The sequence below is a fragment of the Triticum aestivum genome, chromosome 3D, assembly GCF_018294505.1.
Source record: "Triticum aestivum cultivar Chinese Spring chromosome 3D, IWGSC CS RefSeq v2.1, whole genome shotgun sequence".
NCBI lineage: Eukaryota > Viridiplantae > Streptophyta > Magnoliopsida > Poales > Poaceae > Triticum > Triticum aestivum.
The window spans coordinates 577,411,043-577,482,888 of NC_057802.1; the positions used below are offsets into that span (position 1 = coordinate 577,411,043).

General features: G+C 44.9%; 3 protein-coding genes across 5 annotated transcripts; 2 read left to right on the forward strand and 1 right to left on the reverse strand.

The window, feature by feature from the left end:
• Window positions 1–31,811: 31,811 nt before the first annotated feature.
• Window positions 31,812–33,893, forward strand: LOC123075581 (zinc finger protein ZAT4-like). The gene has a single exon (XM_044498151.1). It carries the CDS (start codon window positions 32,288–32,290, stop codon window positions 33,638–33,640), a length of 1,353 nt encoding a protein of 450 aa, XP_044354086.1. The 5' UTR covers window positions 31,812–32,287; the 3' UTR covers window positions 33,641–33,893.
• Window positions 33,894–41,540: 7,647 nt separating this feature from the next.
• LOC123076561 (zinc finger protein ZAT9-like) lies at window positions 41,541–43,254 on the forward strand. The gene has a single exon (XM_044498738.1). The coding sequence runs from the start codon at window positions 41,873–41,875 to the stop codon at window positions 43,217–43,219; it is 1,347 nt and encodes a 448-aa protein (XP_044354673.1). The 5' UTR covers window positions 41,541–41,872; the 3' UTR covers window positions 43,220–43,254.
• Window positions 43,255–44,388: 1,134 nt separating this feature from the next.
• Window positions 44,389–48,890, reverse strand: LOC123080619 (probable glycerol-3-phosphate dehydrogenase [NAD(+)] 1, cytosolic). 3 transcript variants are annotated; one of them, XM_044503552.1, is made up of 6 exons: window positions 48,617–48,890; window positions 47,678–48,491; window positions 46,437–46,658; window positions 45,647–45,894; window positions 45,255–45,394; window positions 44,389–44,787 (listed from the first exon to the last, which is right to left on the reverse strand). In XM_044503552.1, the coding sequence occupies exons 2-6, from the start codon at window positions 48,312–48,314 to the stop codon at window positions 44,664–44,666; spliced, it is 1,371 nt and encodes a 456-aa protein (XP_044359487.1). In that variant the 5' UTR covers window positions 48,315–48,491; window positions 48,617–48,890; the 3' UTR covers window positions 44,389–44,663. The 3 variants fall into 3 exon arrangements, with proteins under 3 accessions (XP_044359487.1, XP_044359485.1, XP_044359486.1); XM_044503550.1 differs by having other exon boundaries at window positions 48,621–48,873; XM_044503551.1 differs by lacking the exon at window positions 48,617–48,890 and having other exon boundaries at window positions 47,678–48,579.
• Between the last annotated feature and the right edge of the window lie 22,956 nt (window positions 48,891–71,846).

Consider the following 71,846-nt stretch of genomic DNA (forward strand, 5'->3'; position numbering starts at 1 on the left):
CACAGCGGCTACCTCGATACCGGCGACCCCCGACTCGACACCGACCACGGCGTTGTTCGCACGGCTACCTCGACTACGGCTACACCACCTACGCTCTCGGCTACCTCGACAAACGGCACAAAGGGCTACCGCCTTGCTTGACCAACCTCGTTGGTTTCCACTCCAGCCACGACTTCCGCGATGGGTCGACTGTTACGACTGTGGGGGGTGTCCGTCGGCTTGCCTTCGGATTCTTCTCCAGTCTCACCGTCTGCGTTGCTACCATTGTGTCTGCGGGGGGATGTCGAGTATATTGATTATTAGAAAAGATGAGATAGACTAAGATTCGGTCATGCCTTCTCTTGTACGGCAAGTTGATCATTGTACTCCTATATATATTCCCACATGCTCAAGCAATACAACAACTATTCTACCAAATCTCTCTCTCCCTTCTAACAGTTTTGAATTTGTTTTTTTTTGGAAATTGAACTATGATGAACCGTGTCAGAGAGCATAATCTGACGCCCTGGGACACTGGTAGAAAAAAGCCCTTTAGTCCCGGTTCGCAACAGCCTTTAGTCCCGGCTGTGCAACCGGGACTAAATATGCGCGACTAAAGACCCCCCCCCCTTTAGTCGCGCCTCTTACGGACCGCGACTAAAGGCTTTAGTCCCGGTTCTTGTGGCTGACTGGGACTAAAGGCCCGTCCACGTGGGCGCCCGTGGTCCGTCGGGGCGGAGGACCTTTAGTCCCGGTTCTCGTGGCCAACCGGGACTAAAGGCCTCCTCCGCAGGTTTAGGGTTTTAGCCCCCCTAAACCTGGTTTCTTTTTAGTTTGGAGTGTTTTATTTCTTTTTATATTTTATTTTGTGTTTTATTTTAATTTTGATAAAGTTTCAGTACACATATTCTACGCTACTATATACATGCATATGAAATTTCAAACAAGAAGAATTCAAGAGGAATATATAATATATATTCAATCTCGGGTGACCATATACAACTTCGAACAAGTTTCCATACACAATTAGGATGGATGACCATATACAACTTCGAACAAGTTTCAATCTCGGGTATGCATATAAATTTCTTCGTCCTCGGTATAGTGTTCTCCTTTAGGATTGATGACTTCCCTCATGAAAAATCCTGCTAATTCCTCTTGAATTGGTCGGAAGCGAGCTTCTGGACTAAGCCTCCTCCGCAAGTTATCCGTCGCGTTCCGCACGCTATCCGATGCCTTCCGCTCAGAGGTGTGTCTCCGGATGTTCTCACAAACATAGTATCCACATAGATTGGTCCCCGGTGGCTGCTTATCCACATTAACTAACCTTCTGAAATCTAGCTCATGTTTGAATTCACCGACAATTTCTTCTGAGAACCGTCTCCAAACCCTACAGGGCAAAGAAAATTAAATGAACAAGGGAGTTATTAGTTACTTGATATTAGGAAATGAACGAAAGAGACCGATCGATATAGAGCTCAAATGATTGAAAATAATTACTTTTGCAGCATTTTTCTCATGTCGGCCCAACGCTTTGGATCCGAATCCATAGAGTCCATGATTAGAACTCTGGAGGTGTGAAGTTCAATATTTAGCAGAATCCAGTGGAACCTGCGGACACGTTACATGCACAGTCATGCATAACTCATCGATTAGACATACCATGCATGGAGTAAACAAAAGAGAATGGGCACAAGAGAGAAACACTCACCCAAAATGGTAAGGAAATAGAATATGACTTTTGAGTTGATGCTTTCTAAGAAACTTGTACAAGTCTTTCTCCACGTCTTCGGGGTGATGTTGTAACACATGTCCATTAACGATATGTGGGTCAATGAACCCAACATCATGGATGTTTCTTATTTTGCATTCCCAAATCTTCAATCTGCATAATAGCGTACGCAACAATATAGTTAGGACAGTATATATATATAGTGCAGGCAATGAAGAACGAGATGAGGTAGAAATAAATCACTTACAGAACGTAGCAACTCAGCATAGATTTGTCGAGGTCGCGCAGATTGAACAGCTGGAACAATTCACTCATATGAACTTCTACAGAGTACCGTTTGGTGTGATGCTCATCTGTAACATCCGCATAAACATATTCTTTGTCGGCCCATGTTATGAATTGCTTGTACCAACGTAGCAGATTTCGCATTTGTGGTGGTAGACTCTTTTCCCGCGCAGGCTCGACGAGAGGCCCATTCCGCACATATTGTAATGCTATCTCACATACTGGCGCATCCTCAAGGCCTAAGAAGGCACGAAGAGTCAAACCCATCTCGGACGCTTGTTTCATGGCACCCGCTACAGTCAATCCAAGTGCTGCCGCAGCTGCTATGATCTCGGGGTCCTCTTCCGGACCGGCTTTCACTATGAGCGGGGGGATCGATTGTTTCTTCTGCATCCCGAGCTGGTCAACTTGTTTCCCGCTTTTTTTACTTTCTTCTTTCTCCTCCTTCAATATTTTTGCTTGCCTACGAAGTTCATGTCCATAGTCGTCAGGCATATTCAGCTCGGCTTGGGACGGTGTCGTCAAAAAATCCTTAGCCCACTTCTTTTGCTTCTCAGTGAATACTTGCTTGGGCTCAGGCTCTTTTTTCGCCTTCATATCCGCCTTCCATTTCTCATAATCAGCAGACGCGGCCAATTTGGTTTCAGCTTCACTAAGTTCCCCAGGCCTTGGGAGGAGAGGCTTCAGTGATGGCTCCGGTACCCTTGTGGTCTTAGGTACATAAGGGTCCGGGTTAATAGTCCAGGAGCGGGTTTCCTTGCTGTCCGCCTGCTTCTGCTTCTTCGCCGGAGGTGGATTGGGGGGCGTCGTACCCGCCGGAGGAGGATTGGGGGCGTCGTACCCGGGGGATGGGGCGTCGTACCCGCCGGAGGTTGTGGATCGGGGGACGGCGTCGAATGGCGTGAAGGAGGTGTAGGTGAACCACCACGACCACCACCACCGCCACCACCGCCACCACCACCACCACCACCATCGGAGGGGGGTGGACTTGCTAGCCTTGGCGCCTCGCCTGGAAACACTATGTACTTCTTTTTCCATAGAATGAACTGGCGCTTGACATCTCCAAGTCTTCTCTCCCCTTCGGGTGTAGGTTTGTCAATCTCCAGGTCCTCAAACCCTTGGACTATGTCTTCCACCGTGACACGAGCATAGCCATATGCAATGGGGTTGTTGTGGTGGAGTGCTCCAGGTGTACAGGGTAAAGCACTGCCGCTAGCTACCTTCGTGGAAACGTTCCCCACGGGATAATGCAGATCACATTCTTTCATCTCCTTTACATCATCCACGGGGTAGTGAGGCTCCGGTGCACGAATCTCGATCATCGGTGCACTAGCACCAGGCGGGGCATCCGTGGAAGCCACGCTGCTTCTCCGCTGCTGGCTTCCGCGATCCGCTTCATGATCTTCATGCGGCCCTGCAGCCGATTTTTCTTTCACTAGTTCATGCACGGTCTGCTTCAACTCATGGAGTTCCGATGCAAACTTCGTCATAAGATCTGCATCCCGGTCCGTCTTTCTCTTACGGCTTCTGTAACAGTACGGGTCATTGTCCTGGGAAAACCCTACTTTCCACGGAACTTTGCCTTTGCCTCGTACACGTCCTCCGTGTTCATCATTCCCGAGGGCTGTTGTCAGTGCGTCTTTCTCTCTGTTGAACTTGATCAAGCCCTCTTGAGCTTGGGTCATTGCGTCAATAAGGGCTTGGGTGGGAGCAAACTGTCTCTGCCGGTGAACACACACCCCTGTCTCCGGGTCTAGCGATCCCCCATGCCCGTACCACCAGCTTTTGGCCCTTGGGTCCCATCCCTCTGTACCTAGAGGGATTCCTCGCACCCTCAGGTCCTCCTCCATCTTCTGCCACCTAGGCTCCGAAAGGCGGTATCCTCCTGGCCCCATAATATGATGGAACTTTTTCTTACTCGCATTATCCTTATTTTTTTTGATATTTCCTTGAAATGCTCCGATTGCTTTTGCCTCACAAATTCTGGCCAATCATCTTTCAGTTTCTCATGTTGTCCATTGAAATCCGGAGTCTTGCCCTTGTTGACATAGTCACGGGTTAAATTTTTCTTGAAGTTCCGGAATGCTTCGCCCATCTTCTGAAGAGCGAACTCTTTAACTAGCCTCCTCCTCTGACGTCCACCCGGAACCTCGTTACCGAATTCATCGACTTTGTTGTATTCCGGAGGTAGAATGAAATGTTCCATAAGCTTTCTCCAGCAATCCTTTTTCGTTCTCTTGTCGACAAAACTGAAACCAAGACGTGCCTTCTTTGGCTCCTTCCATTCCTGGACGGTGATCGGGACGTTGTCTCTAACAACGACTCCGCATTGGTTGATAAACTTTGAGGTGTGCTGTAGGGGCTTGCCGGTTTCACTGACAAACTCAATGGCATATGTTTCTCCTGTTTTCATCGCCTTGGATTTGCCACGCTTTGTCGTACTCGATCCGGAGGGCTAAAAAAAGAAAGAGAGTCGCGCGCGTTAATACATATGTATTCACATTTCAGTAAGTTTGTATCACGAGAGGCTCAATGTATATATATACCTCGCCGGAGGTGGTTGCTACTTGCAATTCGAGATCGTCGGTTGTTGACGGTTGACCTCCGTCGACAATGTCCGTTCCTTCACCTTCTTGATCATCGACAATCTCTGTTCCACCGTCAAGGTTCAGAAAAGAAGAGACTACATCCTCTTGTTGCTCATATTCTGAGCCCGGCACATAACGAATCTCGTTGTTGATGATGCCCATTAAATAGCGTTCAGCCTCCGGATCCCTAAGCGGCTCGGCTCTATCGTCCGCCATATATATGTCACTCCTGCATGTAGTAAAAAATTCTTTAAGTATAAAGGAATTAAAAAATAAGATTAAGGGGACATAGAGGAGGAGGAATTAAAAAAATAAGATTCTTTAAGTAAAAATTCTTTTTTTCTTCTTCTTCCTTTCTTCTTCCTCTTTCTTCTTTCTTTCTTCTTCTTCCTTTTTCTTTTTTCTTTCTTTCTTCTTCTTCCTTTCTTCTTCCTTTCTTCTTCTTTTCTTCTTCTTCCTTTTTCTTTCTTCTTTCTTCTGGTTTTCATTTGGTTTTCATTTTTTTCTTCTTCCTTTTTCTTTCTTCTTTTTTTCTTCTTCCTTTTTCTTTCTTCTTTCTTTCTTCTTTCTTTTTTTCTTCTTCCTTTTTCTTCTTTCTTTTTTTCTTCTTCCTATTTCTTCTTTCTTTTTTTCTTCTTCCTTTTTTCTTCTTCCTTTTTCTTCTTTCTTTTTTCTTCTTCCTTTTTTTTCTTCTTTCTTTTTTTCTTCTTCCTTTGTTTTTTATTCTTCCTTTGTTTTTCTTCCTTTCTTCCTTTTTTTCTTCTTCCTTTGTTTTTCTTCTTCCTTTTTTTCTTCCTCCTTTGTTTTTCTTCTTTCTTTTTTTCTTCTTCCTTTTTTCTTCTTTCTTTTTTTCTTCTTCCTTTGTTTTTCTTCTTTTTTTTCTTCCTTTTTTCCTTTTTCCTTTTTTCTTCTGTTTTTTCTTCTGTTTGTTTTTCTTGTGTTTTCTTTTTTCTTTCTTTTTCCTTTTTCTTTTTTCTTGTGTTTTCCTTTTTTTGTTTTTTTTCTTCTGTTTGTTTTTTTGTTTTCTTTTGTTTTTTTCTTCTTCCTTTGTTTTCTTCTATTTTTTTGTTTTCTTTTGTTTTTTTCTTCTGTTTGTTTTTCTTGTGTTTTCCTTTTTTTTTCTTTCTTTTTTTCTTCTTCCTTTGTTTTTCTTCTGTTGTTTTTTTCTTCTGTTTGTTTTTCTTTTGTTTTCTTCTTCCTTCTTTCTTCTTCTTCCTTTTTCCTTTTTCTTTCTTCTTCTTCTTCCTTTTTCCTTTTTCTTTCTTCTTCTTCTTCCTTTTTCTTCTTCCTTCTTCTTCTTCTGCCGGCGCGCGGAGGACGGCAGGCAGGGCCAGCGGGCGGCGGGCGGCAGGGCGTCGGGCGGCGGGCGGCAGGGCGTCGGGCGGCGGGCGGCGGGCAAGGGCAGGGCACGGGCGGCGGCGGTGCTCACTGGGGACGGGGGCGGCGGCGCGCAGGGCTTCGGCGTCGGCGTCGGCGTCGGGGCAGGGCTTCAGCGTCGGCGTCGGCGTCGGGGCAGGGCTTCGGCGTCGATCGGCGTCGGGGCAGGGCTTCGGCGTCGAGAGAGAGGAGAATGGGAAGTGGCGAAACTGCTAAGTGCAGTATTTATAGACGCACCTTTAGTCCCGGTTGGGGAGGCGGACCGCGACTAAAGGTACCCTTTAGTCGCGGGTGGCCACACCAACCGCGACTAAAGGGTACCTTTAGTCGCGGTCCGCCTCCCCAACCGGGACTAAAGGGTTTTGGCGCCGCTTTCGTTCCCGCGCAGAAAGACCCTTTAGTCGCGGTTGGGGAGGCGGACCGCGACTAAAGGGTACCCTTTAGTCGCGGTCCGCCTCCCCAACCGGGACTAAAGGCGTTGTGCTGGAACTGGTGCGGTGCGGTGGGATGTTTAGTCCCACCTCGCTAGCCGAGAGGCTTCGACAGTGGTTTATAAGCGCGGCTGCGCTCACCACTTCGAGCTCCTCTCAAATGCAGGCTTACGGGCCTATTCTGTCACTATGTGCTTGTGGGCCTACTGGGCCTTCTGCGGGCCTGAATCCTGGCCCATTGATGGGTTTCTAGTCGTATTCAGGCCGTGCTGGCCCAGTAGGAGGCATATTTTTTATTTTGTTTGTACTTATATATTTTATTAAAGTTTATATTATTTTGTTTCTAATTCATTTTAAAATCTTAAAAATACAATTATATATCAAAAAAATCAGAAAATAAAACTAATTCATTTTAAATTCTTGTTTTTCTTCTGTTTTTTTCTTCTGTTTGTTTCTTCCTTTTTCTTGTTTTTCTTCTTGTTTTTCTTCCTTTTTTCCTTTTTCCTTTTTTCTTCTGTTTTTTCTTCTGTTTTTTTCTTCTGTTTTTTCTTATGTTTTTCTTCAGTTTGTTTTTTTCTTCTGTTTTTCCTTTTTTCTTCTGTTTTTTTCTTCCTTTTTCCTTCTTTCTTCTTCTTCCTTTTTCCTTTTAAAATCAGAAAAATAAAACTAATTCATTTTAAAATCTTAAAAATACAATTATATATCAAAAAAATCAGAAAAATAAAACTAATTCATTTTAAAATCCCTTGAAGGTGTGACAAAAGGTTTGATACATCATTCAGTTCATCGACCAAATACAAAGTTTGGTACAATAAATTATTACACATCAATTCTTCCCTTGTGTCCCTGCTTGCTTACGATTGTGCCGTATCCATGGAGCATCCTCATCATTTAACTTAATGCTTGGGTCAGTGTTCACTTTGAAGGGCGGAATTTCACCAAACATATTATAATCTTCTGACATGTCTGTCTTGTCCTCCACTCCCACGATGTTTCTTTTCCCTGAAAGAACAATGTGGCGCTTTGGATCATCGCATGATGTACTGATCGTTTTCTTATCTTTCCGTTTCCTCGGTTTGCTACTCATGTCCTTCAAATAAAAAACCTGAGCGACATCTTTGGCAAGGACGAATGGTTCGTCAAGGTAACCAAGATTGTTGAAATCCACCATTGTCATTCCGTATTGCTCGTCCACCTTTACCCCACCTCCTGTTAGCTTGAACCATTTGCACCGGAACAAAGGGACCTTAAAGGAGGGTCCATAGTCAAGTTCCCATATCTCCTCTATGTAACCATAATATGTGACCTTTTGCCCATTCTCGGTTGCTGCATCAAAGCGGACACCACTGTTTTGGTTGGTGCTCTTTTTATCTTGGGCGATGGTGTAAAATGTATTCCCATTTATCTCGTACCCTTGGAAAGTCGTTATAGTCGAAGATGGTTTCTTGGCCAACATGTACAGCTGATCTCCAACATCATTGTCATTCATTAAATGTTTTCGCAACCAACTGCCGAAAGTCTCCATGTGGGCCTTTCTAATCCAGGATTCAGGCTTCCCCGGGTTGTCCGAGCGTAAAATATTCTTGTGTTGCTCGAAGTACGGAGCCACCAAGCTGGAATTTTGCAGAACTGTGTGGTGTGCTTCAGTCATAGAATGACCGTCCATACATATCGTGGATTCCCTTCCGATCTTGCCTTTTCCACTTAGTCTCCCCTCGTGCCGCGATTGAGGAATACCAATCGGCTTAAGGTCAGGAACATAGTCAATACAGAACTCAATTACCTCCTCATTTCCATAGCCCTTGACGATGCTTCCTTCTGGCCTAGCACGGTTACGAACATATTTCTTTAATACTCCCATGAACCTCTCAAAGGGGAACATATTGTGTAGAAATACAGGACCGAGAATGGAAATCTCTTCGACTAGGTGGACCAGGAGGTGCGTCATAATATCGAAGAAGGATGGTGGGAACACCAACTCGAAACTGACAAGGCATTGGACCACATCGTTCTGTAACCGTGGTAGATCTTCTGGATTGATTACCTTCTGAGAGATTGCATTGAGGAATGCACATAGCTTCACAATGGCTACTCGAACATTTTCCGGTAGGAGCCCCCTCAAAGCAATCGGAAGCAATTGCGTCATAATCACGTGGCAGTCGTGAGACTTCAGGTTTTGGAACTTTTTCTCCGCCATGTTTATTATTCCCTTTATATTCGACGAGAAGCCAGACGGGACCTTCATACTGCTCAGGCATTCAAAAAAAATGACCTTCTCTTCTTTGGTAAGAGCGTAGCTGGCACGACCTTGAAACCATTCCGGATGCCGGTCATCTGGGTCTTTCAAAAGTTGCTGGTCCTGCCGTGCTTCCTTTGTATCATTTGTCTTCCCATACACGCCCAAGAAGCTTAGCAGGTTCACGCAAATATTCTTCGTAACATGCATCACGTCGATTGCAGAGCGGACATCTAGGACTTTCCAATATTCTAGCTCCCAAAATATAGATTTCTTCTTCCACATGGGTGCGTGCCCGTCAACTCCCCGCGGAACTGATTGTCCGCCAGGACCCTTTCCAAAGATGACTTTCAAATCCTTGACCATATCAAATATCTCAGCACCAGTACGTTCCGCAGGCTTCGGCCGGTGATCTGCCTTGCCGTTGAAATGCTTGCCTTTCTTTCTTACGTTATGATTTCGGGGAAGAAATCGACGATGACCCAGGTACACGTTCTTCTTACAATTAACCAAACGTACACTTTCAGTCTCATGTAAGCAGTGCGTGCATGCATTGTATCCCTTATTTGTCTGTCCCGAAAGGTTACTGAGAGCAGGCCAATCGTTGATGGTTACAAAAAGCAACGCTCGTAGGTCAAATTCCTCTCCTTTGTGCTCATCCCAGACACGTACACCAGGTCTGGCCCACAACTGTAAAAGTTCTTCAACTAATGGCCTTAGGTACACATCGATGTCGTTGCCGGGTTGCTTAGGGCCTTGGATGAGAATTGGCATCATAATGAACTTCCGCTTCATGCACAACCAAGGAGGAAGGTTGTAGATGCATAGAGTCACGGGCCAGGTGCTATGGCTGGAGCTCTGCTCGCCAAAAGGATTAATGCCATCAGTATTTAGACCAAATCTTATGTTCCTTGCGTCAGCTGCAAAATCTTTGAACACTCTGTCGATCTTTCTCCATTGCGTTCCATCAGCGGTGTGTCTCAACTCCCCGTCGGACTTACGGTCCTCTTTGTGCCATCGCAACGACTTGGCATGCTTTTTGTTCATGAACAGACGTTTCAACCGTGGTATTATAGGAGCATACCACATCACCTTGGCGGGAACCCTCTTCCTGGGTTTCTCGCCCTCAACATCGTCACCAGGGTCATCGCCTCTGATCTTATAACGCAATGCAGTGCATACAGGGCATTCATTCAAATTCTCGTATTCACCGCGGTAGAGGATGCAGTCGTTAATGCATGCATGTATCTTCAGAACCTCTAAACCTAGAGGGCAGACAACCTTCTTTGCTTCGTACGTACTGGCGGGCAACTCGTTATTCTTCGGAAACATATTCTTCAACATTTTCAGCAAATTTTCAAATGATGAGTCACCTACACCTTCCTGTGCCTTCCATTTTAGCAAATCCAGTGTGCAGCCCAGCTTTTTCAGACTATTATCGCATCCTGGATACAACGACTTTTTGTGATCCTCTAACATGCGATCCAAATTCTCCCTCTCCTTGTCAGTTTCGCAGCGTCTCCGTGCATCAGCAATGGTCCGACCAAGATCATCAGCGGGCTCATCATGTGCCTCTTCTTCACCTTCACCTAACCCTTCCCCACCTTCAGCATCATCCTCCATGAAAGTATCACCGAAATGATCATGATAGTTGTCATCGATATCATCCCCTTCTTCATCTTCTTCCATTCTAACCCCTCTTTCTCCATGCTTGGTCCAACAATTATAGCTTGGCATGAAACCGTGCCGAAGCAGGTGCATGTGAACGTCTCTTGAGGAGGAGTAACCCTTCTGATTCTTACAGACAGCACATGGACAGATAATAAAACCTTGCTGCTTGTTCGCATTTGCCACTACGAGGAAATCTTTCAAACCCGTAGTGAACTCGCCGGAGAGTCGGGGACCGTACATCCATTGCCGATTCATCTGCATTATTATTATATAAAGTATATAATTAACCATCATGCATTTGTTAAACTAACTAGCTAGAAATAATACAAATTAAACAATGAACTACACACATGCATATTTTATCAATGACACATGAAAGGTTCAAGTTGCTAACCGCGATCGCGGAGGAAAAATAAATGAGAAAGCTCAAGTGTGGCTCGGACACTTCATATCATGTTTGTTTCAGGCTCTCGGGCATTTCATCAAACACCTTGTGTGCATAGGAGGAACCAAAAGCAAACCCACCACCCCCTTCTGAAAATTGTGAAGTGAGCTGAGTGAAGTGAAGTGAGCTGAGTCCTATATATAGGGATGGGCCTTTAGTCCCGGTTGGCCTGGCCAACCGCAACTAAAGGCCTTCGGGGACCTTTAGTCGCGGTTGGCCAGGCCAACCGGGACTAAAGCCCCTCCCGTCCGCCAGCTGGATGGGCCTTTAGTCCCGGTTGGCCTGGCCAACCGCGACTAAAGGCCTTCGGGGACCTTTAGTCCCGGTTGGCCAGGCCAACCGGGACTAAAGCCCCTCCCGTCCGCCAGCTGTCGACCGAGCGCGCTGGGCCCAGATAGTTGGTCGCGGGTCTCCTCCCGAACCGCGACTAAAGACCCCTTTGGTCGCGGTTCGATTGTTTTGGGGACTAATGGGGGCGTATGGAAGCCTCTTTTTCTACCAGTGGGAACTGATCGGCTTTATTCATTCAACCTCATGTGGCGATTATATACGACTTAGAACTTGTATATAAAGGACTAAACTGTGGTCAAAACTTCATCTGTTTTGAGTTGGTGGTCAAAACTTGGTTCTAAGAGAGCTTAGACATGAGTCTGGACATCGATCACCACGTTGCTACTGTTTTTCCAGAATCGGCTCTTGTACAGTACAGACACGACCTACCTCTAAATGAGAGTTGATCAGAAGTGGGCCCCAAGCAGACACAAATTGTGAGAGGAAGTCGATGGTGAAGAAAATATAACGTTCTGATATGCATGTGTGTACAAGAGTCGATGGTGAAGAAATATAATTGTGAGAGGAAGCAGACACAAATTGAGCTTCCTTAAACCTGGTCTGACTATTTTCTTAAAAACGACTAACATCACTCATGCTCTAACAAGTAATGACTAGCTGTTAGAAAACTAGGAACATGCGAACCAACCGGTGGTTTGATGGTTAGAAAGACAGTGGTATCTAGTCTATCAGGGTTCAAGTCCTGGGGCTCGCATTTTCTTGAATTTATTTCAGGAATTCCGGTGACACGCGTTCGGTGTGAGGAGACATTACTATCGACTACGAGGCGCATGAGGTGACTTCATAATTCTCAAGATGATATGCCGTCTTAGTCTTTCGGAAGTGCTCAAAGGGGTAGTGTGTGTGTGTGCTTATAGGTATGAGTGTGCGCGTGTATATATATGAACACTTGCGTCTGTACTGTGTTCCAAAAAAAAAAACTTGGAACCACATTTCACTACAAACTGACAAACTGTTGGCTGTGGTGTGGCTATATTATGAACTTCAAAGTTTGCTTCTGGAAACAATTATGATTAAACTTCACTTGTAGAAATAGTGGGCAATAGCTTTAGCGAGAACCGTCATCTATTAAGGTAGTCTAAGGCGGCAACAATATTTGCAATTCAGAGATACACTGACACCGCGCCTCCACTCTCTCACAATTCTTCTTCCACCGGGCCTACCCATAGTGTTTCCTCCTCTGCCATTGGACGAAGGTTGCCGAGCGCTTATGACATGGATCCGTGGAATAGCTCCAGTTGAAGCCGAAAATGGATACCTCCCCGAAAAAAAAATTCATGGCTTTGTGGAAAACGTGCCCTGACGGTGGATAAGGTTGGGATCACATGATATGGCAATACATTCCTTTGGTATGTTACAAATCCACATTTGGTTTACAAATCCACAAGAATATAGTTTGCCATATGAGTTTGAAGGTCTGTTGCAAACTATATTCTTCATGTTATCTCTTTTGTGAATTATTATTCTCCATGTTATTGGAAACATTGATTTAAATGTTGCAGCATATGTTGCCAAGAGCAAATCAACCTGTGGTTGGATGTTTAGGAGGACTGTGGTATCCCCATCCCACTAGAGTTTAAATCCTATACTTAACGTCGGTGCTCACATTTTCTTGGATTTATTGCAGGCCTTCGAGGGATGTGCGCTTAGTGGAAGGAGACATTCATGTCGACTACGAATGCGTCTGTGGTGACTTCGTCAATATGGAATGATGTGTAGGCTCAGTCTCTCAAAGATGCTCATAGGGTAGGGTGTATGTGCATTCATAGAAGTAAGTGTATGAGCGTCTGCGTCTGTACTGTGTTAAAAAAAGCATATGTTCCCAAGCATGATTGTTCTCGGGGACTTTGTTACATTTTTTTCTCATGCTACATCGATTTTTTTTTTGAACATATGCTACATCGATTTGTTTTTTTTTTTGAGAAACGATTTGTTTTTTTTTAACATCAGTACAGACACAAGCGCTCATATACACGCGCATACACTCACCCCTATGAACGCACACACGCACACCCTAACCCTATGAGCGCCTCCGACAGACTGAGCCGGCATATCATCTTGAAATTTACGAAGTCACCGTAGGCGCCTCATCGTCGACGGGAACGTCTCCTCCCACTGAATGCGCATCGCCGAAAATCCTGAAATAAATCCAAGAATAAATGCGAGCACCAGGATTTGAACCCTTGTGGGCTGGGGATACCACAGTCCCATCCAACCATAGGTTGGTTCGCTGCTACATCGATTTGTTAGGAATGCATCGATATTTATTGTATGTCCTTGGACATGCCATGAAAAAAAAAATTGATAGCAATGCTCAAGTGACATCCAACGGTGGATGCGGCGGCTTATCTGGGGCTGCGCGCCTCCGAAAACTAAAAGCTCAGTTCTCCTAAAAGGATACTACTCCTCTCTATCTCTACTCTCTCCACCGGTTTAATTTACTTTCCTTTGTCTCCACTTAAATATCTTGTTGGCGAAGAAATATCAACCAGATCCGGTGAAGATTTGTTTCCATGTATGACTACGATTCATCTCCCTCTCTCTGTGCCACGCTGTGAAATTAACAGAAAGTGATCCCGTACGGTAGTCTCTCTCTTGCCAAATTAACAGCAGGAGAATCCCTTTCTCCGTAGGCGTAACAAATTCGATCGCTCCCTTTCCTTCCTTCACCCGCCATCCATCGTCTCCGACGCGGACTCCCCCCTTCCTGCCGCGATCGTCCAGCACTCGCAGCCGCGCGCGCCACGGAACCCCCGCTCGCTTAAACCCTACCGACTCCTACTCGATCTCTAGTTCTCTACCCCGTCTCGGCGTTGCCGCCGCAGAACGATCCATGTAAGGCAGCCCACTCCACCGCTGTCCCCCTCCACCCACAAGCAAAGCGCGGCGTAGCCAAAGCCAAAGCTCCCCACAACACAAGCCAAGCCCGAACTCTCGAGCGTAGCGTAGCGTAGCGACTCCAAACCCTAGCTAGCTTCTCTTTTGGCTGCCTCCCTTTCTCTCCATCTCACATCACTGCTGATCGGCCGATCTGGTTTCTTGGTTTCTTTCCATGGCCGGCTCCGGTGATCGCCAGCAGTCGCGGCGCCGGCGCCGCAGCGGGGGCGAGCTCGAGGAGGGCGAGGTCGTCTCCGGGTACTACACGGGCTCCGACACCGACACCGACGACGAGGCCGCGCGCTACTACCTAAAGCCAGTGCACCGCCACGACGACCGCCAGAGGATGATGGTCACGGTCGCGCTGCCAGGCCCCGGCCCTGTCCTCGACGACGTGGTCGTTGGCAGTGGCAGTGCCGGGCAAAGATCAAGATCGACTACCCGGGCGTCGTCGCCCACTTCCTCGCTCGGCTCCGACGGGACCATCGATGGCAGCGATGCTGCTGCCGTCACCGCAATATTCCCGGCCTGTCCCGTCTGCCACAGGCAGTTCCGCAGCTCCAAGGCCGTGCATGGGCACATGAGGGTCCACGCGCTGGCGCAGCCCAAGGAGGTGGAGAAGGTGTCTGCTACGGTTAGCGCCGTGCACGAGGTGGCCGGCTACGTGTCCCTGTCCACGTCCACTGCCTTCGAGGAGCTGGTGAGCAGCGAGCAGGCCGTCCCCAGCAGCGACAGAAGCAGCAACAGCGCCAGCGTCCAGAAGCCAACTCAGAGTACTACTGATCAGTCCATGGCCATCGTGGTGGCAGGGGCAGCACCGCCCACCGCCGTATCGGAGCAAGTCGACATCGCCCCGGCGCCTCCTTCACCGCAGCAAGACCCCGTCCGACCGCGAGTCGCACCAGCACCAGAGCCAGCCGCCGTCTACCTCCACCCGCCCGCCCCCGCGCAGCAGCATGCCTTCGTCCCCCCACCACCGGCCGCGGCACCGCTGAATGCCTTCCACGGGCCGCTGCACATCATCGCGCACCGGGACACGGCCGCCCCGCGTGGGTTCTCGTGCAAGGAGTGCAACCGGTGGTTCCCGACGCACCAGGGGCTGGGCGGCCACGCCGCCGGCCACAAGAACCGTCGCATCGCGGCGGAGGCCGCTGCAGCCATAGCCGCGGGGCTCGACCCGATTGGCCACGCCGCGGGCGGTCCCAGGCCAGAGAGGCTCCACACCTGCAAGGTCTGCGGCGAAGTTTACACCAGCGGCGTCCGGCTAGGGGGGCACATGAGGAAGCACTACACAGGCAAGCCCATCGTGCCGAGGAAGCGGGCGCGCCTCCTCCTTCCCCCGGACGTCCTCGGGCTCGCGATCCCCGGGCCAGCGCCACAGGCGCCACCGGCCGAGGTGGCGGCTGCGCCGCTGCAGGCGCCGGCGGTGCCGGCAGGCTGCGTGAGGCTCTTCGGCGTCACCATCGTGCCGGAGGCGAAGAAAGAGGAGGGGGAGCCCTGCGTCGACGACAAGCAGTGATCGATGATACGACAAGCATGCAGTTTGATATCGAGCAGTATGAAAGTATTTTGATGTCAGTATATATTAGTCGTACGTATGAAAATGTTACGAGATCGGTACCATTAGAAGATTTATTAAATCAGAAACATCCAAGGAGATGTCCAAAGTTGTGTGATAATTTTGATCGATACGTGGTTGTTGAACTTGGATAATTGTGTCTTGATTGTACTCTTTGTTCATCAAGTTTTATAACGTCCGCTAGCTGTTACAAGGATGATACACTGCACACCACAAACACGCACATTAACCTTGATCAGCTTTTTTGGAACGAAAAAAGACGCAAAGCGCGATGGCAGAAATTTTCTCGGAAACGATCGTAAGAAGTACAGAACTCACGCTTGATTCTTAAAAAAGAAGTACATAACTCACGTGCAAACTGGAAGTGCATGCATGCATGCACAAAGCCAAATAAATCAAGGGTCTGTTTAGGACACATCTAGATATGACATAATTATGTTATATCTAACCTGATGTCACATAATTATGTTATGTTAGGGTCGCGCGGCACCCCTATGCTGCGCCATTGTTTTCTCGTTCACTCCATCTCATTTGCGCATGTGCTCACGAGATCACTCCTGTAACTATCACTCTATTTCCTCCTATCAATGCAATGATACGCAAGCCTTTTGCGTATTCCCGAAAAAAAACATCTAACCTGATGTCCACTAAGTTTGTGGTCTGTTTTTTTTGTCTCTGCTTTTTTTTTGTTCCTTGTTGCTACGTTATTTGTGGGAGATTAAATGTGACACTAGTGCAGAACCGGGCTATAGCACCGGTTCGTAAGGCCCTTTAGTGCCGGTTCTGTAACCGGCACTAAAGGGTGGGGACTAAAGGTCCCCCTTTAGTACCGATTCTGCACGAACCGCCGCTAAAGGGCCACCATGTGGCACGAGCCAAGGCCGGGGGCGGGGAGACCTTTAGTACCGGTTTGTAACACCAACCGGTACTAAAGGTTGGGGGGTTTGGTTTTATTTTTTATTTTTCCTTTAATTTTGTGTTTTCCATTTAATTTAGAGATTGTTTTGACATTATAATGAGTTGTTAAATCACTAGGTGAAAGTACCGCGGATTAGTTTGAAGTGCATATGGATCGTCCTAAGTGATCAAGTAATATGGATATGGCATATTACTTGATCATCACTTAGCTAGCTAGGATCCATCCAGTTGAAACTAATCCGCGGTTTCTTTCATAAATGATATAATAACTTATCATCATATTAATATAAAAACTCTTGCATATCATCACCAACAACATTAGCTAGCTAATAATCATCATAGTCGTCATTACCACTATTTAATCATCATAGTCATTACCGCTATCTAATCACCACCAACACCAGCTTAAAAAAGAAACATTCACTTGTACCAGAAGCAAAGATATCATCGAGTTCAACATGGTCATGAGATTATAAGTGTTCATAAGACCGGCCACAAAAGCAAATCACTTTGAGATTAAGTTCAGGATGAAGAACACGGACATGAGAGGACATACTAAGAGCATGAACTAGCTAATCACTCCTGCTGCTCTCTCTCAGGTAAAATAGCATAGAACATATGTAGAAATCCTGATTCATCATATTGGAGCATGCAGATGAACCTGTCTCCTAATCGTGGGCTGCGCTTCATCTGATTCTTGCTGCTCCCTAGTACTTCTCTGCGATCCTTCATAATTTTGCTCCAGTCTTTCACTATTAAGCATTCCTCGGTTTTAGAAATCCTGAATGCACTCATGTGCGCTGTAGGATGTCTTGGCCGTAAGCTAACCGTTGACATGCGACCTTTAGTCTCGATCCACTAAGGCACAACTATCATCGGGAGTCCTTGTTGAAGAACATCGTATAGTAACATACTTTAGCAATGAAGTTTAGCTTAAAAAATAATGTATGCAAAAGATGCACTGAGGACAAATAGTAAAAATCTTACCATCTTGCCTAAATAGATGTGACCGTAGTTCAATACGAACACTATTGGTCGCATGTTTTGAGTACTAAGATTTTCAAATTCAGGAAAATAATTTCTCTTGACAGCATCAAGATCCTCAAGCCATGAAATATAATGACCTATCTCCTCGCAGTTTAGTTCAGCCCCGGGATAGTGTACGGTCCTGTCTACCAAGCGCCGGAAATGTTTGCTTGAATGGAAATAAGCTGTCAATAGAAATTAGTTGTCAACTATTTTTGAATAAACAATATCAAAGACATAAATATGGTTGAGAAACTCACATAATGGTAGAACTGGAGGCGTCAGCACATTCACCCAAATGTCTCTATTACCTTCAATATCATCTTCCGGACGAATATCAAAGGTGATAACCATATCGGGCTCAAATGCATAAGCCTTGCATAATGCTTGCCAAGTTTTGCATTCAAAATGGGTGTAGGTGTCTGCATTGTATAATTTGACGTCGAAGGTATAACCATGCTCGGTCTTCAAGTAAACTCTCTTTACGTCCATAGTTTTGTTAGGACTGAAACCTATCTTATCCAAGACAAAAATTCTTGCATGGCAAGGGATACGCTAGTAGAATAGTGAAAATTTAAAATTACAAGTTGAAGCAAATGAAGCATAAGTCATTCTTAATTACGAAAAAAGACTTGTCGTTGTGACTTACTGTATCCACTTCGAAGGTCTCATCCAGCTTGATGCTGAAGCGCCTATCATCAACTAGGAAATTTCTGTCGCACAGGCCGCGCTCGTCTTCGCAGTATTAGCACATAACGAAATCGTTTTCATCGTCAGACGACATTTCCTATGTTCATAGTTGAAACATTAATTGATAAACACTTACTAGTTCTATTAATTCAACTAGCTAGTTCTATTAATTCAACTAGTTCCATTAATTCAACTAAGGACTTACTAAAAATACACTAGTTCTATTAATTTTCTTGCTAAAAATAAAGTAGCTAGCTAGTTCTATATATAGTAAAAATTTAATTAGATGATCAAATCTCATATACCTAAATTAAATATATGTAATTCATCTAACATTTGGCATTAATACATCTAATTCATCTATAACTAAAAGTATAAAAAACTAACTCATCTACCATTAATATCTAGCTAATTCATCTAACTCATCTAACATTTGACATTAATAGCTAACATATATTTCTATCTAATTCATCTAACATTTGACATTAATATCTAACATATATTTCTATCTAATTCATCTAACATTTGACATTAATATCTAACATTTATGTATATATATATATATATATATATATATATAATCATCTAACAATTGACATTAATCTAACATTTATATAAACTAAAAGTATAAAAACTAAAAAACAGAAAACAGAAAAAATCATTAAAAAAATCTGACTCTGTTTGTGTGTGTGTGTGTGAGAGGCCGCCGGCGCGTGGGGGCCAGGGCGGTCGGCCGTCTTACAGCGGGGCGACTGCCGGCGATGCGAGGCGACGGGGGGCGGTGTAATGCCCCAAGACCGACGCTTCAGAAGACTTCCATATTTCGTGATCGCCGTGTGTTTCTTTTTGCTTGCTCTATTTATTTTGCATTGCATCATGTCATCTGCATCATGATAACAACATAAAATGTTTATATTTGTTGTTTCCATTAAATTGCTAAACATGCATATGGGGATTTTCCGGAATTGTTGTTTGTTATTTCCGGCCTCATTTAACTTGCTTAAATAGTTAGTTTACTTATGCTTCACCCCTTGCCATGTTTAATAACATTAAATATTGTTGGGTACATAAACAAGAGCGAACTAAATAACTTGAATGTGGTGTTTCGTCAATATGCAACTTGTTACATATTGAGCTCCACTTAATTTGTAGTATTGTTTGTTGCATTTTGCCATGCCATGCCTCATTAAATCGGACATGCATCATACTTGTTTGTGCATCATGCCATGTGTATGTGGTGGTTGTTTACTATGTTGTTTGCTTCTTTCCGGTTTGCTTCTCTCGTTAGCTTCGGTTCCGTTCCGGAGTTGTGAGGATTCGTTCGACTTCGTCCGTTTGTCTTCTTCATGGATTCGTTCTTCTCCCTTGCGGGATCTCAGGCAAGCTAATCATACCCTCGAAATCACTTCTATCTTTGCTTGCTAGTTGTTCGCTCTATTGCTTTGCCGCGCTACCTACCACTTGTTATATCATGCCTCCCTAATTGCCATGTCAGCCTCTAACCTTTTCACCCTTCCTAGCAAACCGTTGTTTGGCTATGTTACCGCTTTTGCTCAGCCCCTCTTATAGCGTTGATAGTTGCAGGTGAAGTTGAAGATTGTTCCTTGTTGGAACATGGATATGTTGGGATATCACAATATCTCTTATCTTAATTAATGCATCTATATACTTGGTCACGGGTGGAAGGCTCGGCCTTATGCCTGGTGTTTTGTTCCACTCTTGCCGCCCTAGTTTCCGTCATACCGGTGTTATGTTCCTTGATTTTGCGTTCCTTACGTGGTTGGGTGATTTATGGGACCCCCTTGACAGTTCGCTTTGAATAAAACTCCTCCAGCAAAGCCCAACCTTGGTTTTACCATTTGCTACCACCTATCCCCTTTTCCCTTGGGTTCTGCAGACTCAAGGGTCATCTTTATTTTAACGCCCCCCGGGCCAGTGCTCCTTCGAGTGTTGGTCCGAACTGAGCTGCCTGCGGGGCCACCTTGGGGAAACTTGAGGGCTGGTTTTACTTGTAGCTAGTCTCATCCGGTGTTGCCCTGAGAACGAGATATGTGCAGCTCCTATCGGGATTTGTCGGCACATCGGGCGGCTTTGCTGGTCTTGTTTTACCATTGTCGAAATGTCTTGTAAACCGGGATTCCGAGACTGATCGGGTCTTCCCGGGAGAAGGAATATCCTTCGTTGACCGTGAGAGCTTAGAATGGGCTAAGTTGGGACACCCCTGCAGGGTATAAACTTTTGAGAGCCGTGCCCGCGGTTATGTGGCAGATGGGAATTTGTTAATGTCCGGTTGTAGAGAACTTGACACTCGACTTAACTAAAATACATCAACCGCGTGTGTAGCCGTGATGGTTTCTTTTCGGCGAGTCCGGGAAGAGAACACGGTTTTTGGGTTATGTTTGACGTAAGTAGGAGTTCAGGATCACTTCTTGATCATTACTAGTTGACGACTGTTTCGTTGCTTCTCTTCTCGCTCTTATTTGCGTATGTTAGCCACCATATATGCTTAGTGCTTGCTGCAGCTCCACCTCACTACCCTTTTCTTCCTATAAGCTTAAATAGTCTTGATCTCGCGGGTGTGAGATTGCTGAGTCCTCGTGACTCACCAGATTCTTCCAAAACAGTTGCAGGTGCCGACGATACCAGTGCAGGTGATGCAACCGAACTCAAGTGGGAGTTCGACAAGGACCTTGGTCGTTACTATGTTTCGTTTTCTGATGATCAGTAGTGGAGCCCAGTTGGGACGATCAGGGATCTAGCATTTGGGGTTGTCTTATTTTTATTTTGGTTCCGTAGTCGGACCTATGTGTGTACTCTGATTGATGTATGATTTATTTATGTATTGTGTGAAGTGGCGATTGTAAGCCAACTCTTTATCCCATTCTTGTTCATTACATGGGATTGTGTGAAGATGACCCTTCTTGCGACTAAACCACAATGCGGTTATGCCTCTAAGTCGTGCCTCGATACGTGGGAGATATAGCCGCATCGTGGGCGTTACAAGTTGGTAATCAGAGCTATCCCCGACTTAGGAGCCCCCTGCTTGATCGAATCGCTGACGTTGTTGAGTCTAGAAAAAAAATGTTTTGAGTCTTAGGATTATATATATCGGAGAGTAGGATTCTTTTTACTCCTTAGTCCCTTCGTCGCTCTGGTGAGGCCTCCTGACATAGAAGTTTTGACTCTTCTCTCCTCAAATTTCACTAAAAAAAATTTAGGATCACGCGGGTATCTTAGAATCGTTCCGATGGTTTTGTGACGAGAACATTGTTCTTGGTGCCTCCTGACATTTAGGGGTTGTGGCAGTGTCCCGGGGAGTTGAGCTCCAAGGTGTTGTCGTCACAATTTTATTGTTGCAGTTCTGGAATACCTGAGTTTCGCCGACATCGAAAATCTCTTTTATGCAGTTGTTGGTGAGATCACCTCGACGCCACCCAGTACTGGGGCGGGAGTTCGGGAGTATTTCCATAACTCGTATAACGGATGCTTTTCGAAGGTTGAGGTAAATGATTTCCGAAGGTTTCTTGGTTATGTGTTGAAGGATGGATACAGCTGGATCTAGGTATTGTTAGTTTGGGTGAGATATATTGTGTTCCCTGTATCCCCAACACCTGATTGCATAACCAGAAAGTTTCGGGAGTTTATAAGTGGGAATTCAAGTAGCTCCTAGGATATCTTTTCGACAGATGCATGATATGAGATTGGGGTTCGACGTCTAGTGGTCCGCCTTTCCACGGTTGGTTTTACAGTGGTCTCGTAGTGTCTTAAAGAGTCCTTGGCTATGCCGACTCGGGGACGCTTCGTATGTCATGTGCACTGCCTTGTACATGATGGTGCTGTACGATCGAGCCCGTGTGGGCCCCACCACGAAAACTTCGAACGAAATCTCTATCATATGTTTGTTCCGGCTTATTTTGCAAGCCAAATCCTTTGTTTTTTGTTTTGTTTTGTGGTATTCGAGTTGCTTCAATGACAAGTGTTGATTCCATACCTTATTCTAAGCGGTGTTCTCATATTCCTATGTGGATACTAATCCTTCGTGATCATCGAGTTTGCCATCTTAATTCTATTTCGAACCGGTGCGTTTCTCTTCGAGATGATCCCATCATTCTACCCATTCGGAAGATCAATAATAAGTTTTCTCAACGTTGTTTGTTTCATCTGCCCCAAGTTGCCTTTGTTTTCCCGCCCTCCCACCCTCTTTCTTCAAGGACTCAGATTTCTTAATCATGTATCCATCTTATGGAGATGAAGTTTCTTCATTCTTTTCAATCAATGTTCTTATCCGGTGATTCTCAGGAAGATGCTCAGGAAGCTTCAAGTTTATCATTCTTCATTCTCGTATTCTTTTCCGGTGGATTCAATTGAAGCTTTCAGTGTTGATTATAGCCCTTTCCTCCTTTCAAATGCTTTCTCATGCCGGTATATCTCTTAATCATTCCCCGCTTGCTATTCAATTGTTCCGGAGTGCTGAAGATATCTCTGAAGATTCGTGTATCCACTCCGCATCAATTCTAACTATTTCGAGGTTGTTACCTCATTCAAGCTATTTAATTCAACTGGCGCAATCTTTCTTTTAATCATTCAACGGTGTTTCTTTTGAGTGGGCCCTAACCCACAGGTCTTTTCCAAGGATTTTACCTGACTCTTCTAATTTTCCCGGAGCTATTCCCAAATTCATTTCAAAGTTTGACGTAAGAATGAATTTTCATCAGTCAAATGTCTTTCTCCAAGATCTTTCAAATTCTTTCATCGTTGGTTCAACCTTCTATTCTTCATTCCGGAGTGCCAACAACTCATGGTGGTGTTTCTCATCGTCATTCTCAACATTTGAAGACCGAAGAAGAGTTTCTCTCAAATCTTGCTCCATTCTCTTCAAGATTCATAGTTCTAGCTTATGCCATCCTCTCATAATTGTTTTCGATTGTGAGAATTCTTTTCATACCCATCTGAAGCTTTTCAGGAGTATTTTTCAGTTTGATTCTTCGGAGCCCATCATCTCAGAATTATTCATTCCAGCTTTCACCTCTCGTTCTCCAAATCATACCGGTGCATCATTCAAGTATTATCTAATCAGCTCGGGATCTCTGCGTTCACTTGTATCTAAATTCTCTCAAGTATCTTCGTTCATTTTCTAATTCTTTCGGGTGTTTCTTTATCTTTTCTTCATTCATTTCCAATTCTTACGGTGGTTCGTTCAAGAGTTCTCTTCCTTCGTTATCATATAGATTCATTCGTTCTTTCCAATCCTACCGGTGGTTCGATGAAGACCTTCCCAAGTTTGCGCAATATCTATCTTAATCCTTTTTACGAGAAATAAGTGGCATGCCAAATCCGTTGCTTGTCATCAATTTAAATTGGTGAAAGATATGCATAACATAATTCTTATTCTTGTTTCATTGAGTAAATTCAATTCCTTATTCCGGAGGTTCATAAAAAATTCTTGTTTTCATTTGTTCATCTTTCTTTCCGGAGTTCCAAGTTTTCTCGGTTATCTCATTTCAAAGCTCCACCCAAATCATTGCAAGGCTTCACCTTGTGTTGTCAACTTCTCTTTCTTTTTATCATCCTTTTATTACCGGAGTTCTTCATGGAGGCTCTACATGGTGCTTCGTCAAGGATTCCTTTCATTCTTCAATTGTTCTTCAAGATTTCTCTCAGAGTCAAGATCCGTCAAGCTATACTCAAAGATAAACATGGTGCTCAACACATGTTTGTTTTGAGGAGTTCAAGCATTCTTCAACTCGCATTCCAAAGTGCAATTCTTCCTACCTTATCTTTTGAGGTGGTGTTATGTCCTTCTTGACAATTTCCATCCATGTTCCATGTTTCACATGTTGTCAAGAATGAGATATTTTAAATCCACCAATCTCTTCGTTGGAGTTATCTTGTGTCATGTTTCACCTAAAGTCTTCCCTAAGGAATGTTGCTAATCGTGGTGTCTATCAATGATCAATTTTCTCCTTCTCATCTTGGTGGAAGAAGTTTTTCATCTCTTTGGTGTTCTCAATCAAATTAATTGATACCGCTAGTGGCTGGTTATAACCTCAAATGTTGGATGTTTTCCATAAGACCACAATAAGCGTCTTTTCGTTGTTGATTTCCCAACAACTCCGTTATAACCTTCTTGGAAGGATGCTTTCCAAGCTCATTTGTGGCAGAAGTTGTCATTTTCTTCTCCATTCTTTATTCCAAGGATCTATCTTCTATTATTTATTTCTTCCAGAGGCATTGTGATGTTGCTCTCTTCACTGATCTTCTCGGTTTGTGAGGACCGTGCTCTTTTCGTGCTTATCCATTTCCAACCGGAGTGTCCTGCCCTCTTTTCAACTTCTTCCCATTCTGTCAAGTTTTGCTTCCCTTCTCAATCGGAGTGATGTCTGAAATCTTTCTTACCCCTTGTGCCATTCTTTCATTAGTTCCGGAGGCAGTGTGTTGCTGATTTCATCAAGTGTCATCCCATCTTCTCAAGTTCATGTTAATTCCTTCCATTTTCTATCGGAGTGCGATCCAAATTATGTCATTCTTGTTCCTTGTTTCTCTTTTCTACCGGTGTGCTTTCATATTAATTTTGATCCGTTAAGCTCTGGTTTCATGTCCTTCAACCTACAAGGTTCTCGCAATGTCCCTTGTTCCTCTTGCTGAACGGAGTGTTTTAAATTATGTTCACCTCCGTTGTGTCATTTCTTCAAGCTTTGCGACCTCTCAAGGTTCTTTGATTTCACTCGCTTGTCAAAGAAGCAACTTTGTTTTACCTCTTCCTCTTCCGCTTTTCTCTCTGGTGCCATCCTAGATCTCGGGACGAGATCCTCTTGTAGTGGTGGAGTGTTGTAACGCCCCAAGACCGACGCTTCAGAAGACTTCCATATTTCGTGATCGCCGTGTGTTTCTTTTTGCTTGCTCTATTTATTTTGCATTGAATCATGTCATCTGCATCATGATAACAACATTTAAAATGTTAATATTTGTTGTTTCCATTAAATTGCTAAATATGCATATGGGGATTTTCCGGAATTGTTGTTTGTTATTTCCGGCCTCATTTAACTTGCTTAAATAGTTAGTTTACTTATGCTTCACCCCTTGCCATGTTTAATAACATTAAATATTGTTGGGTACATAAACAAGAGCGAACTAAATAACTTGAATGTGGTGTTTCGTCAATATGCAACTTGTTACATATTGAGCTCCACTTAATTTGTAGTATTGTTTGTTGCATTTTGCCATGCCATGCCTCATTAAATCGGACATGCATCATACTTGTTTGTGCATCATGCCATGTGTATGTGGTGGTTGTTTACTATGTTGTTTGCTTCTTTCCGGTTTGCTTCTCTCGTTAGCTTCGGTTCCGTTCCGGAGTTGTGAGGATTCGTTCGACTTCGTCCGTTTGTCTTCTTCATGAATTCGTTCTTCTCCCTTGCGGGATCTCAGGCAAGATGATCATACCCTCGAAATCACTTCTATCTTTGCTTGCTAGTTGTTCGCTCTATTGCTTTGCCGCGCTACCTACCACTTGTTATATCATGCCTCCCTAATTGCCATGTCAGCCTCTAACCTTTTCACCCTTCCTAGCAAACCGTTGTTTGGCTATGTTACCGCTTTTGCTCAGCCCCTCTTATAGCGTTGATAGTTGCAAGTGAAGTTGAAGGTTGTTCCTTGTTGGAACATGGATATGTTGGGATATCACAATATCTCTTATCTTAATTAATGCATCTATATACTTGGTCAAGGGTGGAAGGCTCGGCCTTATGCCTGGTGTTTTGTTCCACTCTTGCCGCCCTAGTTTCCGTCATACCGGTGTTATGTTCCTTGATTTTGCGTTCCTTACGTGGTTGGGTGATTTATGGGACCCCCTTGACAGTTCGCTTTGAATAAAACTCCTCCAGCAAGACCCAACCTTGGTTTTACCATTTGCTACCACCTATCCCCTTTTCCCTTGGGTTCTGCAGACTCAAGGGTCATCTTTATTTTAACGCCCCCCGGGCCAGTGCTCCTTCGAGTGTTGGTCCGAACTGAGCTGCCTGCGGGGCCACCTTGGGGAAACTTGAGGGCTGGTTTTACTTGTAGCTAGTCTCATCCGGTGTTGCCCTGAGAACGAGATATGTGCAGCTCCTATCGGGATTTGTCGGCACATCGGGCGGCTTTGCTGGTCTTGTTTTACCATTGTCGAAATGTCTTGTAAACCGGGATTCCGAGACTGATCGGGTCTTCCCGGGAGAAGGAATATCCTTTGTTGACCGTGAGAACTTATAATGGGCTAAGTTGGGACACCCCTGCAGGGTATAAACTTTCGAGAGCCGTGCCCGCGGTTATGTGGCAGATGGGAATTTGTTAATGTCCGGTTGTAGAGAACTTAACACTCGACTTAACTAAAATACATCAACCGCGTGTGTAGCCGTGATGGTTTCTTTTCGGCGGAGTCCGGGAAGAGAACACGGTTTTTGGGTTATGTTTGACGTAAGTAGGAGTTCAGGATCACTTCTTGATCATTACTAGTTGATGACCGTTTCGTTGCTTCTCTTCTCGCTCTTATTTGCGTATGTTAGCCACCATATATGCTTAGTGCTTGCTGCAGCTCCACCTCACTACCCTTTTCTTCCTATAAGCTTAAATAGTCTTGATCTCGCGGGTGTGAGATTGCTGAGTCCTCGTGACTCACCAGATTCTTCCAAAACAGTTGCAGGTGCCGACGATACCAGTGCAGGTGATGCAACCGAACTCAAGTGGGAGTTCGACGAGGACCTTGGTCGTTACTATGTTTCGTTTTCTGATGATCAGTAGTGGAGCCCAGTTGGGACGATCAGGGATCTAGCATTTGGGGTTGTCTTATTTTTATTTTGGTTCCGTAGTCGGACCTATGTGTGTACTCTGATTGATGTATGATTTATTTATGTATTGTGTGAAGTGGCGATTGTAAGCCAACTCTTTATGCCATTCTTGTTCATTACATGGGATTGTGTGAAGATGACCCTTCTTGCGACTAAACCACAATGCGGTTATGCCTCTAAGTCGTGCCTCGACACGTGGGAGATATAGCCGCATCGTGGGCGTTACAGGCGGCGACGGGCTGGGGCGGCGACGGGGGCGCGCGCGACGGGTCGGCGACGACAGGGACGGGCTGGGCGGCGACGACGGCGATGGGCTGGGGCGGCGACGACGTATATGGGCTGGGGCGGCGACGGGGCACGCGCGACGGGGCGGCGACGGGGATGGGCGCGATGAAGCAAATGAACAGAAACTAACTAAAATTTTCGTAAGTGCTGTATATATAGGAGAGGCCTTTAGTACCGATTGGAGCCACCAACCGGTACTAAAGGTCAAATATGGCCAGCCCTAGCGGCGGGAAGCGCATGCCTTTAGTACCGGGTAGTGGCTGCAACCGGTACTAACGACCCCCCTAGTACCGGTTGGAGCCACGAACCGGTACTAAAGGGGGTGCGCTCCCATCCCGCGGTGCATAAAGTTTAGTCCCACCTCACCGGGCCAAGGGCAGCCGCACTGGTTTATAAACCCAGCCGCGGCTGCACTGTACACGAAGTGCATCCAGTTTTTGCCGTAACCCTTTCTAGTTTTTTGCACCTGCTATGTGGGTGAAATGATGATACCATGCCAAGTTTCAACCTTTTCAGAGTTCATTTGTAGTGCTTTTCAGTTTCAGGGTCATTTAGCTCAAAACGAATCAGTAAATGCATGAAAATACCAAATGAAAGCACAAAGGGTTGAAAGTTGACGACGTGGCTTTGAATGGTGCATAATGAACGCATAGAAAGTCTGGATATGTAATAAGTTTTAAAAAATGAAGTGCCTTTGTAACTGATGAATTTTCGTCCGAAATCCTGATACTTTGAAAGAGAGTGTCCAGTTTGTACACGAAGTGCATCCAGTTTTTGCCGTAACCCTCTCTATTTTTTGCACCTGCCATGTGGGTGAAATGATGATACCATGCCAAGTTTCAACCTTTTCAGAGTTCATTTGTAGTGCTTTGCAATTTCAGGGTCATTTAGCTCAGAACAAATCAGTAAATGCATGAAAAATACCAAATGAAGGCACAAGGGTTGAAAGTTGACGACGTGGCTTTGAATGGTGCATAATGAACACATAAAAAGTCTGGAATTGTAATAAGTTTAAAAAAATGAAGTGCCTTTGTAACAGACGAGTTTTCATCCGAAACCCTGATACTTCGAAAGAGAGTGTCCAGTTTGTACACGAGTGCATCCAGTTTTTGTCGTAACCCTCTCTAGTTTTTTGCACATGCTATGTGGGTAAAATGATGATACCATGCCAAGTTTCAATCTTTTCAGAGTTCATTTGTAGTGCTTTTCAATTTCAGGGTCATTTATCTCAAAACAAATCAGTAAATGCATGAAAAATAGCAAATGATGTCAGAAAGGGTTGAAAGTTGATGACATGGCTTTGAATGGTGCACACTGAACGCAAATGAAGTGCCGGTGTAACAGATGAGTTTTCATCCGTGTAAACATGTAAAAATATACATCAAAATACATTGATCATCAATGATCTTTTTGTGTAGAATCTGAATTGTCAATAGGAATCTTCCCGGTTTAAGAACCGGCGAAGATTCCTATTGCGGCCATAGATTCTACACATAGAGTTCGGTGAAGATCAAGTGGTTGTGATAGTTTGAGAAGTAACATATTTAAGGTGGTAAAAACCCTGTTAGTGGAGCGAGGTGGGACTAAAATACCGTTGCACGGCGAATCAACTAAGAAACTTTAGTACCGGTTGGTGGCATGAACCGGTACTAAAGGGGTTGGTGGGGCCTCAGCCCGCCAACAGCCTACCACAGCCTCTAGTACCGGTTCGTGGCACGAACCAGTACTAAAGGTTCACCACGAACCGGTACTAATGAGTGCCGCCCGCCTAGCCGTTTGAACCGGCACTAATGGTCACATTAGTGCCGGTTCAGCTACAAACTGGGACTAATGTGCTTCACATTAGGCACTTTTTCTACTAGTGTGACATCCTTAGAAAACATCTAGATATGAATTAGACAAACTGATAAATCAACACCAAAAAGGTGTCTAGTTCTTTTGTACTCCCTCAGTTCCATATTATAAGTCATTTTAGAGAATCCAGTACAAAATTTCGCAGTTCAAACATTTTCTACACTTTCCAAAAGTACCCCCGGTCGGAGAGGGCTCTCTCTTGCACATTTCCTTTGTTTCCCCTCTCTCTTGCCTCGCCTTCCACCTCCTCTCCCCTTGCCTGCAGCGCCAGCTTCTCCGCGCCGTCGGTTTCCTCTTCCTCCTTGCTGCCCTCGCCCTCTCCATCCTCGCCCGCCTCCATCACCACCCCCATGGCACTCAGCACCAGGCAGAGACGGAGGAGCCCCTACTCGCGAAGCCGGCACCAGGCTGATCCCGCAAGAGGAGATTCTGCCACAGGGTCTTGCTCGGGCATACTTGGCCCTCGCCGTCGCGTCGCTCGAGGTGCTTGCGCTGGCGTTCTTGGTCCTCCCTAGTTTTAAGTTTACTAATTTTATGGTCCATTGCTATTAAGTTTTGGCTGCGGAAACTTAGCAAAAACTTTAAAAAATGTGAACACATATTGAAAATTGGTCTTATTCAAAGTCCTTGTCACAAGGAACACAAATATGCAAACAAAACTTAACTAGGACTTTCATTTCAAAAGATAATTAGTGCTCCTCGTCCGCAGCAAAGCCACCTCCTTCAGGTGCCCCCTCCTCCCTATCCCTCCCCTCTTGCACATCTGATTTGTGTTCGATTCTGAAATCCATGCACTGGTGTATGTAATCTGGGCAGGAGCAAACGCATCGACCACTTCTGCCTCGAATAGTTGGAGCACAAGGTCGAGGAGCATCCTCAACGCACCAATGTCCGGGCCATCCTCCGCAGCCACGGCATCAACCTCCACAACGACGGAGACCATATGCGCGTCTAACTCTGCCTCCGCCCATGCCATCTCTGTGCTGCTGTGATTTGCAATATCTTGTTAGCAGTACATTGCATCCCTAGTTAGTAGTAGTACAGTGCAGAAATATCGAGTACGACATGATGTTCAGTGCTGCCGCACTGTGCTAGTTCTCATACCACAGCTAGAACACAAATATATTGAAATTTAAGGGTGAAATGAAAACATATGGGACATGGGACGGGGGGAGCATGCTATTATTTGACACCATGCATGCATGGGCCCACCCAAAAGTAGTCCATGGCGTCATGCATGTAAAGAAGATAAGCATACATGCATTGGAATCTTGAACCAAACGGAGGGCTGAGATCAATCTTTTAAATCTAGGCCGATATGATTGATATATAGGCTGATATATTAGTTTTGGGGCTCTATCGACATAAACATAACATATCATTTTGTAAATATCATTTTCACACATATCTTCTGTCATGGACCGAAATATCGACCGTATGGCCGATATCTGACCCGATATGCCCGCAAATATAGACCAGTATGTCGATGAACACAATTATTTGTCGTAAAGCGGTGAAAAATGGATTATATATTTACAACTCCGTAGAACACATATATAACGTATTATCCTTAATCTTAGAGAGAGGATTTTGTGAATCTATCTTAAACGCTTATCCTCTCACAACTCCCCTCCCATCATCCTACCTGCCTTGCCACTGTTTTTCATCCGCCCTTGGTCTGCCCTTGGTCGAAGTTTGTCGAGCTTATGTCATGGATCAATGGAGTAGCTGGAGTTGGACCGAAAAGGGACCCCCCCCCCCCCTCCATGTTGGTTGGCTTTGGGGAAATGTTACCCGCGGGTGGATAGGCCCGGTTGGGATCCCGCTATTTAATTTGTCTTTCATTCCTTCAATATGTCACAAACCCACATTTGCTTCAGTGCATACACACACACGTGACATGCCCCGACTGAGTCCAAAGGTCTGCTGCAAATATTGCGCTCATGCTGCAAAATATTCTTCACATTATTTTTTCCGCGAATTATATTGCATGTTATTGGAAATATTGATTTACATGTTGCGGCAGATTTTTACCAAGTGGTCAGCATGGTAAGCTACCAACAAAAAAATTAGCATATGTTGCCATGCATGATTCTTCTCGGGCCTTTATTAGGAGATTGGTTAGTACATCTATTTACAGGAAGTAAATAATGCTACAGTATTAATTTGTTTGGACTGCTTCGATGTTTTTGGTATGTGCTTTATCATGCCAGGGAAAAAAAGAATACTACTACTATCTAGACTCCTCTCTCGTTCTCAAAAAAAAAGACTCCTCTCTCCGTCTCTACTCTCTTCACCGGTTTAATTAACTTTCCTTTCCTTCCACTAGTATACTATCTTGTTGGCGAAGAAATATCGATCAGATCCGGCCAAGATTCGTTTCCATATACAACTGCTATCTCTTCTCCCGCTCAAAGAAAAAAAAAAGAACTGCGAACTCCTCTCTCTCTCTCCCTCCCTCTCTCTCTGCCACGCTGTCAAATTAACAGAAAGTAACCCGCAAAAAAAGATTAACAGAAGGTGATCACGTCAAACAGCACGGTACGGTAGTCTCTCTCTCTCTCTCTCTTAAATTAACAGCAGGTGATCCCGTTTAAACCGCGCGGTACTCTCTTTCTCTCTCTCTCTCTTTCTCTCTCTGCCGTACTGTCAAACCGTTTAAACCGCGCGGAAGTCTCCCTCTATCTCTCTCTCTCTCTGCCACGCTGCGCTGTCAAATCAGCAGCAGGCGAATCCCCTTTAAACCGCGTAACAAACTGGATCATCGATCCGCCCTTCCTTCACCCGCCATCCATCGTCTCCGAGGCATACTCCCGACCCCCTTCCCGCCGCGATCCCCCGCTCGCAGCCGCGCGCGCCACGGAACCCGGCGTAAACCCTACCGACTCCAACTCTATCTCTACTTCTCCACCCCGTCTCGCCGCCCAACGGAGCTACCCCTCACCCAAGCCCTCGCTCTCCATATAAGGCACCCCACTTTCCCTCTATCTCCCTCCACCCACAAGCAAAGCGCACGCGGCCCCCACAACACAAGCCAAGCGAAGCCCTAAAATCTCGAGCGTAGCGATTCCAAACCCTAGCGTCTCGCTCTCTCTCACCTCGCTCCTAGTCGATCGATCTACGATCTGGTTTCCTTCCATGGCGGATTCCGCTGATGGTCGCCCGGCCCAGTCACCGCGCCGGCGCCGGGAGGTCGAGGAGGGCGAGGTCGCCTCCGGCTACTACACCGGCTCCGACACCGACACCGACGACGAGGACGCGCGCTACTTCCTCCACTCACTGCCCCTCCACGACCACCGCCAGCACCAGAAGGTCACGGTCGCCCGGCCCGGCCCCGGCCCTGTCGTGGAGGACGTGGTCAGCGCCGGGACAAGAAAATCAAGATCAAGATCGACTACCCGCCGGTCGTCGCCGTCCTCCTCGCTCGGCTCCGACGGGACCATCAGCGACGACGGCCACGCCGGCGGCGACATTGCTGCCGTCACCGCGTTATTCCCGGCCTGCCCCGTCTGCCACAGGCACTTCCACAGCTCCAAGGCCGTCCATGGGCACATGAGGGTCCACGCGCAGGCCCAGCCCAAGGAGGAGGCGAAGGCGTCTGCTACGGTCAGCGCCGTGGACGAGGTGGCCGACTCCGTGTCCGTGTCCACGGCCTATGTCGTCGAGGAGCCCAAGACCCCGGACGACCCGATGACCCTGGAGGTGGCGACCAGCGATCAGGTCGTCGCCGGCAGCGGCAGCAGCAGGAGGTCCAGCAGCGTGGAGCCCAGTCAGAGTGCTGCTTTTCTTTCCATGGCCATCGTGGTGGCAGAGGCAGCAGCACCCGCCGCTGCACCCAATCAAGTGGACATCGCCCCAACGCCTCCTGCACATCGGCAAGACCCCGTCCCACCGCTGGTCGCACCAGCACCAGAGCCAGCCGCCGTCTACCTCCACCCGCCCACCGCCGCACAGCAGCATGCTGCCGCCGTCCCACCGCTGGCCTTCCACTCGCCGCTGCACCAGGACCCGGCCGCCCCGCGTGGATTCTCGTGCAAGGAGTGCAACCGGTGGTTCGAGACGCACCAGGGGCTGGGCGGACACGTCGCCGGCCACAAGAACCGGAGGATCGCGGCTGCCGCTGCCGCAGCAATAGCAGCGGGGGTGGACCCCATAGCAGCGGGCGGGCCTAGGCCGGAGAAGCTCCACACCTGCAAGGTTTGCGGCGAAGTCTACAGCAGCGGCGTCAGGCTAGGGGGGCACATGAGGAAGCACTACACGGGCAAGCCCATCGTGCCGAGGAAGCGGGCGCGCCTCCTCTTACCCCCGGACGTCATCGGGCTCGCGATCCCCGGGCCGGCGCCTGCCATGGAAGCACCCGTTGTGGCGCCGGCGGTGCTGCAGCAGCTGCAGGCGCCGGTGGTGCCGCCGGGCTGCCTGAGGCTCTTCGGCGTGACCATCATGCAGGAGGTGAAGAAAGAGGAGGAACCCACCGTCGACGAGAAGCAGTGATCGATGATACAGCAAGCATGCAGATTGATATCGAGTATATGAGAGTATTCTGATGTGCTATGATCTTGATATTAACACTACTTATTAGGCATCATACGTATGTAAATGTTATGAGATTGTTACCATTAGTAGATTAATTAGGTCAGAAACATCTCAGGAGAAGTCTTAAGTTGTGCAATATATAGTTCGATCCATACGTGCCCTGAATTTGGATAAATGTGTTTTGATTGTACGCTTTTTTCATCAACTTCTAAAGATTTGAAGGACAACACACTGCACATCACACTCGTCTTGATCAGCTTTTTTTTGGGAACGAAAAGGGCGCAAAGCGCGGTGGGAACGAAAAGGGCGCAAAGATCCTAACGGAAGCTCTGCAAAAGGTGGAAGTGCATGCATGCACAAACGGCAACGCCAATGCTAAATCAACACCTGGAAAAGTAGCAGTTTTTTCATTGAAGAAAATTAAAATAAACTTCACTCAATTAGATTAATCTGATGATATAATTTATGTCAAATGTGTCTAGGCTGAGCAGCTATAAATAAACTCTTGCAGAAGTCTGCACTCATGTGATGTACACACACACTATACCATTGCAGCACAAAAACAGAGTGACGAGCGTGTGCGCCCCTTCACACGTGCACCAGCATGCATGTTACTCCAAGAGAAGTTTTAGCTACACAATGACACAACCGTAGCACTTGTGCAACATCGGTCTTGTCTTGGATGAATTTCTTATTGCAGCCATGAATTGTCAGAGATTTTGCAATTTTTTCTCATTATATACAAGTTTAGAATCTCACTACCATTTCATGTCATTTTTCACCGCAAAAAAAATTGTATCTCCTTTCATCAAAAAACAAATAATTTAGCAGCGAAGATTAAAAGCACAAAAAAATCTGCATCTTGTTTAAAACTCTTGTTTATTGCCCAAGAAGCAACCGTTTATTGACTCGATCAGTACTTTTTTTAGATGATCAGTACTCTCTTGTATAACATGACAGTAGTCGAACGACCCCATGTTCTATTATGCTCTACCTTATACGTAACCTTACGCCATGGGAACTGATCAGCTTGATTCACTCAACCTCATACGGAGATTATAGTTGTGAAAGAGTTTTTTTTTCCGGAGAAACTTTCACTTTATTCATTATCATGGCTATATAGAGAACACCAGAAGTAACAAAAATTATAACCACAAGAGGGTTTGGGCCCCGGAGCCCATATCTAATGGTGGTTGTGGCGGTCATTGGGTGCGGGGGGTGGCAGGTGTTGGGCAGGGGATGATGGTCATGGTGTGAACGTTATTGACTCGGGCGAGAGGAGGTGGCACTATGTTGGGCTAGGTATTTGATTCCGTTCGTGGCCGGGGTAAACAAAGGCTATGCCTGAGGGCATTAACTTCTTTCTTGAAGGCGCCATCGAGACGGCATGCTCTCTTCTTCGTCTGAGATGGCAACTCCGAGGAAACCTCCGACCCTCTAGGGGGTCAGAGATGATGATGATGACAGTGCAGAGCTCCTCTTGGGGCATCATCTTTTGTGTGCTACCGGTTGGAGGGAACAGTGGTAGGAGGTGGCCGGTGTTGTTGGTGTTGGGCAGATGCGATCCAAGTTTTCAATCTCATGTTGGCAAGTCTGGCGTTTGCGTCTGAAGCCGGGTACGCGAGTGTGATTCTTCTCGGATTAGCTCGCTCCTGTACGACACCCTCCCTCTCTTTTTGGGGTTGGTTGTCGGATGGCAACCAGATGAATAAGGCTCAAAGCGTCAGCCCTGCTTGGTTAGAGGATGATGGGATCGCAAGACTTCCCTTGCCCCGCCGAGCCTTCGTGATCTTTGAAGCTGAATTCCTTCTCTTCTAGGGTGTGGTGTTGTTGTGGTGCTAGTGTGATGTTCTTGTGTGTTGTTGTGGGTTTGTGTGCTCAATCTAGCATTTGTAAATGTGTCTTCTTCTTCATCAATTAAATGCAACGTCGCTGGTTTTCTAAAAAATATTGATGCCCGGCCTTGGGGAAAAGGTGCCCAGGGGGTGCCTAGTGTCGGGATCGCACGGTTTGGCGTAGATTCCTTCGATATATAAACACCTACATTCGGTTTGTTGCAATCACACGGGGTTAGATGCCCCGATGAGTCCGAAGGTCTCTGGCAGATGTTTCACTCGTGCCACCTGAAAGCTGAATAAAACTGTTGCTTATTGATGATTTGGTGCGGCATACAAGAGTATATAAGAGGGTACAAACCGACTTGGGGTAGGGGTATAAAACTGACTTGGACTAGAAGTCGTATACCATAATGACTACTCTAACATCCCCCCGCAGTATCAACGGCAGGCTCGACGACGTTGAGACTGAAACAGATATCTTGAAACGGCTTAGTAGGCAGTGCCTTGGTGAAAATGTCAGCAAACTGAGCCGTAGAGGGAACATGAAGCACCCGAACCTGACCAAGAGCAACCTTTTCACGAACAAAATGAATATCAATCTCAATATGCTTTGTGCGTCGGTGTTGAACTGGATTGCTGGTCATGTAGACTGCTGATATGTTGTCACAGTAGACAATAGTGGCCTGCTCAATAGGCCTGTGTAGCTCGGAGAGTAACTGCCGAATCCAGATTGTATCTGCAACGGCATGTGCCACAGCGCGATACTCAGCCTCGGCCGACGAACGTGAGACTGTAACCTGTCTTTTCGAAGACCAAGAAATCAAATTGTTACCAAGAAAAACACAAAAACCGGAAGTGGACCTTCGAGTGTCAGGACAACCAGCCCAGTCTGCATCAGAGTATGCGGTAAGCGAGTTTGGAGAAGAATTATTGAGGTGGAGACCATGATTGAGAGTTCCTTTTAAATACCGAAGAATGCGTTTAACATGATTATAGTGAGGAACCCGGGGATCATGCATATAGAGACATGCTTGTTGAACAGCAAAAGAGATTTCAGGACGAGTAATGGTGAGATATTGGAGAGCACCTGTTAGGCTACGATAGAGAGTAGGATCGGAAAAGGGTTCACCGGTAGCCGAAAGTTTAAAACTAGTATCGACAGGAGTGCGAGATGATTGACAGTCAAGCATACCAGCACGATTAAGAAGATCAAGAATATACTGGCGTTGGGAAAGAAAAAGGCTGGAGGAATCTCGAACAACAGCAATGCCTAAGAAATGATGAAGGAGTCCTAGGTCAGTCATAGAAAATTCAGATCTAAGAAGAGAGACAATATGATCTAAGAACTTTTGAGAGGAGGCGGTAAGAATGATATCATCTACATAGAGAAGTAAATAGGCAGTGTCAGAAGTTTGATGATACACAAAAAGAGAGGTGTCGGAGAGAGATGGAGTGAAGCCTATTGTTTGAATGAAGGAGGAGAAGCGTTGAAACCAAGCTCGTGGGGCCTGTTTAAGACCGTAGAGAGATTTCTGAAGAAGACATACATGAGTTGGAAAGGATGGATTTTCAAAACCCAGAGGTTGCTGGCAGTAGACAGTTTCTTGAAGGGAACCATGGAGGAAAGCATTTTTAACATCAAGTTGGTGAATGGGCCATGAAGAGGAGACAGCAACACTAAGAACGGTGCGAATGGTGCTAGGTTTAACAACAGGAGAGAAGGTTTCTTCGTAATCAATTCCTTGTTGCTGAGAAAAGCCACGACAAACCCACCTGGCTTTATATCGTGAGAGGCTCCCATCGGAGTGGAACTTTTGGCGAAAAATCCATTTGCCAGAAACAATATTTGTATTGGGAGGACGAGGAACAAGTTGCCAGGTGTTGTTTTGAAGTAAAGCATTATATTCTTCTTGCATGGCAGCGGCCCAATTGGGATCAAGTAGAGCAGTTTTGTAATTCTTTGGAAGAGAAGTGAGAGATACGGAGGTATGAAGGTTTAGGCGGTCTTGGGGTTGATGAAATCCTGATTTGGCCCTAGTACGCATGCGATGATCATTAATCGGGGCTGCTGTAGGAATAGCACGAGGGGGTAAGGTGGGTACTGGTGAGTCCGGCGCAGCGGAAGAGTCGGACGAAGGAGTAGGGCTGGGTGGTGGAGTGGGAGCAGGGCTGGGTGGTGGAGTGGGAGTAGGGGCCGGGGGTGTTGGGGAGGGAGCAGGGGTCGGGGGTGTTGGGGACGTCTCGGGTGGGGTGAGTGTATGGTTGGGATTGGCTATGGTGGGTGTTAATGGTGGTGGTGATAAGTTGTGTTCGGCAGGTAGGGGAGTATATAGTTGGAAAGGACGGGGAGAGGGGGTGTTTGCGGAGCTAGGGGTGTTGGATGGTGTAGTAGTGCGTTGTGAGAAAGGAAAAATGTGCTCAGCAAACGTGACATGACGAGAGACATGAACGTGTCCGGTGTGAAGGTCGAGACAGCGATAGCCTTTGTGCTCGTCAGAGAAGCCGAGAAAAGCACATGGGATAGAGCGTGGTGACAATTTATTTGCAGAAGTGGCGTAGGCATTGGGAAAACAGAGACAGCCGAAAACACGAACCGCGGAGTAGTCGGGGTGGGAAAGAAAGAGGGAATAATAGGGAGTAGTGTTGGGTTTAGTTTTAGAAGGTCGAATATTTAGAAGGAAGGTGGCCATGTGTAGGGCTTCAGCCCAAAACTTGGGAGGCATAGATGATTGAATGAGGAGAGTGCGAACTATATCATTGAGGGTGCGAAGAGAGCGTTCTGCTTTACCATTTTGAGGGGAGGTGTAGGGACATGAGAACCTAAGCAGGATGCCATGTTGTAAGAAGAAAGTACGATTTTTAATGTTATCAAACTCGCGACCATTGTCACATTGGATAAAGCGAATTGGGAGGAAGAAGTGAACAGACACATAGCGTTGAAAATTAAGGAAAAGAGAATGGACCTCGGATTTGTTGCGTAGAGGAAAAGTCCAGACAAAGTGGGTGAAATCATCTAGGATAACAAGGTAGTATTTAAAACCCGAAACACTTGCAATGGGAGAGGTCCATAAATCACAATGTATTAATTCAAAGGGATAAGTGCTACAAGAACTAGAGGAACTAAAGGGAAGACGCACATGTTTGCCTAATTGACAAGACTCGCAAAACACAGAATTATGAGAGTCCCTATTACATGGTATGGTAAATTCACTAAGCATAGAAGCTAAGACGGCGGGGTTGGGATGGCCCAAGCGACGATGCCAGAGATCGACGGAGGCCAGCATGGATGTTGGAGGGGTGGCGGCAGGAACTCCATTAAGAGAATAAAGATCACCGGAGCTATTGAAGCGAGCGATCTCGGCCTTGGTCAGGTAATCCTTCACAGATAAACCAAAAGGGTCAAATTCAGCCGAAACTAGATTGTCGCAAGTAAATTGGCGAACAGAGATAAGATTTTTAATGAGGGCGGGTGCAACTAGAACATCGCGAAGTAAAAGAGGTTTGGTGGAAGAGGGAAGTTGAGCCTGACCAACACAATATATAGGAATAGATGATCCATCTCCAAGGATAATGGAAGGGAAAGGAGATTTAGTGCAAGAAGATAACCAATTACTAGATGCAGACATATGACTAGAGGCCCCTGAATCAAAGATCCAATCCGTACCTGAGTTTCCTTGTGCAGCAAAGTTATTCATGGCCTGGAGAAAGGCAGCTTGATCCCAGCTCGGCGTCGCAGGTGAGGGTGGCGTCGGAAGCAGTGCCGGCGGATACGATGGTGAAGGCAGTAGGGCCGGCTGGGGAGTGTAGTAGGCATTGGCCGGCTGTGGTGGGGGTGGCGTCGGGAGCAGGGCCGGCTGAGGTGTGTAGTAGGCGCCGCCGTCGGTGCTGTAATGACCATAAGGAGCATACGTCGGGGCGGCGTGATAGGCATTGGCCGGCTGTCGGGGGTTGAGAACCCCGGGAGCACCAGTAGGCGGCCGAAGGCCGGGTTGCCAGGCACCTGAGTATGCCGGCGGAGCACCGAGGGTGGACGGAGCGGACCAGGGCATGGGCCATGCTTGAACAAGCCCCGTCCAAGGATCATGAGGAGGCCGCCATGCAACCGCAGATGGAGCACTGGTGGGTGGTGCAGGACTCGGTGCTGGTGATGTCGTAGGCGGAACCGAACGAGTCGACGGCGGCCTGTAGATAGGGTTTTTGCCGCGGTAGTTCGGACTAGGACGCCAGCCTGGGGGCGGTTGAACAGATGACGATGCGGACGGCCCGGCGGCAGGAGCCGGCCTGGAAGGCGGCGCTGGTGTAGACGACAGAGGAGGACGAGCCGCAGCATGAAAGACCTTGGGGCGAGAGTCCTTGCGAGCTTGTGTTTCCGCCGCGAGTTGTAGCAAGGAACGAACTTCAGCGAAGGTAGGAGGGGGCCGTATCATCGGTATGAACGAGGCTTGCTTGTCAAAGTCTTCGCTGAGGCCGACGACGACGATATTGATTAGCTGTGAGTCGCTAACTGTATCGCCGAGTTCGCGGAGCTCATCACCAATGGTCTTAACGCGCTGGCAGAACAGGTTCACCGGGGCGTCTCCTTGCACCATATTGCGAAGCTCGGTGTGGAGAGCGTTTTTCCGAGCGTCGGTGTTGCTTTGGAAGAGCTGACGGAGGGAGTGCCAGATGTTGGCAGCGGTGGCGCCGTCGTGATCGAGCATGTTGAAGATCTCGGTGGTGATGCGGGTGTAGAACCACTGGACGATCGCGAGATCGTCTTTCAACCATTGCGGATCGTCGGGGCGGGGAAGACAGTTGGCGGCGACATGCGAGCGCAGGTTGCAGCGGCCGAGGTGGAGATCGAAGAGATGTCTCCAATGGTAGTAGTTGTGGGCGGCGAGATCAAGAACTATGGGGATGTAGGGGCTGACGTCGGAGATTGTGTCAGCAAGAGATATTGGTGCGGCGAGGATGGGTGCAGGGTAGTTTTGTGGAGCTATGGTGAGGGCCGAGAGAGAAGCGGCCGCGGCGTTGGCAGCCTTGGCGATGAGTGCGGCTCGGCGCTCGAAGTAGCCGGGCGGCGGCAGCGGCGGCGGCGTTGGCGGAGCCATACCATAAACCCTGGGACCGGTATCTGATACCATGAAAGCTGAATAAAACTGTTGCTTATTGATGATTTGGTGCGGCATACAAGAGTATATAAGAGGGTACAAACCGACTTGGGGTAGGGTATAAAACTGACTTGGACTAAAAGTCGTATACCATAATGACTACTCTAACACCACCAAATATTTTTCATTTTATCCATTTTGCTAATTATTCTTCATGTAATTGGAAACATTGATTTACTTTTTTTTGCGGGTTTGGAAACATTGATTTACATGTTGCAGCATATATGTTGCAACGATTCCTCTCGAGGACTTTGTTGCGACGAGTGGAGATTTCTTACTTTTCCTTGCACGAAAAATAATGCTAGTGCGTTGATTTATTTGGAATGCTTCGAAGTTTTTGGTATGCGCTTTTTTCTCCTTTTGTGAGATTTTTTTGGTACGTGCTACTACAACGGGAGACAAAAAATAATGCAACTTAAACGCACCGTACCGTTCTAGCTAGACTCCTCTCTCTCTCTCTCTCTCTCTCTAAACCGGCCCGTTTAACTTTTCTTTGCCTCCACTTGGAGATGGGGGATATATCTTCGTGGCCACGAAATGTCGATCGGAGATCCGGCCAAGATTTGCTTGCATATTCAACTACTCTCTCTCTCTCTCTCTCATGTGCCACGCTGTCAAATTAACAGAAAGTGATTCCGTTTAAACAGTATGGAGGGGTACGGTAGACTCTATCTCCCTCGCTCTGCTGTCAAAATAACAGCAAGTGAATCCCATTGTATGGTGAATCCCGGGCCGTTTAAACCGCGCGGCAGTCTCTCTCTTTCTATCTCTATATCTCTCTCTGCAGCTGGTGAATCTCCAGGTGAATCCCGTTTAAACCGCGCGCGAGTCTCCTCTCCCTCTCCCTCTCCTTCCGCCTAACAAACTCCATCGATCCCTGCCGCCATCCATCGTCTCCTTCCTTCCCGCCGCGATCGTCCACCACTCGCAGCCGCGCGCGCCACGGAACTGCGCCTTGCCGCCGCAGATCGATCGGATCCATCTACCCCTTCCTCTCCGTATAAGGGACTAAGGGAGCCCACTCGTCCTCCCCACCCACAAGCAAAGCGCAGCGTCGCCAAGCCAAAGCCCCCCCACAACACAAGCAAAGCCCTAACTCTCGAGCGTAGCGTAGCGACGCCAAACCCTAGCTTCTCTCGCTTGACCTCTCGCTCTCTCTCCCTCACTGCTGATCGATCGATCAACCGATCTGGTTTCCTTCCATGGCCGGCTCCGCTGGTGATCGCTTAGGCCAGTCGGGGCGCCGGCGCCGCGAGATCAAGGAGGGCGAGGTCGTCGCCTCCGGCTACTACACCGGCTCCGACACCGACACCGACGACGAGGACGCGCGCTACTACCTCCACCCACTGCCCCTCCACGACCACCGCGACCGCCAGCGGATGGTCACGGTCGCACGGCCCGGCCCTGCCCCTGTCCCTGTCGTGGAGGACGTGGTCGGCGGCAGCGGCAGCGCCGGGTCAAGATCAAGAACAAGAAGATCAAGATCGACTACCCGGCGCTCGTCGCCGTCGTCCTCGCTCGGCTCCGACGGGACCATCAGCGACGACGGCCACGCCAGCGGCGACACTGCTGCCGTCACCGCGTTATTCCCGGCCTGTCCCGTCTGCCACAGGCAGTTCCACAGCTCCAAGGCCGTGCATGGGCACATGAGGGTCCACGCGCAGGCGCAGCCCAAGGAGGAGGAGAGGGTGTCTGCTACGGTCAACGCCGTGGACGACACCGTTTCCGTGTCCATCGCCTATGTCGCCGCGGAGCCCAAGACCTCAGACGACCCGATGACCGTGGAGCTGGCGAGCAGCAGCAGCGAGCCCAGTCAGAGTGCTGCTGATCTTTCCATGGCCATCGTGGTGGTAGAGGCAGCACCGCCCGCCGCTGAACCCAAGAAGGTCGACATCGCCCCGACGCCTCCTGCACCGGAGCAAAAGGAAGTCCCCGTGCCCGCTCCGGTCGCACCAGCTCCAGAGCCAGCCGCCGTCTATCTCCATCCATCCGCCCCCGCACACCAGCATGTCGCCGTCGCCCCACCGCAGGTCTTCCACGGGCCGCTGCGCATCATCCAGCACCAGGACCCGGGCGCCCCGCGTGGATTCTCGTGCAAGGAGTGCAACCGGTGGTTCGAGACGCACCAGGGGCTGGGTGGACACGCCGCCGGCCACAAGAACCGGAGGATCGCGGCTGCGGCAGCGGCAGCCATAGCAGCGGGGGTCGACCCCATAGCAGCGGGTGGGCCAAGGCCGGAGAAGCTCCACACCTGCAAGGTCTGCGGCGAAGTGTACACCAGCGGCGTCCGGCTAGGGGGCCACATGAGGAAGCACTACACGGGCAAGCCCATCGTGCCGAGGAAGCGGACGCGCCTCCTCCTTCCCCCGGATGTCGTCGGGCTCGCGATCCCCGGGCCGGCGGTTGTGGCGCTGGTGGCCGAGGCAGCGGCGCAGCCCCCGCAGGCTCCGGTGGTGCCGGCGGGCTGCCTGAGGCTCTTCGGCGTGACCATCATGCAGCAGGCGAAGGAGGAGGAGAAGCCCCAGTCCCCTGTTGACGACAAGCAGTGATCGATGATGATACGACAAGCAGTTTGATATCGAGTATATATATGAGAGTATTTTGATGTGCTTCAATCGAGTTTTTAGTACTACTATTAGTCATGATAAGTATAATTTTTACGAGATTGCTACCATGCATAGAAGATGGTTAGGTCAGAAAAATCTCGGGAGAGAAGTCCAAAGTTGTGTAGTAGTTTGATGGACACGTGATTGGATTTGGATTCTTTGTTCATCAAGTTTTAACGATTAGCAGCAAGGCCAAACGCTTTAGTGCGACACACTGCACACCACGCTCATCTTGATCAACTTTTTTGGGCCGAAAAAGATGCAAAAAAAAAGAAAGAGCGGTAGCAGAAATTTTCTCGGAAAACATCCTAACAGAGTTCGTGCAATCATGCTCAAACTGGAAGTGCATGCATGCACAATGCCAAATACTCCATCCGTTCCTAAATATTTGTATTTTTAGAGATTTCAAATGGACTATCACATACGGATGTATATAGACATAGTTTAAAGTGTAGACTCATTCATTTTGCTCCGCATGTAGTCACTTGTTGAAATTTCTAGAAAAACAAATATTTAAGAACAGAGGGAGTATATCAACACCAGAAAAGTGTCGTTATTTTTATTCAATTAAGAAAAAAAAATCCAATGTGTCTAGTTTGACCAGCTATAAACTTTTCTGCAATCATACAAGAAAATCTGCGCTCGTGGACACGCACTAGCGTATACCACATAAAACAGAGTAACGACACGTGCAGCAGCATGCATGTTACTGCAACATCAGTTTTAGCTGCATCAGTCATGTTAGAATTCCTGCTTGGAGTCAACCATACCACTTGTGCAACATCAGTCTTGTTAGAATTCCTGCTTGGAGTCAATGAATGCTCAAAGATTTTGCATCTTTTCTCACTACAGAAGTTCAGACCCAGACAATGGTCCAGGAAAAAAAAACTAATACTCAGAGGAATATGGGTCGCCGAATCTCACTACCATTTGCATCTCATTTCGTCGAAAAGAAATATTTAGCAGCATGGGTTAAAACCAATGTTTTAAATAGCGTGCTATGGAAAATAGCGGCGGGTCTCCAAATCAGCTATAGCGGGCTATTTGTGATAGCAACCATTTAGCGGCACCCTGCTGAAAGCGGAGCTATAGCCGGCTATTTAAAACTATGGTTAAAACACACACAAATAACCTGTGTCTCCCTTACGCCTCATGTTTATTGTCCAAGTAGCAACATATTATTCACTCGATCAATACTCTCTTGTACAACATGACAGTCTAACGACCCCCACAAACTATGGCCGCTGGGGCCTGGGATCCAAACACAGAAGCCAGCAGAAACCCGGAGACGCCTTTGCTCAACCGATAATGATGTGAAGCATGACAGGGTTGGAGCTAATCCAAGCCTTTTGTTTACATTCTAATCATGTACACGGGGCAACCGAGGTCACGGCTTCCCAAGGAGAGACGGGCGGTAGAATGTGTGGCTCTGCGCCATCTCGATCCTCTCACGAGGGTCGTTCATGGTTTCGTCCCTCAGGGCTTGGAGGATGTCTCCCACTGGGAGCTCCCTGCAGATTCCAAATATAAGAGTTGCGTAAGACAGAATCCTGATTCAGATCAGTTGGCTCAAAGGTTGCTTGGTAGAAACTGATGGTTGATCTTGTCTTGTTACTGTTCAGTGTGATGGTTTGATAAATTTTCTCATGGAAAACCAGAGTAAAAATGTAATGATAAAACAGAGTATATTTGCCTGTAAGCAAAGGGAAAAGCATGGCCTCAAATGGGCAAACAAGTTTTGATTTGATTTACAGTCTACTTCCTGCAAGTATGCATCGTCGGCTCTATGCTCATAAACTGGTGGACCTACACTGAGTTATGCTGGCAAGTGACGACTAGAAGCGGCAATGGACCAGACAGGCGAGAAGGGGCAGAATTTACGGTTTAACTATGCTCCTCAAGCTGTTAAAGCACTCTGTACATAGTTCAAATAAGCAGAGCAAGCCATATGCAGAATGGTAATACAGATATCACAGACCTTTTTATCAGAATTCTATAAAGCCTCTTCAGAATCGGGCACAGTTCAGCAGGAGCAACTTGCTTGTTTTCCTCTGGGTGTAGCACACTTAAGCTGGGTTGACTGAGCAGCTCAAAAAACGCACCAACAGCAGAAATACCCTGTCCAATGAAATACACAGAGTTTATACTCAGTTAGTGCATGCCATGCAAAACGCTAAAGCGAACCAACAACTCACAAGCAAAATGGGAACCATTATAGATGACAGGGATTATCAAAATAACTACATAGTAAGAATATCCCGAAGGTTTAATATCTTTTCTAGGTTTTACTTTTCGATATTATTATTCAGACATGCTCAGCAATCAGAGAAACTTCTGGAAGAAAAGAAAAGAACACTGCTATGACAGAACCTGAATCATCCCCTTTCCCTTGATACTGTCACCCATATCGAGCCTGAGTTCTCCCTTCGCTAGCATTTGCCCGTACCATGCATTGCGCCCTTTCAGGAGAGTTACGTAAGTGTCAGCCAGCAGAGGGCCGGCAAGTTTCTCTGGCTGTTCTGTCAGTAGATGGGTAATGAATATCATTTCTGACGTGCAGTGAGCAAAATACACTGATTTGCTTGTTGCACTCTCGTTTGTTAAAGCTGCCACCATTCCTGAAACAGAGAAGAGAAGGTTCTGCTTGAGCTGGGAACATAGCACATAGTAGCAAATACCTTGCCGAGAAAGAAAGCAAACACTTCTTTTAAGGCAAGAAAAGGCAAATAACTAAACACCAGTGGGTATCCTAGAATAATAGCGAAACAAGTGTTTAAATTGCCATGAAGCTTCTCCGCTTAGATGTTCTTTCTGTATAATATCAGGACATATACTTTTTGTACATAAAATGGAAGGATATATATATCCCTTCTTGTGAATATCCTGTGAATTAATGATCACTCTACTTTTTTTACTTTACAAACGAGGTTGCTTCCTGTGATTTCAAGTTAGCCTGTCCATACACTACTGCGACAACAGATCATGTTGATCATTAAACAGATCAAGTAAACTCACACATATCTGTGCCTTCTTCAATAATTAAATGCCATACAAGGTAGGACCGTAAAAGCATAAATTAACAAATATAATGACAATATATTAATGTCCCTATTTCGGTGAGCTAAATTCTAATATTCGAAGAAGACAAAAAGACGCTTACCAGCACCAATAGCATATACGTTCTTCAGTCCGCCCATAACCTCATGAGTGACAATGTCACTGTTATCCCAAACAATGAAATGTGGTTGCCTCAAAAACTTGGCGAGAGTTTTCCTCCACTTGGTGGATCCGCAGATTCGAGCATTTGCATATTCTTTGTTATAAATTTCCGAGGCAATGTTTGGTCCTCCAAGATAGAGTATATTCTCAGTTGGAACGCCAGCTGCAATTCATTTTAAAATATCAGATTTCGAGTAATTTAGATATATAAGGCAAGTACTGAACTCAGGCAATAAAGTTTAATTATGTGAGCCAGATGGGTACTTGTCAACATTAAAACATCTGTCGGCCAAGTCAGAAGATGTGCATCATGTCATTATCATGGCGTATAGTGCTTTGGCGTTAGCTCTTCAAATCGAACAGGGTACTTGATGTGATTGAGTATAAGAAATGGTAGGTGATGTATACCCAAGGGGTCACTATGCTAACTGTCATAAATTAAGTACATGAGTCCAACAGTGCATGTCAAGATCAAAACGTCTTTCGATGAAATCAGAACATATAGCATACGCTATGAAATCACTCTTTGTAGCATACTCATGCTTAACATGAAAACTGACTCCAAATCCTAGATGTACAGTTTACGCTACTTCTGTATAAAATCAAGTTGGACATCAAATCCATCCCAGGTGAGTAGCAAAAAGATAAAATCTGACAAATAATAAATCAACAGGAAAAGTCAACATCTGTTTTCATACAAGCAAACTTCAAATGCAATAGGCTGATGTGATTGGGTAAACTGAAGGTTGGTGCATATCTACAAAGTGTCAAAGTCACTATGCTAAGTGCAATAATTATGCAGGTCATGGCAACAGAAAAGTACTAAATATGTATTTGTTTTTTCCAACTGTAAATTGACAACTAATCAGACCAAAAGACTACAGAAGAATCTCATGTGCTGAAATGATTGCCATGAACTGCAGACCAAAAGACTACAGCAGAATCTCAAGTCTTAAGCATGTTTTTGCTTTGATCAGACGTATTCTTTCATAAAGCTTTCACTCAAAAGTTGGTCTCCAGAAAGTTCTCTATATTTCCCTCTCATCAAACAGTGAGTTGCAATCACTGCAGTAGAAAATAACTGATGCACTTTCTCTCCCTCATGGATACCAAATGATTGCACACATCAATATAGATGAGAATATATGTGACCAACAAACACAAAGCAAGATACATGCTTACCTGCGGAACTGATCATTTGTGTAGGCGTGATGATACGAGGAATTGGGTCCAAGGAGGCTTCTATCCCCTTTGCAAGGGAAATGATGACCGGAACGCTGATCCGCTCCTTCCAATACTTGCTGAGCTCCTCGAACACCTCCCTCGTCTCAGTGGACGGCAGCCCATTGACCACAATGTCAGCATCCCAGACAGCTTCCTGCAGGTTGGTGACCACCTTCAACGGGCAGAGGGGCGTGTCGACCATGTTCAAACAGAACCCATCCCTCAAGATCTCATCGGCGTACAAGGTCCGGTCTCCCAGCCGCGCCTCGACGTACTTGAGGTAGGCGCAGCGGCGGATGAGACGCCTCAGCACGTCCTCCCTCGAGTTGATCACGTCGAACAGATGCTCGGCGGTGGACCGGTCCACCGCCCGCCCCTGCCGGCGCCACACCCGTATCTGCACCTTCTCCCTGAAGTGGCCGTAGGCATCCTGCAGCAGAGCGGCGAAGACGCTGCCCCAGGCGCCGGCGCCGATGCTGACGATCTTGAGCAGGTCGCCGTCGGACTTGCCGAGCAGCCGGCGCAGCTCGTCCAGCCGCTCCTCGGTGCCGTTGGCGCCGTTCACCGCTCCGTTGACGTGCACGCTCCCGACCATCTCGCCCTTGTAACCCAATCCGGCAGATCAGAAATGGCTGAAAGGTGCGTGTGCTCTGGTCGGCAATCGATCGAACACCTTAAGCGCGCGCCCAGGGTCGCGAGTTCGCTCACCAACCTCGGACCTAAACACTCCAGTCCCCCGAGAAAGTTCCAGGAGCTGGTTATCCACCACCACCTACACTCACAGAAGGTGGAACAGTAATCAAACGCAAGACGTTGGAGCACTGCACCCCGGCGCAAGAATAAGTAAGCGGATCGAAGGGAGCAGAGCAGGCCGGACGGGGGCGTTTATGTGCTCACCCACCTCCAGCTCGAGGACCCCGGGGGCGGAGCTGGCCGGGCGGGAGGCAGCCGGCGCCGCGGTGAGGTGGCGGGATGGACGGATGGATAAGTGATGAGGTGGAGGTGGGGTTGGGTGGATGGACGGAAGCTTGGGTTGGCTGGCGTTTAGTAGACGGGGGAGGTGGGTGGCGGCATTGATGGAGGGGATGGGTGCCGCAGCCAACCATGCAGTGGCCGCCATTAATGAGTGGGGGAGGCGGGGCGCAACGGTGTCGCCGCTGCTTCCCGAGCTGCCCGTGCTCCTCTGTCCCGGGGGAGACGACGACTTAGTGTTCGCACAGAAAAAAAATCAACTCCGGTAAACGGCACGTACAACTAAACTAATCATGGGCCGGCCGCCCGGCCCGCGACCCGGCCCGAGCCTGGCCCAAAAATACCAGGCCATGCTTGCCGTTTGGGCTGGGTTTTTTAGGGGTGTTTCGGCTGGGTGTTAAGGGGCTGATTTGCAGTCCAAAAGTGCATTCAGTCAGTCTGGGCTTCACTTTCTCAACATTTCGGGCCGGGCCGTTGGGCTTCATGGCAGTAAAAAGAACATTGTTTGGGCCGGGATTTTGGGCTTGTTTTCAGGCTGGGCTATGGCTTGAGAAGAGGGACATCTAGACTTCGAATCAGGCCCGGCCTTGTAGTCTAAGTGTTCAGGCTTCTTCAAGCCCGGCTCGTAAAGGGAAATATGATCAGGTCGTACAACTTCTATAGCCCATGATGCAACCGAAAGTGATGTTGCCCCTCCCTCATGTATCCCCCTCTCAAGAAAAGTGATTCTGATTCTAAAAAAAAAGTGATTCTAACACAAGGATTTGAACACAATACTAAAAAACAGAAAATAACAATAAAATTTGTTGTGATGTGTTGTAACTGAAACCAATTCGTGCCCAAATAAAAAAAGACTAGCTCGATGTGTCCGGGATTGAAAGTTTTCGTGCCCAAACATAGATTTGCTCCATGAATTTAGTTTCTAGCTAGGGTCGGTAGTCTAGCTACCATGCCGAGTGCAACGAGAGGGAAACTTCTCAGCACATTTTCTTCTTCTGCCCAGTTGCGAGAGTTGCTTGGCGTACTGTTGGCTCGGTGTTTGGAACCGATCTTTGTCCCAATAATTTGTGGCGGTTTTATTCTTGGTGTTATATGTTTCTGCCACCTGGTACTAAGTTCTATACTTTTGGTCCGGGCGACCGGGAACTGCAGCAACCGTGTGACCTTTGAGTTTTAACATTCAAGATCACCTTTTGAAGTGATGTTTTCCTCTTGTGTGTTTCTGAATTATTGGATAGGTTTGCTGAAAAATGAAGATGAAGGTGCAATGAGGCTGGGTACGATGATGCTCAGAAAAAGTGCGACCAACATGATGCGGATTTGTGCTATCATTCATGACGACTCGGCCACAAGTTGAAAGAGAAGCTTTCCATCTATGTGTCGGCCTGCAGTTTCTTCATGCCTAGTCTCATCTTTTGGTTGCTACCTTGTTTGCTCCTTTGTGGGTGTTAAACTTTTGGCTCATGCGTGAGCATTAAACTCCTTCGGTTGGGCTAGTTTTTGAGTGTTGCCTGGTTTTCGTCTCATAGTGGGTATTTCGACGGCGAGCACCTGCGGTGGGTTTCCCGACGATGCTAAACTCACTTTCCCCTTCTCCATCCCTTGAAACTCTTTCTGGTTCAGATGCCTGTATTTCCGTTATTCAGTCAATGGAAAGCGGTTATGCCCCGTTAAAAAATACTACCATGCCCGAGATTGCGTGTATTAAAAAGACTGGACCAGCCAGATGTATACAAATAGATGACAAATTGAAATAAAGGAAGCTCCAGCGTCTCTCGCCATTCAAGATTAGGCAGTTTGGCCTCGTCCTGTGTTGGAATGAAAAGCAATTCCACCACTACTCCTGATATCTCATATTTCCATGTGTTTTTGTATATTCCATTCATATTCTTCTCTCGCTTTATTGATATTCTTACTGACTACGAAACATGTGATGTCATAAGGTAGTGCTATCAATATATTGAAACAAAATGAAACCATATTATTTGTTCTATTTTTTCTTTTGTATGGGATAAATTTATTCCAGTGACGATGAAATGGTATATATAAGTAGATAACGTTCTTCATATAAGAAAGGGCTGGAGTGGTGTAAGTAAGGAAAGATTGTATGCACAAGTGGAGATTGGTGATGTAGATTTTTTTTACCTTTTTTTTAGAAGAACAGAGTTGCAAAACTGGGCCAGAACTTCTCTTGGTGTGGGTTCAATGGTGTCTTGTTATGGACTCCGATCCATTGAGACTGGCTAGGCTCTATTCGATGGTATAGTGGCACAAGTGGTACTTCTTCTCTCTAGGAAAGAAGGTGATTCTGCCACAAACTATATTATCTGAACCCAGAATTTCATAAAAAAGATAGTGATAAAATCTGAATCTGGGATTTCAAAAAGATAGTGATAAAAAGTGATTGCGATGGATCAAATTCAAACTGACCCCGAAAAACAGTAAGATCAGAGAAAGGCCACGTGCCTCTTTTTTGATTGGCACTAGTGTGGTAATCCTGTAATCTAGCTACCTGTGGCAAGTTCGCAACTACCCAAAGAACCAGCCAAACAGATAAAAATAAATGGCAAGTCACAATAAAGAAAGCTCCAGCATCATCCACACGCAACACTCTAATGGGTAGTTCCTCTATTACTCATGATGCCTCCTATTCCCCAGTGTTCTAACATCTTCCATATTCCTCTCTTTGATCTGTTCATGTGAATACCACCTATTTGATGAAATAAGCTAGTACCACTAACATGTTAAAAGGAGTGGACGGTGGAGTTGTTCTGTAGAAAAGGAAGCAGTGGCAACTTGTTGAAAAAGAATGCATGAGATGATGGATCTGTTTGTATTGAAGATGAAGTGGTATATATAAGAAGACAAAACTATTCTTATAAGAAGTAAAGACTGGTGTGGTATAGAAAACGAAAGCATTGTATACACAGGTGGAGGCTGGTGGTGGAATACATTTTTTTTTACTTTATAGCGCTCTTATACACGTGCAATATCAAATAAATTAGCCACATACCAGATATTGAAAAATGATGCAAGGTTCACAAACAAATAGCTACCCAATATCACCCTTGTTCAGGATTATCTATTTTTCTGGTTGGCACTAAGGGGTATTAATTGTATCAGTCTACAGTGTTAGTGGCTTAATGTCACTCACTGCAATAAATAAAAATAATTATAATAAAAAATATGACAAAAATAAAAGTGCATGCATCGTTCATTACAAGAATTCATTTCAAAGTTACATTTTTGGGAAATTTTCAAATGACGCACGTACCACACGAGTGATTCTAGCACTTTCTCTATCAACCGTGACAAAATGTGTGAACAAACTCTAATCGTCAGAGGGGAGAGGACATTCATTCTTTCGCTCACCTCTGCTGCCCCCTCGTCTTTGCCGACCTCTCGAGCATCGAGAGGCAATGAAACCATACATTAACACTATAGATGACAATTTCAAAGAATCCTTGATGTAAAATTTAGTTTTGTCACATATCTTTGTTGTCCGCTCATGTTTTGGCTTGTTTGATCAAATTGACTCATTTATAAAAAAATGTGAGCACCCACATAACGCGGAACACTAATCAAGCACAACCAGTCTAATATAAAGGTCTGATTTTGCCGTGGCAAAGGAACACAAAATTATAATGGCTTTCGATGAAGCCAATTTTTTCTCAATTAAAAAACAGTACTCTGTTTTTTTACGGGAAACGGTAAAACTGAGTTAGCTAGGAGCCACCACATCAATTTGAGAATGTCAGCTCTCGGATCCACCGACGTACAATAAGCCCTCGGATCTAGCCAGGTCACCCGGGTACGAGCCATCCGGGCAGATCGAACGGCTCGGAGCTGCCCCAAGAGGCTCCCGCGGCAAGCCACCTGGCAACGGACGGTCAGGAGGCTCTATTCAGCCGTAGGGAACCTAGGGAGGTGTTGATGCGGAGCATCCTACGGACATCACCATGTCAAGAGTTCGTTTGGCAAGTGCCACGTGCCACATCTACTTCACTTACATGAAGGTGAATCATCTCCTTTATACGTGTTCACTTGTGCCCTTCGAGAATGGTATACTACTTGACCCCTCTCTCGTGTGCATACGTAGGTGTGAGTGGAGCTACACATTAATCGAGGAGGAGTCCAAACTCAAGAGAACATCTACACGATCCAAGAGGGAAGCCTAGAAGCGGAGAAGGAACCGCCAAGAAGAAGGCAACAACTCCTAGGAGACCCCGTGCACACGGGCCTCCCCAACCCCGTGCCCACGGGCCTCCCAGCTGGCTGCACGGTCCTAAAGACCCCGTGCGCATGTGCGTGTACCGTGCCCGGCCTCACAGACCCCATGCACACGAGCTACTGCGTCAGGTCGCTGGAGACCCCGTGCGCACGGGATCCACTTACCCCGTGCACACGGGCCCCCCTATGTGTAGCTACAGGCTTTGCCCATGTAATGTCCATTTCGCCCCTGCTTACCCCTTCATCCCCTAGGACTATATATACTCCTTCATCTCCTCCATTTAGACTTAGCTAAGAATAGATCTAGACATTAGAGGTTAGCTCATGTACCTCCCCTTGTGGGATTCCTCTTGAGAGAGAGAAGATCCCTAGTGGATATGAAGACCCCATCTAGGGAAGGATCTATCTAGATCATCAAGACCTCATCTCCTTCATAGGATTTGGGATGAACTTTACCATGTATGTTGTTTCCCTTTGATTGTTCTTGTATCTTGTGAATCTCATGTGTTTGTTGGTCTAGTGGATGTGTGATTGAACTTGTTCTTGAGTGTTCCTCTTGTGATTTCCCCTCTTGTTCTTTGTGTTCTTCGTGTTCTTTGTGGACCCCCCTCCAATTCGTGAAAGAACTCCACTTAGGGTCTCCACCCTACAATAGGTGTGTACTCCACTATCATTTTTAGGAGTAACTTCTTAATCAGTTGATTCATCTTGATACTTTGCGAGGAGGATACAACTTACGTGAAAAAAGTTTACAACCCATGTGTGATTGAGAACTCGAATGGTGTTGTTTGCAGCTCTACGGATGGTGTTACTTCCACCGCCAGGGGCTTCTTGTTTTGATGACAACACTCACAAACTTAGTGTGATGCGTGAGATGAATTTCAACCAGGAATTACATTTTGTACTCCCAAACTTAGTGGATGATATTTCTGCTCTCGCCGCTTACCTTTACTGGGTTATAGTACAAATGCATAGAATGTTCTGTAAGTGACATACTTAACTTGAGGTAACAAGAAGCCTATCTATTTACTCATATGGGGTTTGTGCTAAATACTTATATTTCCAACTAAAATGTGCAAAAATTATCCCTTACACTTGAAGGTAATTAGTGTTCATTGGCGCGGAGAGAACGAAATGTTCAGACTTCAGAGATGGCCGGGGCAACAACTTGACGGATGTGGTGGCCTAGGAAAAGTGGTTGAGTAGCAAGATGGCGCGACGTTGATGGCTGGTCCTGGTTACAGAAGGTTGCGTCATACCGATGGCAGCGAGTAGGTCGACGAGCAATGCAGCACGATGGCAATGGTGGTGGGCTTGGCCACTTAATGTGGCAGTTGCGTAGTGTTGGTGCGGTGAGTAGGAGCTTGAGTCCTGTGAGCCAACATGTCATACATATTGCCTTAAGGCTCCTGTTTTGCTGAAGAGAATTAAAAACTAGGACAATTGCCAAGTTGCGCCTGCACCTCCGCACCACCCGCTCCACGACAAGGACTACCCGTGCAATAGACTCAGTTCGTTCATATTTTACATGGTTATGAACCTCCATTCCATGCAAGCATTAATCATAAAATAAAAGATTATGAACAGAAAAATAATATCAAATAGAATATCGCATGTGTGTCACCATAATGTTTTATTACTGGGCATCATTTTTCATTGTTTTACATGATGGTAAAGTCCAACTAGAAATAGTCATAGATCGCAGACAACACATTCACAGGACACTTTGAAAAATCCTCGAACTTTACAAGAAGAATGATTGAAGAGCTTTCCCCACTTCTTCACGCGTTTTGAATGGCAAGTAGTACCTAGACAAATCAATGGATGTGAGTAAGCACGCTCGTATGGCAATTCCCTGTGGAGAAGAACATACATCAGTAAGAGAAATCCAAACTAAGAAACTTGTGCAGTTTCTTTTCTGCTTGGAGGGATAGGAGACACATATGTAGGGACGTGGAGATTGATTTCTTACAAGCATGAGTTGAATGTCCTAGCAGCACAAGCACCATAAAGCAAAGAAGAATAGTTTTCCCCTCCATAAGGTGAGGCTCAAACCTTTGGTTCTCGTTTCTGTTCGGGCGTCCAGATGTACATTATGTTTTCTTATAGATTTGTAGCTAAAGAACATTTAGTCCTGGTTCACTCAAATATACCAAAAATCAGGCCATATCATTGTCCTTAATTTCAGATGGTATCTATTTAATGTTTTCATATCTATCTATATCTATGACGACATACTTGGGTGGGCAGTATATTTAAATTGTATCTACCTGTATCTACGACGACACGGTATCCATTTAGTTAATTATATCTATAATGATGCTATTATACTCCGTAATTATTGTCCTTTATTTATAAAAAATATAGTTCTATCTTGAAGATGGTATCAATTTAATGCTATTATAACTATGCATATCTAGGAGGATGGTACCCATTCAATGTTATTATGTCTATCTATATTCAGGATGGCAAAGAAGAATAGTTTAGTCTTCCATAAGATGGCGCGACATTGACGGCTGGTCTTGGTTATAGAAGGTTGCGTCATACCGATGGCAATCAGTAGGTTGACGAGCAATACAACACGACAGCAATGGTGGTGGGCTTGGCCACTTCATGTGGCAGTTCCACAGTGTTGGTGCGGTGAGTAGGAGCTTGAGTCCTGTGCGCCAACGTGTGGTACATGCATTGAGGCTCCTATTTTGCTGAGAGAATTAAAATGTACGACAATTGCCAAGATGCGCCCTTACGTCCGTACCACCCGCACAACAAGGGCTACCCGTGCAATACACCTGGTTCATTCGTATTTTATATGGTTATGAACCCCCATTTCATACAAACATTAATTATCAAATATAAGATTATGAACAGAAAATAAAATAAAATAGAATATAACATGCATGTCACCATAATGTTTTACTACTGGACATCATTTTTAATTTAATATGTGTTTAGTTCATCCAATGATATAACAACTCATCATTATCATAATGATATAACAACTCATCATCCGTAATCATATAATCTAATCTAGTTGCCCAAACCAAATCAATAGATCGAAGAGAAATACAAAGCTATCTTAATCATGCATAAAAGAGTTCAGAGAAGACTCAAATAATATTTATAGATAATCTGATCATAAATCTACAATTCATCGGATCTCAACAAACACACCGTAAAAGAAAATTACATCGAATAGATCTTCAAGAACATCGAGGAGAACATTGTATTGAAGATCAAAGAGAGAGAGAGAAGAAGCCATCTAGCTACTAGCTATGGACCCATAGGTTTGTGGTAAATTATTCATACGTCATCAGAGGGGCAGCAAGGTTGATGTATGTTATGAAAATTTATTTCATCATGCATCTAATAATATTGATTTCATAGTGTGAATGTTGATATCTTTTCCTACAAAGCTGGTCAAACTTTACAAACTTTGACTCTGACCAAATTTTATATGCAAACTAGAAAGAAACGGAGGGAGTATAAGAAAATTATTGTGCAGCCTAGAGGTTGGTGGTGTAGTACTCTTTAATTTTTTGGGCTATTCTCCAAGTTTTTTCACGAGGTACAACTCATGAACTAAATTAGCCATTTACGAGCTGATTGAAAAGAATGAGACAAAGTTTGACACAAAATAGCTACCCCAAACCATCAATGATGATAATTATTTGTTTTTCTTTGTTGGTGAAGCGTATCACGCCGAGGGGTGCGCCATCGTCGGTGAGACGGCATCACTAGGTCCTAGAGATTATCTAACCTGTTGAGCGGTGGTTGTGCGGTGCGGATTTGCTGATGACGACGAAGCTTGTGGCATGTCTGGGCGATGATCTCATCGACTTTCTTGGCAGTCGCGAGGGCCGGCTCCCAGATCTCACCAATCTCTGTGCTCGTCTCCAACTGCTACGTCTGGAGGTCGGTCACCCCCTCCTTTAGATCGGAGAACCCTGTGAGTAGTTGCTTCATCATCTCCGTGATAGCTTGCATCCCCTCCGCGACCTCCCCAATGGCTTGCTGCAACTTGGCCTCCGTCTGCATTTTGTTCCTCGGCGCCAGCCAGTCCCAATGAATGAAACGTCGCTCCAGATACCAATTGTTACGATCTCGACCAAACAGGGTAGGAGAACTAGGGATTCGAGAGGGAATTTAGGATTGGAGAGGAGAACAGACTTGGAAATGGGGAAAAGGTTCATACAAGTTCTCTCTCTGCACCTCTCTCGGTTACTAATACAGCCACCCTCGTAAACTGAGAGGAAAGGACTGGCTCGGGTTACAAGGCCCACAGCCCCAACGGGACAGAACCCAACAAATGATAGATGTGGCCCATCCTATAGAAATGTATGCCTAATAGAAAAAAAATTCCTATAGAAATGTTAGCACCCACCCGCACCGGTTACAGAATTCTGGCCATTGCCTAAAAAAACAGAATTCCGGCCACGGCCGCGCCCCCGTTCGTCCCGGACTCATTGACCATCATCACTCCTGCGCGCAGTTGCAGTGGCTATTCCCGTGGTTGAAGCATCTCAGCAGGTTGGACCCTGCACGCCCTGCCTGTTGCAGCATCATGGACGACTGCTCCTAGTTGTGCTCCCCACCGGTTGCAACATCCTGATCTTGGTTGTTGACCATGCACTAGAATCATTCAGTTAATTTGCTGTCCTGAACTGCCAATTGATTCTTAAGTCTGTGCATGAGGGATGATATTTGGTGCAGTGCATTGAAGGGATTATGTTGCCAATTGAGTAGTAGTATTGTTCAATCTTAAAGTTGTGCTTGTACTAAGCTTTACCTAGCTGTCTCTACTAGTTGTGCTTTTTGTTGTAATTGTAGAACCAAAGATGAAGAGGAATGGTGACATTCAGTCCTTTTTTCGGAATTATGAGGCTGCTAAAAGAAGGAAGGTTGCAGCCGAAGAGCAACCTGAAGATATCGTGTCAAATATTGAAGATGAAGCAATCCATTCTCCACCTCCAGTCCATTCTGCAGAGATTGAATTTGATATTGAAGATGAAGCAGTCCATTCCGATGCAGAGATTGAAAGTGATAGTGAAGATGAAGCAGTCCATTCTCCGTGTGCAAGGCCATATAATATTCAAAGGCTTCCTCCTGATCCAGGGGAGAGGATCCCTATTTCAGAGTATGATGTTGATGATCAAGATGAAGTTCGGAGACGATACATTGCAAAGCAAGCAATCCAACCATATGCACACAACTTTCAAGTCAGGCAAATCTATGGTAAAAATCGACACTTCAACGGTTTGAGACCTACAAATGGTTAGAATATAGTGTCAAATATGAGGCAGCATTTTGCTTTGTGTGTTATTTGTTCAAAGGAAAATCGAATGGGGGGCCTAGGGATGATGCCTTTGTTAATGGTGGTTGGAAAAATATTTTGGTATAACCCCGATGCATTGGTCAAACATGTTGGTTGTATTAATAGCATTCACAACAAAGCTCAAGAGAAGTACAATTTATTTGTGGCACCCCAACCATCAATTGATAACATTATGGTGAGGTGATACGTCTCCAACGTATCTATAATTTTTGATTGTTCCATGCTATTATATTATCTGTTTTGGATGTTTAATGGGCTTTATTATACACTTTTATATTATTTTTGGGACTAACCTATTAACCGGAGGCCCAGCCCAAATTGGTATTTTTTGCCTATTTCAGTGTTTCGCAGAAAAGGAATATCAAACAGAATCCAAACGGAATGAAACCTTCGGGAGAATGATTTTTGGAACAAACACAATCCAGGAGACTTGGAGTGGACGTCAAAAAAAGCAACGAGGCGGTCACGAGGCAGGGAGGCACGCCCAGGGGGGTAGGCACGCCCCCACCCTCGTGGGCCCCTCGTGGCTCCCCCGACCAACTTCTTTCGCCTATATACATACTCATATACCCCGAAAACATCCGAGAGCACCACGAAACCCTATTTCCACCGCCGCAACCTTCTGTACCCGTGAGATCCTATCTTGGGGCCTTTTCTGGCGCTCCGCCGGAGGGGGAATCGATCACAGAGGGCTTCTACATCAACACCATAGCCTCTCCGATGATGTGTGAGTAGTTTACCACACACCTTCGGGTCCATAGTTATTAGCTAGATGGCTTCTTCTCTCTCTTTGGATCTCAATACAAAGTTCTCCTCGATCTTCTTGGAGATCTATTCAATGTAATTCCTTTTTGCGGCGTGTTTGTCTAGATCCGATGAATTGTGGGTTTATGATCAAGATTATCAATGAACAATATTTGATTCTTCTCTGAATTCTTTTATGTATGATTTGTTATCTTTGCAAGTCTCTTCGAATTATCAGTTTGGTTTGGCCAACTAGATTGATCTTTCTTGCAATGGAAGAAGTGCTTAGCTTTGGGTTCAATCTTGCGGTGTCCTTTCCTAGTGACAGCAGCGGCAACAAGGCACGTATTGTATTGTTGCCATCGGGGATAAAAAGATGGGGTTTATATCATATTGCTTGAGTTTATCCCTCTACATCATGTCATCTTGCCTAATGCGTTACTCTGTTCTTATGAACTTAATACTCTAGATGCATGCTGGATAGCGGTCGATGTGTGGAGTAATAGTAGTAGATGCAGAATCGTTTCGGTCTACTTGTCGCGGACGTGATGCCTATATACATGATCATGCCTAGATATTCTCATAACTATGCGCTTTTCTATCAATTGCTCGACAGTAATTTGTTCACCCACCGTAATACTTATGCTATCTTGAAAGAAGACACTAGTGAAACCTATGGCCCCCGGGTCTATTCTATCATATAAGTTTCCAATCTATTTTACTTTGCAATCTTTACTTTCCAATCTATATCATAAAAATACTGATACGTCTCCAATGTATCTATAATTTATGAAGTATTCATGCTATTATATTATCTGTTTTGGATGTTTATGGGCTTTACTAAACACTTTTATATTATTTTTGGGACTAACCTATTAACCGGAGGCCAGCCCAAATTGCTGTTTTCTTGCCTATTTCAGTGTTTCGAAGAAAAGGAATATCAAACGGAGTCCAAACGGAATGAAACCTTCGGGAGAGTTATTTTTGGAACGGAAGAAATCCCGGAGACTTGGAGTAGACGTCAGGGAAGCTTCGAGGAAGCCACGAGGCAGGGAGGCGTGCCCTACCCCCTGGGCGCGTCACTAGTAGAAAACAGGGCTTTCGTTCGGGCCAGGTAAGCCCATTAGTCCCGGTTTAGTCACGAATCGGGACTAATGTGAGCATTGGTCCCAGTTCGTGCGGCTAAAGGCATTAGTCCAGGTTCAGATGAGCCCTTTAGTCCCGGCTTGATATACGAACCATGACTAAAGGGTGCGATGCCCTTTAGTCCTGGTTCGTGTCTCAAACCAGGACTAAAGGTCCCATTTTCAAACTCTGCCCCCCCCCCCCCCCCCGTGGACCGCCTTTCCAGTTTTGTAAAAAGCAAAAGAAAATGATAAAAACTTCAAAAATTAAAATCCTTCGCGATGTAGTTATGTTACTACATCTACTAGTTAGGAAATTTTAAAAACTTAAATTTGGACATGTTTTGCAAAAAGTGTAGGGAAAATGTAAAACGGCTATAGCTTTTGCATACGATGTCAGAAAAAACGTATAATATATCAAAATGTTCAGCACGAAAATCCACATCCGAACATGCAGATCAAAACGTATAATATATCAAAATGTATAATATAGTAAAACGTATAATATATCAAAACGTATAATATATCCACGGCTTGTTTGCAAATTTTTAGAATCCTCAAATTCCAAAAGGAAAAAAAGATATGCTCAAGTTTCAGTTTTTTTGAATTTTGGTTAAATCTGGTCAAACTATGGTCAAACTATTTATTCAAGAAGTATTAGTGTTACTACATAATTATTCAAGAATATTAGTGTTACTAAATAATTATTTTATTTTATTTTGAATTTTGGTCAAATCTGGTCAAACTGTGGTCAAAATGTGGTCAAACTATGGTCAAACTACTTACTCAAGAAATATTAGTGTTACTAAATAATTATTGTTTTTTAGAATAATAGTTTCAAACTCAAACAGTGAAACGTGTGACTTCATGCTCAAGCTAAACTCCTGAGGGTTAATAGGATTGACATCTTACTATTGTCAAGAAAACAACAAGTGCAAACTTGGAAATCAGAGAGAATAGAACCCGGAAGTTAAGTGTGCTCAGGCTGGAGTAGTGAGAGGATGGGTGACCGGCCGGGAAGTTAGTGAATTTGGAATGATGAGAGGGGATTAGAGGTTAAATAGAGCAGTGATGAAGGGTGATTAGAGATTAAATTAAAAATAATTCAAAAATTTAAAAACGGAAAAAATTTCAAAAAAAAATCTCCTTTAGTCCCGGTTGGTGTTACAAACCGGGACTAAAGTTGGAGCTCCAGGCAGCGGCCACATGGAGGGCCTTTAGTCTCGGTTCGTATAAGAACCGGGACTAAAGGGGGGGGCCTTTAGTAACGACCCTTTAGTCCCGGTTCGAGAACCGGGACTAAAGGCCCTTATGAACCGGGACTAATGGCCCTTTTTCTACTAGTGCGCCACCAGCCTCATGGGCCCCTCGTGGCTCCCCTGACCGACTTTTTTCGCCTATATATGTCCATATACCCTAAAAACATCGATGAGCAGAATAGATCTGGAGTTCCGCCGCCGCAAGCCTTTGTAGCCACCAAAAACCAATCGGGACCCTGTTCCGGCACCCTACCAGAGAGTGGGAATCCCTCATCGGTGGCCATCTTCATTTTCCCGGCGCTCTTCATGACGAGGAGGGAGTAGTTCACCCTCGGAGCTGAGGGTATGTACCAGTAGCTATGTGTTTGATCTCTCTCTCATGTTCTTGAGGTGGTACGATCTTGATGTATCGCGAGCTTTGCTATTATAGCTGGATCTTATGATGTTTCTCCCCCTCTACTCTCTTGTAATGGATTGAGTTTTCCCTTTGAAGTTATCTTATCGGATTGAGTCTTTAAGGATTTGAGAACACTTGATGTATGTCTTGCATGTGCTTATCTGTGGTGACAATGGGATATTCACGTGATCTACTTGATGTATGTTTTGGTGATCAACTTGCGGGTTCAGTGACCCTGTGAACTTATGCATAGGGGTTGGCACATGTTTTCGTCTTGACTCTCCGGTAGAAACTTTGGGGTACTCTTTGATGTTCTTTGTGTTGGTTGAATAGATGAATCTGAGATTGTGTGATGCATATCGTATAATCATACCAACGGATACTTGAGGTGACATTGGAGTATCTAGGTGACATTAGGGTTTTGGTTGATTTGTGTCTTAAGGTGTTATTCTAGTACGAACTCTATGATAGATCGAACGGAAAGAATAGCTTCTTGTTATTTTACTACGGACTCTTGAATAGATTGATCAGAAAGGATAACTTTGAGGTGGTTTCGTACCCTACAATAATCTCTTCGTTTGTTCTCCACTATTAGTGACTTTGGAGTGACTCTTTGTTGCATGTTGAGGGATAGGTATATGATCCAATTATGTTATTATTGTTGAGAGAACTTGCACTAGTGAAAGTATGAACCCTAGGCCTTGTTTCAACACATTGCAATACCGTTTGTGCTCCCTTTTATCATTAGTTACCTTGCTATTTTTATATTTTCAGATTACAAAAACCTATATCTACTATCCATATTGCACTTGTATCACCATCTCTTCGCCGAACTAGTGCACCTATACAATTTACCATTGTATTGGGTGTGTTGGGGACACAAGAGACTCTTTGTTATTTGGTTGTAGGGTTGCTTGAGAGAGACCATCTTCATCCTACGCCTCCCATGGATTGATAATCCTTAGGTCATCCACTTGAGGGAAATTTGCTACTGTCCTACAAACCTCTGCAGTTGGAGGCCCAACAACGTCTACAAGAAGAAGGTTGCGTAGTAGACATCAAATACCAAAAATATTTATCTTATTATCTCTATCAGATCTCACTTTTCCAAGTGGACGTGAAGGGATTGACAACCCCTTTATCGCGTTGGTTGCAAGGTTCTTATTTGTTTGTGTAGGCACGAGGCGATTTGCATGCAGTCTCCTACTGGATTGATACCTTGGTTCTCAAAAACCGAGGGAAATACTTACGCTACTTTACTGCATCACCCTTTCCTCTTCAAGGGAAAACCAACGCAGTCCTCAAGAGGTAGCAAGAAGGATTTCTGGCGCCGTTGCCGGGGAGACCTATGCACAAGTCAAGACATACCAAGTACCCATCACAAACTCTTATCCCTCGCATTACATTATTTGCCATTCGCCTCTCGTTTTACTCTCCCCCACTTCTAAAACGATATTCGAAAACCCTTTGCCTTTTCTTCGCCTTCTTCCCGTATGTATTTTTGTTTGTGTTTCCACGTGCCTTCTATTTGCTTGCATCTTTGCTTGCTAAAAATATATTGATATGGATCCACTTAAAGTGTTCTACTTGGATCATCTTCGGTCCTTATGCGGTCATGCTGAAACTCCAACTAGCCTAGTTGATGGGAAATCTTTAGATGAGCATGCTCATTTTGTGCGTCACCGTTTGTCTGAAAAAGGGAAACCCTTATGGGATCAAATAAACAGATTGCTGTGTTATGCTTGGAATCTTTGTGAAATTCATGATTTTACTTGTTGCTCTAAGAACCCTAAAAAACACCTTCCCTACCTATGTGAGTTTAACGAAAATGAAATCCTATCTTCTTATGCAAAGGGTGTTTATAGTTACTATAATATCGAACAAATTGAAGAATTTGTTGCTTTTAAGGGTGCTTATGAAGTTGCTTCTTTGATTGAAAAGTATGATATTACCCTCTACGAATCTGAAAATTTTGACATACTTAAATATTGCTATGAAAACTATGCTCATAATGTCCATGTCAAAGAATTTATTAAGAGAATGACCGTTGCTTTGGAAGAAAATAATGATATACATGAATCTATAGATAATGATGATTCCGATGATTTGATTGAAATATCCCTTGATGAACATGATGCTTGCTATTCTTGTGGCCATGATGACAATATTTATGAAGATGAATTTGCTATAGTTCCTTATGTTAAACATGAGATCGTTGCTATTGCACCCATACTTGGTAGTTCCTTCGATGAAAAGCATGATTGCAATGATTTTACTATAAATTCTCTTGATGTCAATTGTGCTAATAATATGCAAAACCCTAAGCTTGGGGATGCTACTTTTGCTATGTCTACTACTTGTTGCAACGATCATGATTGGGGTGATTCTTCTTATGATCTTGAAAATTTATTTAAGCCCCATGATGAATATGAGATTGATAATAGTATTTGTAGTAATATTGAAAGTGGGTTTGGAAGAGTGTCAACTTTAGATCCCACATATTTGGAGAATATTCAATCTTACGGTATTTTTGATAAAAGTGGGTTTGGAGAGGTCATGACTTTAGTTAACGTTAATCCCACTATTTTGGGAGAGTGTCAACTTTGCATGCATGTGGATCGCGTTGAAAATATTTTATGTGATAGCTATTTTGTTGAATTTGCTTATGATCCCACATGTAATTATTATGAGAGAGGAAAATATGGTTGTAGAAATCTTCATGATAATAAATTACCTCTCGTTATATTGAGATTGCTATTGTTTCTTTCCGCTTCCTTGCATATGCTAGTTTTTGCTTGCTATGATAATTTGTTTGCCTATAAGATGCCTATGCATAGGAAGTATGTTAGACTTAGATGTGTTTGTCACGTATTTCATGATGCTCTCTTTGCACTTCAATTCTTGTCTTTCATGTGAGCATCATCGAATTATCAATGCCTAGCTAGGGGTGTTAAACAATAGCGCTTGTTGGGAGGCAACCCAATCTTATTTTTGTTTCTTGATTTTTGGTTCTGTTTAGTAATAAATAATTCATCATTCTACTACTATGATTGTGTTTTTTGTGTTTTAATTAGTGTTTGTGCCAAGTAAAGCCTTTAGGATCTTCTTGGATGATAGTTGTTTGATCTTCCTGTAAAAACAGAAACTTTGTGCTCACGAAAATAATTTTCATAAATCACAGAAAAGAGATTTTGCCCTGATTCTTTTTGCAGTAGATTAATATACAAATTACCCAGGTCTTCCTAATTTGGTTGAAGTTTTGTGGTTCCAGAAGTTTACGTTTGATATAGATTACTACAGACTGTTCTGTTTTTGACAGATTCTGTTTTTCGTGTGTTGTTTGCTTATTTTGATGAATCTATGGCTAGTATCGGAGGGTATGAACCATAGAGAAGTTGGAATACAGTAGGTTTAACACCAATATAAATAAAGAATAAGTTCATTACAGTACCTTTAAGTGGTGGTTTGTTTTATTTCGCTAACGGAGCTGATGAGATTTTCTATTGAGTTTTGTGTTGTGAAGTTTTCATGTTTTTGGGTAAAGATTCGTTGGATTATGGAACAAGGAGTGGCAAGAGCCTAAGCTTGGGGATGCCCAAGGCACCCCAAGGTAAAATTCAAGGACAACCAAAAGCCTAAGCTTGGGGATGCCCCGGAAGGCATCCCCTCTTTCTTCTTCATCTATCGGTAACTTTACTTGATGCTATATTATTATTCACCACATGATATGTGTTTTGCTTGGAGCGTCTTGTATGATTTGAGTCTTTGTTTTTTAGTTTACCACAATCATCCTTTCTGTACACACCTTTTGGGAGAGACACACATGAATCGGAATTTATTAGAATACTCTATGTGCTTCACTTATATCTTTTGAGCTAGATAATTTTGCTCTAGTGCTTCACTTATATCTTTTTAGAGCACGGTGGTGGTTTTATTTTGTAGAAATTATTGATCTCTCATGCTTCACTTAAATTATTTTGAGAGTCCTTTAGAACAGCATGGTAATTTGCTTTGGTTAAAAATTAGTCCTACTATGATGGGCATCCAAGATGGGTATAATAAAAACTTCCGTAAAAAGCGCATTGAATACTATGAGAAGTTTGATACTTGATGATTGTTTTGAGATATGAAGATGGTGATATTAATGTTGTGCTAGTAGAGTAATTGTGAATTTGAGAAATACTTGTGTTGAGGTTTGCAAGTCCCGTAGCATGCACGTATGGTAACCGTTGTGTAACAAATTTGAAGCATGAAGTATTTCTTTGATTGTCTTCCTTTGTGTGGAGGTCAGGATCGCGCGATGGTTAACTCCTACCAACCCTTCCCCTAGGGGCATGCGTGTAGTACTTTGTTTTGATGACTTGTAGATTTTTGCAATAAGTATGTGAGTTCTTTATGACTAATGTTGAGTCCATGGATTATACGCACTCTCACCTTTCCATCATTGCTAGCCTCTTCGGTACCGTGCATTGCCCTTTCTCACCTTGAGAGTTGGTGCAAAGTTCGCCGATGCATCCAAGCCCCGTGATACGATACGCTCTATCACACATACACCTCCTTATATCTTCCTCAAAACAGCCACCATACCTACCTATTATGGATTCCATAGCCATTCCGAGATATATTGCCATGCAACTTTCCACCGTTTCATTTATTATGACATGCTTCATCATTGTCATATTGCCTTGCATGATCATGTAGTTGACATCGTATTTGTGGCAAAGCCACCATGCATAATTTTTCATACATGTCACTGTTGATTCATTGCCCATCCCGGTACACCGCCGGAGGCATTCATATAGAGTCATATTTTGTTCTAGTATCGAGTTGTAATCATTGAGTTGTAAATAAATAGAAGTGTGATGACCATCATTCATAGAGCATTGTCCCAAATAAAAAAAGGGAGAAAGGCCAAATAAAAAAAAGGCCCAGAAAAAAAAGAAAAAAGAAATAAAAAGGGACAACGCTACTATCCTTTTTCCACACTTGTGCTTCCAAGTAGCACCATGATCTTTATGATAGAGAGTCTCTTACTTTGTCACTTTCATATACTAGTGGGAATTTTTCATTATAGAACTTGGCTTGTATATTCCAACAATGGGCTTCCTCAAATTCCCTAGGTCTTCGTGAGCAAGCAAGTTGGATGCACACCCACTTAGTTTCTTTTGTTGAGCTTTCATACATTTATAGCTCTAGTGCATCCGTTGCATGGCAATCCCTACTCCTTGCATTGACATCAATTGATGGGCATATCCCTAGCCCGTTGATTAGCCGCGTCAATGTGAGACTTACTTTTTTTTTGTCTTCTCCACACAATCCCCATCATCATATTCTATTCCACCCATAGTGCTATGTCCATGGCTCATGCTCATGTATTGTGTGAAAGTTGAAAAAGTTTGAAAAAACTAAAGTATGAAACAATTGCTTGGCTGAAACCGGGGTTGTGCATGATTTGAGTATTTTGTGTGACGAAGATGGAGCATAGCCAAACTATATGATTTTGTAGGGATGAACTTTCTTTGGCCATGATATTTTGAGAAGACATGATTACTTTGTTAGTATGCTTGAAGTATTATTGATTTTATATCAATATTAAACTTTTGTCTTGAATCTTTCTGATCTGAACATTCATGCCACAATAAAGAGAATTACTTGAAAATTATGTTAGGTAGAATTCCACATCAAAAATTCTGTTTTTATCATTTACCTACTCGAGGACGAGCAGGAAATAAGCTTGGGGATGCTTGATACGTCTCCAACGTATCTATAATTTTTGATTGTTCCATGCTATTATATTATCTGTTTTGGATGTTTAGTGGGTTTTATTATACACTTTTATATTATTTTTGGGACTAACCTATTAACCGGAGGCCCAGCCGAAATTGCTGGTTTTTTGCCTATTTCAGTGTTTCGCAGAAAAGGAATATCAAACGGAATCCAAATGGAATAAAACCTTCGGGAGAATGAGTTTTTGAACAAACACAATCCAGGAGACTTGGAGTGGACATCAAGGAAGCAACGAGGCGTCCACGAGGCAGGGAGGCGCGAGCAGGGGGTAGGTGCGCCCCCACCCTTGTGGGCCCCTCGTGGCTCCCCCGACCGACTTCTTTCACCTATATATACTCATATACCCCAAGAACATCCGAGAGCACCACGAAACCCTATTTCCACCGCCGCAACCTTCTGTACCCGTGAGATCCCATCTTGGGGCCTTTTCCGGCACTCTGCCGGAGGGGGAATTGATCACGGAGGGCTTCTACATCAACACCATAGCCTCTCCGATGATGTGTGAGTAGTTTACGACACACCTTCGGGTCCATAGTTATTAGCTAGATGGCTTCTTCTCTCTCTTTGGATCTCAATACAAAGTTCTCCTCGATCTTCTTGGAGATCTATTCGATGTAATTCCTTTTTGCGGTGTGTTTGTCGAGATCCGATGAATTGTGGGTTTATGATCAAGATTATCTATGAACAATATTTGATTCTTCTCTGAATTCTTTTATGTATGATTTGTTATCTTTGCAAGTCTCTTCGAATCATCAGTTTGGTTTGGCCTACTAGCACTACACCACAGTAGAGCTTCCGTGACACACCAATGTGTCGGCATAGGGTACCTTTGCCGACAGTTAAGTTGTAGCTAACACCAATGCTGACAGAAGAAGAAAGAGTCGGAGGACTTGCTGTGGGCAAAGGTAATGCTGACAGTTATTTACTTCCCGACACTTTTTCAGTCGGCATACACCCTACATACGCCGACAGATAGTATGTCCACATACACCCTACATACGCCGACACTTTATCTGACAACATACACCCTACCTATGCCAACAGATAGCGTGTCCACATATACCCTACCTATGCCGACACTTTATTAGCCACGTACACCATATCTATTCCAACAGATAGTCTATCAGCATACACCCTACCTACACCGACAGATAGTGCCTTTGCCGACTGATAAATTGCTGGTAAAGTGATGTGCCGCCAAACAATATATATAAGCTCTAAACAGATTCAATTATTATCCGCACATCCAGAAGCAGGTTCAAGATGAACACATTGTACAACAATGAAATATATTCACAAACGTGCATATACATTGAACACAAGTTGACAAATACATCAATCTTGACAAAGCATAGTTTTTACCATCTTAACAATCACCCAGAACACACAAGTCACAAAAATATAGCACTATTTGCTGGTATGAGAAACTTCAACTAGATGATCCAGAACACACAAGTCTGTATCTAGATGCACAAAATGCAAGCTCCAAAATAACCAAATCACCAAATGGTCTAGAAGACACATAAGATCCATGATTACAAGTTGGTTGGTCCATAAACGCTGCAAAGTCATCATGTCCATGTGCACCAGTTGGCTAAGTGCCTGAAATTTTTTCACAAAAAAATGTCAAGAAAGTGGAATTAGCTCAAGTTGTTCAAAGCTCATTTGTGGATTAACACATATTCGATCAATAAATCCTCATGATATCATAGTTAACAGTATGGTTTCTACAAAAGTTATAATTAGCTCACATGGTACTATATAGAACTATGTTCATGTGCTTGCAGTTTTATCAAGAATGAAGGTATTGACCATCCAAAACAGAGATCATACAACCCAGTAGCTTATTTTATAGCCTATTACATAAGCATTCACCGAAGAAAAGACAAACTCCTTCGCAACCTCTCTAGATTTTCATGATTAAGAGCTACATAACCATGGATAAAAAAGGAAACCATGACACATAGATACACAAGCAATTTAGTGTTAACACATAGGCCAGCAACCTTGTAAAGTGACATTTTAGAATCTGTTCTTATGCAATAGCATGTGAGCTAATTACTACTGAAACAAAGAATGTACCTAGTAGTTGAGGTACTCGGCAAAGTAGCCCTCCGTTCGCCACCGATTGCCCACAATAAGTCGTGGACCTGGTTCCTGGTGAGGTAGCCTTCCATCCACCATTTGTTATCCGCTGCATGTGGGTGACCATGGTTCCCAGAGAGGTAGCCATCTGTTCTCCGCCCATTGCCCGCGCTGCATGCTGGTGGTCATGGTTCCCTGCTATTGTCAGCAAGAGTAAATGGATTAGTAACTTGTTTCTCAGTGTCGAGCATTGTAATGACGACAACTGTATGTAACTGCACTAATTGCATCTATTTTTTACTCTATAATTATGTTCAATTGGCATAGGTGTATCAAGGTACAACACTGAATTTAAGCATAAAAAGTACATGTCTGAGTCAGTTTAATCGCTCAAATATCAGTCAAGTCACAAAATAGCATCTCTACGACATGTAGAGTTAATTTCCAAAGCATGGACTATTAAAAAATAATCGAACCAAGCAGGTACGTATTGCTTTTTTATTAGCCAAAAAAGGGTTCATTGGTTCAGGCCCCTATTGCTTCTGTTCTAATACATAGTTGCTTTGGGAAGACATCAGTATGAATAAAGCCGATAAATACAGTATGCATGCAGATAGATCCTACATACAGAGAAACAAATCATGTCATCTTGTAACTTCTAAACACACTAAAAGGCTAAAGGCATACCTTTACAGATAATTGACCATGATACCTACACTTTGTTCAATGCCCTTCTCGGATTGGTCATCCATCCAGTTTATTCTCTCAACCATCTACCATAAAATAAAAGTGGTGTTCAGCTGTTACGTAATGCCCACTGAATTGTTTCAAATACCGGTCATGAGTTGCACAAACATTAGCAGAGCATTTCCTAATACAACTAGTGAGCCACAATTACAACGGCTAGTGCTGGTAGTAGTGAATTTAAATTACACATGACGCAATCACAGGACAAACTAAGCCATTCAGTTGCAAACTACGCTCTACACTTTGAAATAAGCCATTTGGGGTGCAGAGACTTACTTAAATGGCAAAGATCTTGGTCTTCAAGTTGTGGGAGTTGTGCAGAATGTGGACTGGTCGCAGACACATCTCAAGGTTGTTCTATAGATCCCACCCACACTACCAGATCAGCTGAAACAAAGCAGCCCAATTTTAGTCGAGAGAGTTAAAAGTAGGCACATAAACCATAGCAGTAGTATAAGGGGCTCATGGAGAGTAAGAAGAAAAACCAGTGCCTATTCAGTTCCAAGTGGACTCGCCACGCGTTGACTGAAAAACAGCTCATCTGCCAAGATAGTAAGCTGATACATATTAAAATTGTTTGTGATAAACTGAACCTTCATTTCTCGGGCCTAGATTAAAATGATGGACTAGTTGAACTGGTTAACAAAAAGGAAATCCTGGACAAGCATCAGGATGGCAAAATGATGGATCCATCCATTCCATTTGCTGACTTACCACGTCACATCCTCAAATGGCTTGTATAAGATAAATAAGGGCCCAGCGGTGCCAGCGGCATGCCTCTAGCACAAGCTGGAAATAAAACAATGAAGCTTATCATCAAATTATTATATGCCAGTGATAAACTTGCATGGAGCCACATATTGAATCTAAAGGATTAGAGAGTTGTGTTTTTGTTCTTCTATTCAGATTGACCAAACAAAGGTGAAGACATGACATAAAGCATAACCATGTTGTAGATCAGCAATCAAGCTTACATGGCAACAATAAGATCCAGTGATAATAAGTTCCCAAGGTTTTCATATGATTTAGGGTGTAATATTTCAGATGGTCCAAACAAGTGTTAAAACAGGACACCAGACCAACAATTTCCTACATGTGCATTCATTTTCCCAATGACATATATATGCCATTGTCTCGATGACATTTTATATGTCAGTGTCTTTCTTGTGTCTCCAAATTAAAATCAAGGTTCACTTTTATAATATTTTGTTGAACTGCACGCACCAACAGAAGTATTACTGGATGCCTGACAAACTAGTCACACAACACAATTAATAAAGTAACTGAAATTTTTCATAGAGAACTAAATGCATTAATAGTCTGCAATGAGAACAATAGTGCATCAGCATTAGAGTTAAACCAGATCCATAACAGAGTAACTGAAATTTTTTAGATCCATAGCATTTTTAGAGAAATAAAACATCACATAATAGACAAGAGCTTGTCAGAC

Excerpts from the sequence above, each read along its gene's own strand:
- LOC123080619 (XM_044503552.1), bottom strand. The coding sequence starts at position 48,314 with ATGGTCGGGAGCGTGCACGTCAACGGAGCGGTGAACGGCGCCAACGGC. Across the intron at positions 45,395-45,646 it reads AGGGAAAGGGGATGATTCAG|GGTATTTCTGCTGTTGGTGC; the intron begins GTTCTGTCATAG and ends TTCATTGGACAG. Across the intron at positions 44,788-45,254 it reads TATAGAATTCTGATAAAAAG|GGAGCTCCCAGTGGGAGACA; the intron begins GTCTGTGATATC and ends TGGAATCTGCAG.
- LOC123075581 (XM_044498151.1), top strand. The coding sequence starts at position 32,288 with ATGGCGGATTCCGCTGATGGTCGCCCGGCCCAGTCACCGCGCCGGCGC.
- LOC123076561 (XM_044498738.1), top strand. The coding sequence starts at position 41,873 with ATGGCCGGCTCCGCTGGTGATCGCTTAGGCCAGTCGGGGCGCCGGCGC.